At 36.0% G+C, this 72,089-nt stretch overlaps 2 protein-coding genes across 3 annotated transcripts in view; both read left to right on the top strand.

Annotated features, from left to right (window-relative positions):
- The first annotated feature begins 29,279 nt into the window (after positions 1-29,279).
- Positions 29,280-61,020, top strand: LOC137396369 (uncharacterized). Of its 2 annotated transcripts, none has more exons than XM_068082615.1 (8): positions 29,280-29,331; positions 34,288-34,385; positions 38,270-38,342; positions 38,862-38,955; positions 50,462-50,510; positions 54,933-55,177; positions 56,800-57,067; positions 60,141-61,020. In XM_068082615.1, the coding sequence occupies exons 2-8, from the start codon at positions 34,344-34,346 to the stop codon at positions 60,753-60,755; spliced, it is 1,386 nt and encodes a 461-aa protein (XP_067938716.1). In that variant the 5' UTR covers positions 29,280-29,331; positions 34,288-34,343; the 3' UTR covers positions 60,756-61,020. The 2 variants fall into 2 exon arrangements, with proteins under 2 accessions (XP_067938716.1, XP_067938717.1); XM_068082616.1 differs by lacking the exon at positions 29,280-29,331 and adding an exon at positions 30,868-30,872.
- Positions 61,021-68,709: 7,689 nt separating this feature from the next.
- The window catches only part of LOC137396529 (sarcoplasmic calcium-binding proteins I, III, and IV-like), a 9,621-nt gene continuing 6,241 nt past the window's right edge, over positions 68,710-72,089 (top strand). Inside the window, exons 1-3 of the mRNA XM_068082839.1 lie at positions 68,710-68,831; positions 69,646-69,730; positions 71,493-71,545. Coding sequence (XP_067938940.1) covers positions 69,670-69,730; positions 71,493-71,545 — 114 coding nt within the window. The 5' untranslated portion in view covers positions 68,710-68,831; positions 69,646-69,669. The remainder of the gene's footprint in view (positions 68,832-69,645; positions 69,731-71,492; positions 71,546-72,089) is intronic.

Below are 72,089 nucleotides of genomic sequence, written 5' to 3'. Positions count from 1 at the left end.
AATGCAGTTGTCATATAACCCTTGTTCTTACATAGGTAGCTGCATTATTGAATGCTATACTTTGTACAAGACTATTTATGTACTTGACTATGAAAGTGAGTAAGTCTATGATAGAGGTGGTGGTAAGGAAAGTGAGTAAGTCTATGGTAGAAATGGCTAGGGTTCTTCGTTAAATTTAGCTTGAAAATTAATTTTAACAAGTCTAGACTCTTTAGTATAACTGCCTTTTATGGTATTAAGGTTATAATTATATTCTGTTTATTAAGATGAATATGTTAACAGGATATACACTAAAGGATGCTAAGCGTTAATATGTTTATGGAGAACTCTGTAAAACATAAGAAAGGACATCTTTTGCGGAACTGTTTAAATTAAATAGTATATTTATGAAACGGTGATTTTACATTTATTATATCTGTAAACACTTAGTTGGCCTATTATAATGTTTTTCTTATGTTCACATTAAGAAGTGTTTACATTATTTTGTATTCACATCTTATAGTTTAGACTTAAGCAAACATTTAGAAATACAGGTTTATAAGCTATGGTAGTTTGGAAAGCAGTCTGATGTTTAAAATAGGCCTCAAAACTGCTATGTTATGTATATTCATTGCCATATTCCAGGTTTCATGGGCTTCTGTGAGGTGTCGGGTGTCATCCGTTGTCATCTGTCAAATGCCTGTCGCTATTGCTGGCATCTATGTAATTTTATGTGTCACACACTGGCAGGCGCCCAATTATTAAAACATATCTCAACGATTTTAGGCCAACCATGCTGTTGACCTGGAAGACATGAAAAAAACCAGCAACCAGGCATTAGAGATGATCGTACAAGAGTACAAGGTTTGTAAGTATATAGCTGCTGTACATTCATCAGAATCTTTGTACACATACACTTGTTTAACACTGATCAGTATTGACATTACTGTTTCTGGTGATTTTCAAGCTTGCCTAGAATTTGTGGAATGCATATTTGTAAGTTGGTAGAATAGATGTGGAGAGAGACGTTATTAGCCTTTGTTCTTCATCAGTTAGAGAGAATTATAAGTTTTGGTTAGTAAATTGCTGTGCCCAAACCAAAGTACAGTTCGCCCTGGGCTACGATGTCCCTGTTGTATGATTCTTTTGCCTTACAATGTTGAAAACGATGTTTTTCCGTCCCCGCCATATGACATTTTTTCTCAAAATTAAAATTTGGCAGTCAGTGGGCTAAAGATGTCAAAATAATGAAGATGCCGATATGATATTTGTCGAAATCTCTCTCACAGCATTTGAAAGTGATATGATGCTCGCTTTCTCTTTATAACTTTATAACTCTCGTTATAACTTTTAGTGAAAACAAGACCAGAAACAGATAAAATAATTTGATACAATTATGATAAATAATTAATATGATAACATAAATGATAAAATTTTAGCTCATGACAAAGTTGAAGTTTAGTAAAATATATACTAAAACTTAGCTTTAAGTATGTGTTTAGTAAGCTAAATTCATTAAAGTTATATTCAACGTTTTTGTTATACTCTGTCACGAAGGTAAGAACTCCTTACAGTAGCTACTGCACATGGTACATGCCCAACTTTATGAAACACGACGCTTTTTCGTCCTCGCCATACTATGGCTAATTTGTTTTTCGCCATATGATATCAACAAACAATTTTCTCGAAATTAAAAATTGGTGATGGTATCCCAGTTCAGCGTCATTCATTATGATAAAAACAGATTCTCAAACAAATAAGTGATAAAATTTTAGTTCAAAGTTTGATGTTTACTGAAATATTTCATACTAAAACTTCCTTCAAGTACATGTAGGTGTTTAGTAAGCTAAATTCATTAAAGTTATATTCAACGTTTTTGTTATACTCTGTCACGAAGGTAAGAACTCCTTACAGTAGCTACTGCACATGGTACATGCCCAACTTTATGAAACACGACGCTTTTTCGTCCTCGCCATACTGTGGCTAATTTGTTTTTCGCCATATGATATCAACAAACATTTTTCTCGAAATTAAAATTTGGTGATGGTATCTCAGTTCAGCGTCATTCATTATGATAAAAACAGATTCTCAAACAAATAAGTGATAGAATTTTAGTTCAAAGTTTGATGTTTACTGAAATATTTCATACTAAAACTTCCTTCAAGTAGGTGTTTAGTAAGCTAAATTCATTCAAGTTAGTTTCAGCGTTTATGTTACATGACTGTCTCGAAGGTAAGAATTCTGCACGTAGTACATTGTAATGTTACATTTTATTGCAGATCATAACCACTAAATACACTATAGTTACTGATGGTAACTATAGTTACTTAGGTTAACATACTATTTTGTTACTAATCTTTAATGTGTGCAGTACCTATATAAAATTTTGATGATTTTACCAGGGGGTGTTTGCATTAAGTAATTACTGTGGGTGTCTATGCCCCTCTATACAACATTTTTGCCTTACGATGCCAACACTGGATCGAATTAAAATCCTATTGTGAGGGTCTACTGTAGGTTTATGAACCGGCAAACTGCTGTATTGTTGACTGATTCTGGCTCTTTTAATCTATACATATCTACACATGCATACATATATCAATGTTTGTCTGTCTGTTATTCATGTGTCCAGTTGTAGCGAAAAAGTTTTAGGAACGAAAAATTTGTTTTACAGTATAATTGGACTCAGAATCTCCAGGTCTGCAGACAGGCCTGCTTACCACTAGGTTAAGCGACTGCATTGCTATACAATGGCTAATTGTGGTCATACTCATTACACCGGTTAAAATACACATGCTTGAAGCTTTTGCAAAAATGCTATTGGTTATACTAGCATGCTTGAAGATCATGATTGATTGTGTGAGAGACGCAATCATGATGCAATCATAACCATTATAAACACAATTACAAACACGGCTTTTGTTATAGTACGTTAATTTACTAGCTTATAAGTTAACTACAGCTAGCTTATGTTACTAGCCTAAGTTAATTAAATTTGTTGGGTAATTATTTTGTTACCCGAGCAACACCCGAGGCATTCAGGCAGTTAACAATGTTAGTAGCTCCTCTTTGAGATTATTCATACTTGAACTCATTTGAAGTACAGTTTTAATGTTTTGGTTTTAAATTGAAATAAGTTAAATAATTTAGTGGATATTCTGCTACACATCTATAAAACTGAAAGGTTGTGTTTGCCATTGTACCATGATTATCACTTGCTTCACGAGAACACTTAAGGTCAAGTTGATTCTCATAATCTACATAGACATAGACATTATTCCTGCAATTCTGCCTCTAAGTGTTTAATAGTTTGCTATTAACAGTTTTATAAGTTTGAAATTGAACTTGAAATGAATTAAATAATTTTTTATTTTTCAAACTTAAAATGAATTACTATAAATTAAAACACTCAGTATTTAATACAAACAGGAAATTGTTCACTACAGTAAACATGTTTAAAGATGACCGTTTCTATTCACAGAAGAATCCTTCATGTAGTCCGTTCTTCAAGAATAAACTTATTAAAAGCTTCATTCAAATCTTTCAAGTTTCTTCTTTTTCGTTGATATTGAAGATACTTTGTATAAAAGATATAAAAGGTCAGCCTTTAATGCGTGAAAATAATGAGTGAATAGTACATGCAATGTTTATGCTGTAGGAATCCATTAAGACGTGCATCATCGAGCAGCAGAAGTCTTCGAATCAGGCGTTTTTAGAACAAGTACAAGAGGACTGTACCAAAGTAGCAAAGGTTCTTGAGGAACAGGTATGGTGTTCAGATATGATGCTTAGGAAATCTTAGACACTGCGCATATCTCTTTGGAAGCTTGAGAGATGAGCTCTTTTACTTGAATCAAATGAACAGTTCTTGTTAGTCACAAGGTCGTTTGGTCATGGATAAGACAACTCTTAGAGAACTGTAACAATGCCATTTTATGTTGCAGAGGCGTTATACAGCAATGTATATATGTAATTTTGTTATAATGTTGTATGTAATAATAGATATTATAATATATAAATAATACTGGTTTATTTCATTTTTAAAAACAATTTTTAATTGATTTCTTAAAGACTGCAGACATATATCTGCTTGAAACCGGTGTGTAGGGATTAACTAGCAGCTCTATTACTATTTTAAATTTTACATTATACTATAATTCACTCTGCATATTCATTCTTTTTTATAAAACTAACGTTTCTAACGATAATAAGTATAATATAATATGTAATAATATATATAGTATAATATAGTATTATTGTTAATATTATAATATGTATCTCAAAGTTTGTCTTGTGTGTGTCCAGTTATAGTTATTAAAGTAATAGAATTGAAAGCGCACACTTTGCTGGATTTGAACTCACGAAGAATGCAACGAATGCAAGAAGGCTGGTGATCCAATTGTCTAACCACGAGTCTACGAAGGCTCTTACGATTCATAGCTCACACTATATACTGTATACACCCTTTTCTCTTTTTGCATGCGCTAAATGACGTATTAATATAAACTCTATGAAACTCGATGCTTTTTCGTGTTTTCATGAACTTCTATATCCAGTTTTTCCTTAAGGTTCAATTGCTAAATTGTGGTCAAGGCTAATACTTTTCACGCGAACGATTGTATTATCTCGAGTAGGAATAGCCTCTACATTCTCTCTCTCTTCAGTCAGACAAAGACAGTACGATTGTATTATCTCGAGTAGGAAAAGCCTCTACATTCTCTCTCCATTCAGTCAGACAAAGACAGTACGATATCTCATTTTTACATTTGTACCAGTATCGTCGTATTCCAAGTTTTGATGGATAGCTTCTGCTGGAACAGTAACCTTTTTTATACACATGCACTTCTATGCAAAAATTGTTATTATTAATTCAACATATTCAGGATTTTTATTTTGTTTTCTCAGTTCGTATTAATTGTATTATTACCAAATCATATTTTATTGTAATCGTAGAAAAAACGACTGTATTTAGCTACTACTTGCTAATTATTTCACATTTACATTTAAACCCTTTTATAGTTGTTTTATTTTGTCTTTCCTGTTTTGTGACCACAAGGTGTCACAAAACAGGAAAATAGTGAACTGTGATGAATGCCATCACAATGATGCTCGTGGAGGGATCTCGCCAGTCCTGAGTATGAGAGAGATTTACGTTATTTTTCGTTTCTTTTTTCTATTTGTTTTATTTCATTTATTTAGTTATTAAATTTTAATGAACATTGTTCACATCCTGAAGTACTGAATCCGTGAAGGTTGAGCCGTGACGCAATGCGGGAACATTTAGCAGACCCATAGACCTAGGCCCATAGACCCATAGACCTATTAACTATACAATATACATATATAAATATAGTTAATGTCTATGAGCAGCCCATTCAATAGGCTGCTACCAAGGTTTGCTAGAAAAGTGTTCACTGGACAGACTAATGATTTTTCCATTACACTGTAAGAGCATCATCTGATGACAGTTTTTTGCTAGAGAGAAAGCTTTGAGCTGTGGAAAAGTGAGTTTCAAAAAACTCTGCAAGAAAAGCACGAGGAAGAGATGTTAAAGCTCGAGCAGGATATGGCTGTGAGTATAGCGTGACAGCTCGTAGTTTCTGCAAGTCATAATGCTGCATCTCCTGGAAATGCTGGAGGTTAATCTTCTGTTGCTTTCATTCAGTGGTGGCTCCCAACTAAACCTAACACAAGCTGTGAGAGTTATCATATTGCTGTGTTAGATATTCAAATGATAGCATACTAAGCCAAAGCTGGTCCAATTGTTTTTGGCTATCTAGGTCAAGTGATAATATGTTGTTTTAGCCTCCTATGTAGAAACATCAACAAACTTTTAATGAATTTTTTTTATCAGCCATTTTATTAGTTTGTATTAGTTTTATATTTGTATTAAATTTGCATTAGTTGATATTACAATGATTCTTTTCTCATTTGGTGGCTCGTATGAAAGTGAGTGTCTCGCTATGTCTCATTATGATCATGTGTCATCTATTAGTCATGTATGCTTAGGAAGAGAGAGAGCAGCTCAGAAAAACTCTAACACTAGAGCTAGAGAAAACATCTTTACTCATGGATTCTTTGAAGACTGAAGCCTCAGTTGACATTCAGACAGAATTGAGCAAAAAGTTGTCTCATCTTGAAAATCTCTCCAAGGTTGGTAGAAACCATAAGATTCCACCATTTCTTGCTTTGAGTTTTTTGTAATTTTCAGATTTTTTTGTAATTTTCAGTTACTACCACATATGGTAATTTCTTGGCAATGCCATAGAGTTACTACCACATATGGCAATACCTTGGCAATGCCATAGAGTTACTATCACATATGGCAATACATTGGCAATGCCATAGAGTTACTACCACATATGGCAATACCTTGGCAATGCCATAGAGTTACTCCCACATATGGCAATACCTTGGCAATGCCATAGAGTTACTACCACGTATGGCATTACCTTGGCAATGTCATGGAGTTACTACCACGTATGGCAATACCTTGGCAATACCATAGAGTTACTACCACATATGGCAGGCAATACCTTGGCAATACCATAGAGTTACTACCACATATGGCAATACTTTGGCAATGCCATAGAGCACACGTGTCAAACTCACAGCCCGCTGGCCACATCCAGCCCACATTGTAATCATATCTGGATGCAAGATCATTGTACATTATCCTTATTCATGGCCCATCGATATGAAGCGATAATAACATAATACTGCACAGAATTACGGATCCCATAATGCAACGCTTAAGCTACCTTGCCAAGTACTTCTCACGTCAATTAAGTCTAGCTATTACAAGATAGTAAAAAGATAGCCGTTAGCCTGATGAACACCTGCTGTTCATCCTGAGAATCTCTACAACACAGGACATTACACTAACGTAAACGTAAACAAACTAAGCGTAAACAAACTTGTTGCCAAAAAAGATGCTATGTATCCGGCTTCGGTCAGAGAAAATAATCAGATCAGAGTCATAAGAGCAAAGAAAACTGAATGATTTAAATAGTTATTGATGAAAAGCACACATTTTATGTATATTCCCAGGTGTTCATATTTCTAACTTGTATAATTTTGACAGGATATATTTTTAAGGAGAGCAAAATCATTTGGGATATATAAGTTTATTTTTTATATACATTGACATAGGAGCAAAGGAATTTGAATTTTATTTTTAACAAGCCACTTTATATAGAGCAAAAAATTAAATAGAAGTAATTTGAGGTTTAAGTTTGTTTTAAAATAAAATTCCTGTCAGTTTTTATTCATATTTATGTTCCAAAAAACATTTAGTTTTAGTGCATTAAATAAATGTTTATCCTGTTCGGCCCGCGTCCCAAAGTACGTTTTGAGTTTTGGTCCCTCGTACAATTGAGTTTGACATCCCTGCCATAGAGTTTTAAAGCCGAAGTTTGAAATATTTATAACAGCTTCTTCTTTCTATAAAAAATGTGCAGTTATTCATGAGCTAGTTGTATTGTTGTTGCCAGGAAACCATTTCAGAAGCTGTCGAAGAATTGAAAACGAGTATGCAGTCTCAATACAAACTTATCTCTGACCAGGAAAGAACCCTCAGCATGGTATGTCACTACACAGCATGACTGTTCGCTCTTCATAGTTTAATCAGTTATGTTGTTTTCTTTGTTTTCTGGAATGAATGTGATACGAGTTTCCTGTCTATAAACGTGCCTGCCACCATTAAGGCCAAGCACAAATGAAGGCACTAATGCTAATACAGTAAAACCATGGCATAGTGAGTAAATTCAATTGGACACCTGTTGCATGTTGAGCTAATATTCCCATTAAATTACACTGTAATTTGTTTAATCCTTCCACAGCTCATAGTCTACTATAACTCCCACAATTACATGTAGCGATAAAATGAATGCATTTTAAAAATTATGTAAAAGCTAAGTTATATTTAAGAAAAGCAGGTGTTACTATAATCTATAATAATAAATTACACTGTCATTGCGTGGGTCTGTTAGTCTGTGTAAATGCTATACATTTCCGTATTTATTGGCCAGTTTCATCCAGACTTCATACGCACGGTGCCTTCCATTACGTCGCTAAAAGTACTTTGTTTTGAAACTCTGTCTGGTTTCTGAGAAGGAACCTCATAAACACCCACCAGAGGGCTGTCTGATTGAACATACAAGAAATCCCAGGCATCACTTGGTTTACTGCTAGTAATAAATAAAAAGCTCTTTATTGTTACATTTATATTGTTACTAGCTGTGCCACCTGGCGTTGCCCGGGTAATGGAAAAGTCTTTGGACAGAAAATTGATTTGTATTTAACATATAACAACATTTGCCATTCTAACTTTCAAACTACATACCATGAGAAAAGTGTTTTGTCTTATAAACAATGAGAAGTAGTGAGAGTTGCTCGCTATTAGCCAGTTTAATAATGTGAGCGAACAGCTTATCGTTATGCTATGACCTATGCTATGACCTATGCTATTTGCTCTTATATAATGATTTATATTGGCAAGCTAGCGATTCGATTTTTGTAGTCTAGTGGGTAAGGCGTCAGCCTGGCCATCGGCATGGTCTGAGAACGAATCTTCTTCGGTACGGTAATTTTTATTCCATCTTTTTAAGATCTATAGCCGGACAATCAATCCTACAAACGACAACCTTTGAGAAATATATGTATAGATTGTTTATTTATTATATAACTATCATGGGTTGTTCTGTTGCCAATGGCAATAGTTCATATTCATTCATGCTGAGGATCTAAAATTGTCTATTTTTATATTTTTAGATAAGGTATATTCAATTTGTATATTATTTAAGTTTTTCTTTAAAGTAGTAATTAATATGATGAATTGATGGGTTGGTAAGTTTTTAGATGTTTTGAAATGTTGCTATAGCAACACATCTTAGCATGTAAACAAAGCGGGATAATTCTAAGAAGTGGTTCACATGTGATAGAATTCTGTTGAGTACCATCATCAGTTTGTGATATTATATAGTACATAAAGACAGGTTGTATAGTACATAGAGGCAGGGATATATAGTACATAAAGACAGGTTGTATAGTACTTAGAGGCAGGGTTGTATAGTACATAGAGGCAGGGTTATATAGTACATAGAGGCAGGCTTGTATAGTACATGGAGGCAAGGTTATATAGTACATAGAGGCAGGCTTGTATGGTACATGGAGGCAGGCTTGTATAGTACATAGAGGCAGGGTTATATAGTACATAGAGGCAGGGTTATGTAGTACATAGAGACAGGGTTGTATAGTACATAGAGGCAGGGTTGTATAGTACATAGAGACAGGGTTATATAGTACATAGAGGCAGAGTTATATAATACATAGAGACAGGGTTATATAGTACATAGAGGCAGGGTTATATAGTACATAGAGGCAGGGTTGTATAGTACATAGAGGCATAGTTATATAGTACATAGAGGCAGGGTTATATAGTACATAGAGGCAGGGTTGTATAGTACATAGAGGCATAGTTATATAGTACATAGAGGCAGGGTTATATAGTACATAGAGGCAGGCTTGTATAGTACATAGAAGCAGGCTTGTATAGTACATAGAGGCAAGGTTGTATAGTACATAGAGGCAGGGTTATATAGTACATAGAGACATAGTTATATAGTACATAGAGGCAGGGTTGTATAGTACATAGAGGCAGGGTTGTATAGTACATAGAGGCAGGGTTATATAGTACATAGAGGCAGGGTTGTATAGTACATAGAGACAGGGTTATGTAGTACATAGAGACAGGGTTATATAGTACATAGAGGCAGGGTTATATAGTACATAGAGGCAGGGTTATATAGTACATAGAGACAGGGTTATGTAGTACATAGAGACAGGGTTATATAGTACGTAGAGGCAGGGTTATATAGTACATAGAGACAGGGTTATATAGTACATAGAGGCAGGGTTATATAGTACATAGAGACAGGGTTATATAGTACATAGAGACAGGGTTATATAGTACATAGAGACAGGGTTTCGTATTATTCCGTATTAATTATTTCATGAGTCCATTACCCTAAATTTAGAAATAGTCGCCTCCTCCATAATGAATAGACCTAAAGCTGAAAATGGAATGCTCACGAGCTGTCTGTATCGTGTCTTGAGATTAAACTTTTCTCAACCGATAAATGTATTATCTTTGTAGTACTCATCCTTTTTTAAGGGCCCCCGTCAGCACTTCAATAATGTGGAGTTTAGGTAGTTGCTCTTACAGGCTATTCATAGCTTCAGCTATTCATAGCCTCAGCTATTCGTAGCCTCAGCTATTCGTAGCCTCAGCAATTCATAGCCTCAGTTATTCATAGCCTCAGCTATTCGTAGCCTCAGCTATTCGTAGCTTCAGCTATTCGTAGCCTCAGTTATTCATAGCCTCAGTTATTCATAGTCTCAGCTATTCATAGCTTCAGCTATTCGTAGCCTCAGTTATTCGTAGCCTCAGCTATTCGTAGCCTCAGCAACTCGTAGCCTCAGCTATTCGTAGCCTCAGCTATTCGTAGTCTCAGCTATTCGTAGCCTCAGCTATTCGTAGCCTCAGCTATTCGTAGCCTCAGCTATTCGTAGCCTCAGTTATTCGCAGCTTCAGCTATTCGTAGCCTCAGTTATTCGTAGCCTCAGCTATTCGTAGCCTCAGCTATTCGTAGCCTCAGCTATTCGTTGCCTCAGCTATTCGTAGCTTCAGCTATTCATAGCCTCAGCTATTCGTAGCCTCAGCTATTCGTAGCCTCAGCAATTCATAGCCTCAGTTATTCATAGCCTCAGCTATTCGTAGCCTCAGCTATTCGTAGCTTCAGCTATTCGTAGCCTCAGTTATTCATAGCCTCAGTTATTCATAGTCTCAGCTATTCATAGCTTCAGCTATTCGTAGCCTCAGTTATTCGTAGCCTCAGCTATTCGTAGCCTCAGCAATTCGTAGCCTCAGCTATTCGCAGCCTCAGCTATTCGTAGCCTCAGTTATTCATAGCTTCAGCTATTCATAGCATCAGCTATTCGTAGCCTCAGTTATTCATAGCTTCAGCTATTCGTAGCCTCAGTTATTCGTAGCCTCAGCTATTCGTTGCCTCAGCTATTCGTAGCCTCAGCTATTCGTAGCCTCAGCTATTCGTAGCCTCAGCTATTCGTAGCCTCAGCTATTCGTAGCCTCAGCTATTCGTAGCCTCAGCTATTCGTAGCCTCAGTTATTCGTAGCTTCAGCTATTCGTAGCCTCAGTTATTCGTAGCCTCAGCTATTCGTTGTCTCAGCTATTCGTAGCCTCAGCTATTCGTAGCCTCAGCTATTCGTAGCCTCAGCTATTCGTATGTTTGTAGGATTACTGGGAAGTTCAGAATAGCAAAGCTACAGAATGTTTCAAGGAAAGCTTAGCCGAGGCACTTAAATCTGAAAGGGAGTCTATGGAGATGTATGTCTCACAACGTCTACAGGTACTGAGTCTACTTCATTGTATTCAGGTCACAATAGCTCATTTTGGCTGCTTTGTAAAATGTATTCCTAGTGGTGGGCCTTTGAACAGGGGCAGACTATATTAGCGCTGGTTTAAGTGCTGGCTACAATATTGTTGTGCTTGTTGATCAGAGGCCAAGTTATCATTGTGCCTGTTGAACGCAGGCCAAGTTATTGTTGTACTACCTGTTAAACAGAAGTCGAAGAAATAGCCTGTTATCCAGAGAGTGTTCAGCTTATCCTGGGCCCGGAGAGGGAAAACATCTCGTTCTTTGTATAGCTGTCGCATACAGTAAAATAGCTACTTTGTCATCGCTATATCCACCATTTATGCTGACTGCTATGTAATTAGTGAGTACAGCATCAACTGTTCTCGTTGCTGTTCTTCACCTTATTCTCTGTCGGTCTCTGGTTGATTTGCTAAGATATCCCTGTCTGTATATACTAACTACATGTACGTCCTAGGAGGAGGTAGCTTGATAATTGAGGCCAGGTTTCGTACAGTCAGTGTGGGTAATCAAATTTCATAAATTATGGTTGACTGTCATGACAAACCCAGAAATAAAAAAAAATAATGAACACATTTTATGCAGTTGATAACATATTCTTGTTGCCATGAATGGCTCATCTACATTTACGAGGTTAGAAGTGAACAGTCTTTACACTTTTACTCTAGAATTACCATAGACATAGGACTATTGTTATAGCAAATTATGTCAACCGTTACTATAGATATTACTAAAATGTGGCCTTAAACGCACACTGTTGAAATTTTCGCGGTCTCAACTCTCAATTCTTTCAATACGTACTAATAATAACAACGTTGTAATGAATGCTTTTTGTAACGATCAAGCTTTTCTAATTTTTAAAGGAGCAATCTTTGAAGTCTAGAAATTTAGTGTACTGTATGATGAAAAGACAGCCGAACATGAATAGAAGTGGAGAGGCTGGACATGAATAAAAGTGGAGAGGCTGGACATGAATAAAAGTGGAGAGGCTGGACATGATAATCACAATTAAATAATTAAAATATCAAAATTATCAAATATCTAAAAAAATAAGTTGTGCTAACTTAGTCAATGCAGTCCAAGTTGGACTAGTTCCGTATCTCCCTCCCTTCCCACCTATGTGTACCTGCCTGTCTGCCCACCTACCTACCTCTTCACCTAACTACCTACCTGCCTAACACTCACTCACCTGCCTACCCACTCACCTGCCTACCCACTCACCTGCCTACCCACTCACCTGCCTACCCACCCACTCACCTGCCTACCCACCCACTCGCCTACCCACCCACTCACTTGCCTACCCACCCACTCACCTGCCTACCCACTCACCTGCCTACCCACTCACTCATCTGCCTACCCACCCACTCACCTGCCTACTCACCTGCCTACCCACCCACTCGCCTGCCTACCCACCCACTCGCCTGCCTACCCACTCGCTTGCCTACCCACTCACTCGCCTGCCTACCCACCCACTCGCCTGCCCACCCACTCGCCTGCCCACCCACTCGCCTGCCTACCCACCCACTCGCCTGCCTACCCACCCACTCGCCTGCCTACCCATCCACTCGCCTGCCTACCCATCCACCCACCCACTCACCTGCCTATCCACCCACTCTTACCCTAATTACCTGCCAGCCTGCCTACCTACTTACCTACCTGCATCACCAAGGCTGCATATCAATTTGCAGGTTTTAAAGATGAAGACAATCACAATAATATCTTGCTTGTTTTTTTAATTTACATGTTATTCCCTATTGCTGATTTTGTACTGCGAGGAGTTATGTTATCATTTTATTTCTCAACCGTTAGGCAGACCAAGCAACTCAAAAGAAGCATCTGTCAGCTGTCAATGTTTATCTGGAGGCAGCGAGCCGGCATATAACAGAAATATTTGATACGGGACCTTCTTCCTGATTCTACCTGATGTAATCATCGTCCTGATTGACTTGTCATCACTGGTCTGACTTCGCTATTGCTGTTAATATGGTGCTCGACACATGATGGAGGCATAGTGACATTTAAAATGGCAAAATTACTTGAAAATTCTGTCAGCAGCTTATCTGCCATATTGGCAAGGGAATGTTGGCAGTATTAACTTATACCTGATGACTATCTTTCAGTTTTTAGTCGTACTGTTCTTGAAATATTTTAACATTTTTATATTATTCGTGGGTCTTCCTTTTTCTTTTATATTATCTCTAAACAAGAGATAACTTCTCATTTCTATGATCTGAAGTATACATTTCAATTTGATTTCAGTGTACAAATGTTTATCAAGTTGGAGTTATATATATACCTAATTGTACATTGAGAGATTAGAGTTATACAGGTGATTGTACACTGAGAGTATGAAAGATTAGAGTTATACAGGTAATTGTACACTGAGAATATGAGAGATTAGAGTCATACAGGTAATTGTACACTGAGAGTATGAAAGATTAGAGTTATACAGGTGATTGTAAACTAGGAGTATGAAAGATTAGAGTTATACAGGTGATTGTACACTAGGAGTATGAAAGATTAGAGTTATACAGGTGATTGTACACTAGGAGTATGAAAGATTAGAGTTATACAGGTGATTGTACACTAGGAGTATGAAAGATTAGAGTTATACAGGTAATTGTACACTGAGAGTATGAGAGATTAGAGTTATACAGGTGATTGTACACTGAGAGTATGAAAGATTAGAGTTATACAGGTAATTGTACACTGAGAATATGAGAGATTAGAGTCATACAGGTAATTGTACACTGAGAGTATGAAAGATTAGAGTTATACAGGTAATTGTACACTGAGAATATGAGAGATTAGAGTTATACAGGTGATTGTACACTGAGAGTATGAAAGATTAGAGTTATACAGGTGATTGTACACTAGGAGTATGAAAGATTAGAGTTATACAGGTAATTGTACACTAAGAATATGAGAGATTAGAGTCATACAGGTAATTGTACACTGAGAGTATGAAAGATTAGAGTTATACAGGTAATTGTACACTGAGAATATGAGAGATTAGAGTTATACAGGTGATTGTACACTGAGAGTATGAAAGATTAGAGTCATACAGGTAATTGTACACTGAGAATATTAGAGTTATAGAGGTAATTGTACACTGGGAATATGAAAGATTAGAGCTACACAGGTAATCTGAAGGTATCTAACCTGCAGTGGTTGGCCTTTTCAGCAAATCCTGTCTACATTAACATAAGAATTAAGCATTTCATGAATGATCGAATTAGATAAGTTTTCATTTTTTCCCAGTTGAATCATCTAAAAGTGTATACATTTGTACACTGAAGTATTTCATACAGAATTGCTACAGTCCAGTGAGGAGTGATTGCCCTAGGACACATGCTTCAATATAAATTTTTGCTCAAGGACAAATCTCTTTGGTAGACATTAGGTAAGGGCTACATTCCAACATTTAAACTGTACAGTGCAAAAAGCTCATTAAACATGGAAGCTTGATCTAGGCTTGGTAACTAAGTTTATGAAAGTTACCAAATTATGGGGTCAGCCTACATGCGCATAACTCTGATCGAGTGCAAACTTCAGCTAGTTTATATTGCTAAACTTACTATAATAAGACCTGCGATGTGGTGAACCGTGAAGCCAGCTTGTGTGACGTTATGCGTCACACAACGTCATACGTATTTTAACCGATGTAAAAAGTATGTATACAATTATTTCATTGTACTGCGAGTAGGCTGTGCAGCGTACTGGGTTAGTTCGGCTGTCTCTAAGATGCCGAGTTTTGTAATTTCAACTACTACGACTCGAACCATGCTAAGCATGTACCTGGTAGACTATTACTTGTAATAGACTTGTAATTTGTTTTATACAGTACCAAAGGCTTTTAAAGAAAAGCCGTATGTGAAGATTCTTTAAAAAATATGCAACGAAACCAATGCATTCCGCCCTTTTTTCAGTTCATGCATTTCGCCCTTTTTTCAGTTCATGCATTCCGCCCTTTTTTCAGTTCATGCATTCCGCCCTTTTTTCAGTTCATGCATTCCGCCCTTTTTTCAGTTCATGCATTTCGCCCTTTTTTCACTTCAGCTTTTGTTCTCCCAATAGGAGTGCCCAACATCGGCTTATATGCGAGGATAAACAGTAGGTTCATTTAATGAGCTGGAAGTCTCTAAAACATCCAAACAAGAAGCTAAAAGAAGCTCAACTGACTCAAATGATACTTAGGCATGTTCGATATTGCTACAAATCAATAAATATGCCAGTCCATCTATAACACAAAAACATAGATGCTTTCTGTGCTGTATACACTAGACAGGTAAATATAATATATTATCACACAAATACCACATTTTTAGCATTATAAAGCTTTTAATGTTCTCAAAACCTGACGGGTGTACCTTGTACGTCAAGCAATATGGGCAACAGGTCTAGCAACTATTAGAAGCAGCCATTGACTTCATTTTCTTCAGTAAAAAGGACAGATACGTGTATATCAAATGTATGGAATATATGACTGAGCAAAGTGTAAATTTCCATTAGAGTGTGTAAAGGTATAATCTATGAAATAGTTATTCACAAAGATGAAATTCATAAAACCAGAGTTGCAAGCAACGAGTATCAGTCACTCAATACACATGAGAAAAGCAAAACAACAAAATTTTGTCACAAAAACACTGCTTTACTGACATTAACTCGCTAAAGCTAAAACAGCTATTTAATCATTTCAATGGATGGTGTAAAAGGGAAAACACTTGTTTGTCTGCTAATAATCAAAGTTGACTCACAAATCGGACTGTTTTGTTTAATTCTAGTGGATCCATATCATGACCCTCCCTACCTACAGCAATCCCTTTAACCTCTACTTCATGCACTTCATGAGACAAGACTTAGGTCTAAAAAAGGCTCATAACTGGGTCATTGATAGAACGTGTTTTTTAGAATCCAGTTTAAAAAATAAAGTTAAAAAATTGATAAACTTTTCATAACCATAATTATTCTAAAATCAAACTACCACTGTATGAACCATATTACTGCTGAGTAGTGCTGCACGATAAAGCGATATAATTCGATGTGACGATATATTTCAGCGGATGATTTTATATTGGGTCAGTTTTCAAATCAATATGAATATCGAGCTGATATTTTATCGAAATATCGGCGTACATGTATTTTGTTTTGCAAAACTGGAGTTGTCCATTTTCCTTATTGAAAAGAGGGGACAACTCCCGTTTTTCAACCTATATTTACCAATATCCTCTCATATCGTTCATGTTAAAGCCTAACACTATATATCGAAAAAAGACAACTCCAATGTTCGATACTTTTTTATATTCGATATACATATTTAGAGACCAAATAATCAAATGTACATGCAAAGATATCGTGCAGCACTAATGCTGAGGGACCATATTCCTGCTGCAGAGACCATATTAACCATTGTATGGAACGCATTACTTCGGCACAATGAGATAATACTATAATGAGATTTGAATAAAAACTGAGTATCACAGCTAACACATCTTCAAACTTGAATGATGCCACAAATTCTACCTTCTATAGCTGACTCATTCTTAAGTTTGATTATGAAAAATCCATATTACAAACGGTCTAAAAAGCTGCCACCATGACACTCTCCTAATACTAAAACATGCTAAGATCAAAGGGAAAACCATATAAAACTTGTAGCAACAGCCAACCTGAAAATCTTAATGAAACAGCGCATACTAAATCTATAATGGCTAAGCAGACTAGAATTACAGCCAAACCTCTATATACAGGTATTTATTCTAAGCTCATATCTGATTATGTGGTATGAACATGGACAATACCGATACTTCCATTCATCACAGTCATGATGCTGTAAGATGCTGACTTCTCAGTCACAAATCTTGAATAGCTGGTGGTGATGGAATATCTTGGATACTTATATACACGAGTGTATCATCAGCATATCAATACGCTAAGTTTGAACACAGATACTCATTTATCTAGCATTGCTTTTGAACTGCTAGAATAAAAAAGTAGCCAGGAACATATTAGCAGGCTTTTTACTAGTTCTAACGAAACCTTCCTGACAATCGGCAGGTAGAAGGATGGGGAAAGGAAAGAGTGGGAGAGGAAGGTAAGGAGAAAAAGGAAGGAGACAAAAGTAGGGAGAAGGAAGAGAGGGCAAGGGATGGGCAAGGGATGGGGAAAGGGAAGCTTCAATGCAATTGATATTTTTAAAAACTTAAATTTTAATATACTGAATACTTTAAGATTGAATACTGATGTATTGATCTTAGAAAGGTCTTGCAGCTCATTAGGGTGTCAATATCATAATCAATCACACAATTATCTGTAGTCTATGTAGAATAAGGTGGCAGAATAAATTAAATTCTTGTGTTGAAGATGAATCCACAAAAATGTTGTAACATAATTTTTTGCATTTCATACGCTCGAACCCTAAGGAAGGCGATCCCTAGGGAAGGCGAACCCTAAGGAAGGCGATCCCTAGGGAAGGCGATCCCTAGGGAGCGGCTTTTCTATAGCAGAAAGCACTCCTCTTTTATTTTTTAGTCACACATCAAAAACACACCTGAGGAATATTTTGGGAACAAAAAAGCTTTCATTTGCAAAGCTTGCCAAAATTGGACTCCAAGTTGAAGCTGGCAGAACGAGTTACATACTAAATGAGGTTATACTGTGTCCTGCTGGGTGTGCAAACAAAAGGATTGCTTTATTAAAATAAAAAACAAAACAAAAGTCAATAAAAAGAAAGCTCTTTCATCACACCAGACTCATGATGATTATTGTGAAAAATGGTCGCATGTCCTCTCCCAAGAATTGGCCGATACAGACATTTTATAAATAAATTGGAACAGGCGGGTAGCACTACATGATTTGCGGGACATTTGATGCCGAAACATGGCTATTACTGCTGTGAAAGAAAGGTTGTTTAGTACTTTTAATTTAGCCACCAAACTTGCAGATACAAAAGGTTAAATAAGGAAAATCTCGGAGAAGCGATGAAATAGCTGTAAGTCAGCCATGCACAAATTGTAGCAGCAATATAAATGGTGTTAAGAAGGCGGCTGAACTGAACAGTGAAGCAACAGCCCCATTTGTTCTCATTTTGAAAACCGTAACTTATTGAACAAACCTTTGGCATTTTGGACAAACAAGAGAACAACGAAGAGAGCGCTTTAACTAATTAAAACTGAAGACTTCTTGCATCTCAAACCACTAAATGGTAATGGTAACAAAATGGCTACAAAGCAAATAACTACCAAAGGGAAAGCCCGTTGCTGTAACACTAGAGTTCATTGAAGAAGACAAGTAATGGGAATTTCTGAAGATAGCCCATGCTAAACTGGCTTGTGACAAATGTATTGCAAATCTGACAAATCTAACGAAGTCTGTGATCAGCAGAACAAGATAAAAGAGCAGATATTGGAGTTATAACTAACAAATGAGTCTCCAACATAAGACAATAAAAAACATGAAGATTGAACACAATTCTTTGAAGGACTGAAAGTACAATGTACCTCAGCACAAGCAAGAACACACAAGTGTTTTAAAGTAGGAAGCAATTTCCCTTCAACACATGAATACAATATATCTCAATGCAATGTTTGATATTTCTAAATGACCACGCCAAATGCTACATTGATCTTTTTTGAAGACTATTTCAAAGGAAGAAGCACATCCAGCTTTATATAAAGTGTATGATGAACTTGTCAACCAACATGAAACAAGTGTCCACACTCAATCTCAAGAAAGAAGTTTGCTTTTAAAAAGAAGGCTGCGAGTCATTTCTACAACAGCTTTATTCCTCAATTTCCATGATATGAAAATCAAAAAATGTCACTAAAGAGCAATTAAAGGGGAAATTCTTGCCACACTGAGCAACTCATAATTAAGTACACAGGATCCATACTGAATCCTAATGGCTTCTTGGTTGCCTATCTTTAAATAAACTATTGATCCAAAATTAACAAATACATATATGCCAAATTATGAGGTACACCACTTACCGACACCTAAGCGGTCTAAGCGTTTTAACACAAATGTATTTTTAACTGGGAGCTAATTGGAGTTGGAACCTGATGTGTTTTAACTTTCCTGGCTTGTTACACAAAAAAGATTGCCAATCCTTTCCTAGATAAACCCTTATATACACAACATGACTAAAAAGCTTGTTAAAAGCACAAAACATTTTGTTAATAACAAAACAGCACATTTATCCTTAAGCAATAAGCTTTGCTAGAAATCTATACTTGTCTTGTTCTTGTTAGCTAGAAAACTAGCTATGTAACAGAACTTGAAGCTAGAGCAATCACAAGTTTAGATTAGTGTACCGTTGCTATTTAAGGAACATTTTCTTGGGTTCGAATAATTGAAAATAGCTAGAAGAACGCAATTGTGTTGGCTGGTGGGTGTGTGAACCGGCACATCATCATTTTGTTTAATACCATCGTTTTTACATAACAATTTTTTGTGGCTTCAACAAAACAAAATAACACATACACAGTACATAAAACATACTGACATCGGCTTGTCGGGTGGTTCTGCCACTTTAGGTGCCTCATTTTACATTATTGTCTCTTTGGAAAGTCTGTTTGTACCTGTTGTTTGTATAGTTCTTTGCCGTTTGCGTTGAAGCTTTATGACAATCACAGAGATGGCAGAAATCAGGGGGGCAGGTTGTAAAAAGCCTTTACAAGGATATTCACCTGTGTAATATATGTGATTTCTGGTTTAGTGCTGAATGTTCGGGTCCTAAGCAATCAGCAAATACGTTTCTTCTTTTACCAGTGGCAAAGCTCAATTCCATGCAATGGTATTGTACAAGCTGTGTGAACAGAACAAAAAGGATTCACTCACAAGTGATTAAACTCGAAACTAGGATAAATAAATGTTGAGGGTCAAATCAGCGAATTGAATGGTTCATTCGAAAAACCTACCAGAAAGATTGATAAAACATTGACCAAACATGATAGTTCTGTGCAGTCTAATGTGCCTCCACTGGCGGTGGATGATTCGGAGGTAAGTTCTATTGTCAGAAAGATACAGGATCAGGATTGCAGGGCTAGAAATGCTATTTTTACTGGGGGTACGTCTCTTGAAATGATACAGGCTTATCTGGCCCAGGTCAAAGTGTCTTCTAGTGAGTTGAAAAATACAAAAAACACGTACTTAGTTTTCGTTACTCTTTCAAGTGAGCCTGAAAAATCGAAAGTGATAAGTAACTCAAAAGCTTTGTGTACAACCGTTGCGGATTTTGAAGAGCTATATATAAACCCTGATGTGACTGGCTTAAGGAGAGAACAGCAGTTCCAACGGAGAAAAGAATGTAGAGAGAGAGAAAAAGCTTGGAAAAAAGGATAGAGATAAGAAAGGGAGCTATCGTTTATGCTAATGGAAGTAACTATGTTCATGAGCAGAATACTGATCGTGGTTTCAAAAACACAACATGAGAAATACTGTATGCTAACATAAGATCAATAAGAAACCAATAAAATAAAATCAATGAGAAATAAAACTGTAGATGTTGAACGTGAGAATGCAGTCAATATAAACATGAAGAATATCTGTCTTACCGAGATCAGGCTCTAGAAAAAGCGAGTGATCAGAATGATTCTATAAATAAGATCTATGACATACATGTATTTACTAAATCAATATTTGATTTAAAAAATCAATGTGTGTATGTAAATATTTTGAGACAGTTACTGGTCCTAAATGGATCAATGAAATACTCGTGAATCAATTACTGAAACAAAATGCAATGTATAACAAAATGAAATCTTTTCCATCTAATTACAATCGACATGCTTATCAGTTGCTGCGCAAACAGAACAACCATCTAATTCATCATCAAAAAAAAAACATTTCAAGAAAATGGATTTTTAAACCAATTTCTAGTATAAATTCTAGACCTTTTTATAAATATTTAAGCGAGTGTCGAAGCAAATGAATCTGACCTGAACCAGAGCTGAATGATGGCGGGAACAGTTGTGGATAGATCTATATGTATATTTCTCAAAGTTTGTGTGTTTAATTGTGTATTCGTCCGTCATTGTGATTGTCCAGCTGTAGCTATTATTTTAGCATTGCGCCCACGCGTTGTTGATGGCCCTGTAAGAAATATTGTGGAACCTAAGTATATGCAACATGATGTTTCACGGTCTTTTTTTCGTTAAGGCTAATTTGTTCTGCCCCACGATATCAACAATAACTATTATCAACAACTGATTATATATGTTATTAAGAGATATACGTTACTCGTCATGGCAAGTTCAGTGTTATCCGTTAAGGTAAAACCGATAACATGAACAAATGATAAGACTTTAGTTAAAAGTTTGAAGTTCATTAAAATACCTGCTAAACTTCCTGAAAGTATGTGATAAGTAAGTCAAGTGTGTTAAACTCGTTTAAGTTAGATTCAGTATTTATGTTGCACGTCTGTCTCGAAGGTAAAAACTCTTCACGTAATACATTGTAATATTATTTTGCAGATTATAACCACAAAATGCACTAAAGTCATTGCAGGTACCTGTGGTTACTAAAGCAACCACATTGTTTTGTTACTATTTTTAATGATGATTTTGATGATTTAACCAGGAGGTGATTGCATTAGATAATTACTACGGGTATCTATACCACTCTATGTACGTTTGTAGCCTACGATATTTTCGCTGCCAGTGTTGGCATGCGATTTGGCATACAAATTTTTTTATGGCAACACTGAAGAGAACTAAAAATGTATAGTTGTATACCAAATAATGTTTCAATGTAATTGTAGCAAAACAGACTATATTTAGCCATTACTTGCTAATGATTTTGCATTTACATTTAAACACCTTTACATTTTTAATTTTCATCCTAATTTATTTCAACGAAACACTTCTTTCAAGTTATGAAGTTTGAAACTTACAGTTGTTTGACAAAGTTTGAAAACTTTTACAGTTGTTTTTATTTTTTATCTTAATTTATTTCAACTACACAAAGCACTTTTCTCATGATATGTAGTTTGAAAGTTAGAATGGCAAATGTTGTTATATGATAAATACACATCAATTTATATAGGGGAGACACAGCTAGTTGTTATATAAACTTAGTGCTATATACATGTATATTAGCTTCTGTATTGTCAACAGCACGAGATTATCATTACATTCATTTAGTCCAAATTTAGTTCGTTTCACTTGTATGTTTTCTCATATGTTGTTACTACTTCAAAGTATTTGTATATTGCTATTACTATTGGAAATGTTTTTTTTAATATAGTGCAAATGAACATCACAGGAAAAAGCATAATAGTAGCATAAAATATGAACATATTGCGCGACAACACTGTGCATTATATTACCCTACTTGGGTGGGTAATGTTATGTAATGTCCGGTTGCGCATGCGCACCACGGACGTCGGCATTGTGCTTTCTGCTAGCAATGAATAAATGACAAGGCTCTGGACTTATTACCTCTATCATCATCAAAAATCCAGCTTTATGTATTACAAAGTATGACATGGCGTCGTACGCAGGATTATGGGTATATTGTAAACGAAATATCACCAGTTAGAAGAGAAAAATCGCACTGACTCTACTATAAGGTAACTTGATGTACTAAGAAAATATGGCAATGGCGGGAATACATCCTCGCAAAGGAATGGACTTTGCTAGTGCTAGAAGTACATGGAGAGCTTGGAAACAACGCTTTGAAAGGTATAGAATAGCTAGAGGATTGACTGAACAGAGTGCAGATCAGCAAGTCAATATTCTGATATATGCTATGGGAGAAGAGGTCGAGACAATACATAATCAGTTAACCATAAGAGCACAAAGAGTGGTATCAGGCACAGCAGATGCTGCAGACACAATTTATGTTGGAACAATGGAGGCCTTTGATGATCATTTCAATCCTCAAGAGAATACTTTACATTACAGAATTTTGTTTAGTTCGCGAGTGCAGTCTAGTAAGGAGACGAAGGAACAGTTTATTCAACCGATATATGACTTGGCAGCTAAATGTAGCTGGACTGAAGATGCTATTAAACAAGACATGATAAAAACACGATTATTGGCTGGAATGTGTGACAAAGCTTTATCTCGGTAACTGCAGTTAAAACCTGATGTCACATTGGAGGACATTAAATCAGCCATGAGATCGAAAGAGGTTACATTGCAAAATCAAAAGGGCGAGACTGATGGAGCTGCAATGGCAGTAGCAGAGTTCTTGATTTATCAACTGTCAATGGCAGACAACCACAACTTTAAAAACCAGTTGTCCCAAAAGTCCCTGGGGCATGGTAGTCAGCGTGCAGAAGCAGAAGGCAAAAGCAGCAGTACAGTATCTAGAAACTACAAAGGGCAGTCTCAAAGCAGTGCAGCTAAGTCAAACTACATAACAAACTGTAGTTTCTGTGGGCTAGACCATAACAGAGGACAATGCCCTGCTTATAACAAACGCAGTAAAATATGTAATAAGTTCGACCATTTTGCTAGGGTGTATAAAGCTAGAACTCACATTAGCAATCAAGCATATGCTATTACTGTACATGATGGTAGAGAAGATTTTGATAATGGCCAAGACTGTTTTAGTGTAAATTGTATTTCTCCTGTCAATAGCTCTAGTAGGTAGATCGTGAGTAGCTAGTAGATTTAGTTGTTAAAGGTTGACTTGCAACAAAATTCACATCACAGTTAGTTGGTATCAAAAGATTCACCATGTCTTACTCTGCTGTGTTGTAGGTGCAAAATATTTGGAAAATTGATTACAAGCTCTTAAAAGCTCAAAAGCGAAATGTTAATCGCCGCCATCGTGAGACCACCGTAGATTGGAATCTCCTTCCAAAACGGATCCAATGGGCCGTAGTTGTACAAGATGGCTTATGTTTCCACTTTCACGCAACCTCATTCATCGAAATATTTTCAAAAATATACTTCACACATTCAATAAAACCATGTCTATTGTTCTTACGAGTCTATTTTATCGTCATTGTAATGCTGTCGCTTTCAGCACTGATATCTTATAACCTACCGTGAAAATTTGTTTAATATTTTAACCTTAGCTCGAAGGAGTACATATCATTGTCTGGTATGATGAGCCTGTAGGTCACCTGTGATAATCGAAAAATGCTGCAGAAATTATTTGCCAAGTATGGGTCACATGATCAGATTACGACTAGACAATTAGACCAAGCCGAAAAAAAACTGTAAAAGTAGCGAGCATCTATATTTGAAACGGGGTCTTCGATAAAACCCGAAGTGTTTGTCATAAACTAGTGCTACGAGAAGTTTTATATTGAGCTTTTTTATTGGCCTTTCAATTCACTAAGAACATCCCGTGACAAAACAATAACCAAATGTAATGACTACGTCAGAGAAATAAACTGATTCCAATCTACGGCGGCTTTTCGTTTTTGAGCTTTTAAGAGCTTATAATCACATTTCCACACATTTGGCACCTACAACACAGCAGAGTAAGACATGGTGAATCTTTTGATACCAAAGAACTGTAATGTGAATTTTGTTGCAAGTCAACCCTTAAGGGTTTACTCCACAGGGCGAAACTAGACACTGGAGCAGGAGTGAATGTAATGTCCATCGATAATCTGAAAAATCTGGGGGTTAACACTAGTTCGCTCTGGAGCTATTTGTCCGGGTATTTGGGGTACAAAATACCGGTCATTGGTAAAGTAGAATTGCCCATCTCGTTAGCGATGGAAGGTGAGCACAAATCAAATGCTACATTAGCCCAGACCTATGTAATAGATCGGTCAGCTGTTACTCTATTGAGTCTACCCACTAGCAGGGATTTGGGTTTATTGCCTGGCATTGTATCTGAGGTAAAACAGGACCCAAGCATAGCAAGTATACTTGGTAAATATAGGGAGGTTTTTCAGGGATTGGGCAAATGCAAACAAACAGTATCTTTCCGACTAAAACCAAATGCGCTTCCCAAAAGCATTGCCTACTAAACACATTCCTTGCAGTGTTAGAACAAAACTCAAGCAAGAGCTAGACAGCCTAAAGCAAAGTGGCATCATCTGTAAGGATAGAGAGCCTACAGAACGATTGTCACCTATAGTTATTGTGAACAAAACTAATAGAGCCATTAGGGTTTGCCTCAATTATCAACATCTCAATTCACAACTAATCAGGTCTCAATGCATGATACCAACCAATGGGGAAATACTTTTTCGCATATCGGGGTCACGTTTTTTTAGTACTTGGGATGCCAAGCAAGCGTTTCATCAGGTGTCATTGGATGTTAAATCATCGAAACTGTTGGGTTTCCTCACTACGTATGGAAAGTATAGGTACTTAACACTGTCTATGGGCATCAGTGTAGCTCCTGAACTGTTCCACCAGTTAATGGTGGAGGCAGTGACAAGTGTGCCTGGAGTAGAGGTATTCATTGATGATATCTTGGATCATGGCAGTACACTTGGTGAACATAATAGTAGACTAAAGCAGGTGTTGGCCAAATTGAAAAGCACAGGCATAACCTTCAACAAAGATAAATGTGCGATGGGTAAAGAGCAGGTAGAATTTTGGGGTCACCTATTGACAGCCCCAGGTATCAAGCCACAGCTGGGTGAGCTGAAAGCTATTGAGGATATGATGGTTCCTCAGAACAGAAAGGACCTAGAAAGCTACTTGGGTTTTGTCATTTATTTGTCCAAGTTTAATGAGAATCTCTGAGCTAACTGTGCCACTTTGACAAGTGTGTAGAAAGGATGTCCAGTTTCAGTGGGAAAAGCCACAGATTGATGCTTTGGAGAGTATCAACAAGTCTATTCTGCAATCACCTGTTTTGGCATACTTTGACCCTGACAAAACGGTCACTCTTTCATCCGATGCCAGTGTTCACAGTCTAGGGGCAGTATTACTCCAAGAGGGCAGACCCATCAAATTTGCTGCCAAGTCTTTGACGGCTTCACAGCAAAACTATTCTCAAATTGAAAACGAGCTTATGGCCGTTGTATTTGCCTGTCAGAGGTTCAAATGCTAGATATAGGGACGGGGTCCGATCAAGATTGAGACAGATCATAGAAGCCATTTGGGGTTGTTTCAGAAAGATGTGGGAGATTTGACTCGAAGGCTAGCAAAGATGAGGCATGAACTTTTGACTTGTCCAATTGACATGCGGTTAACCTTCAAGCCTGGTAAAAAAAAAGATTTTAGCCCACATTCTATCAAGGAGTTGTCCCCCGATGTGAAAAAAATACTGAGCTGGATATTGACCCAATGGTACAAATATGTTCTGTGGTGATATGCTCAGAGGAAGTTCTGGCTAAATATCAAAGAGTCACTGCTCAGGATGAGGAGTTGGCGATGGTTATGAGCTATGTTAATAAAGGATGGCCTACGGAGCGAAAAAGCTGTGCTGGTAGGGCACTGGCCCATTGAAGTCTTAAAAACTCGCTCACTGTAGTTGATGTAGTTTTTTATGGGTCACGATTGGTGATACCAAACATGCTGCGACATGAGGTTTTTAGAGACCTACATCTGGCTCACCAAGGAGTAAGCAAAACATTGCAAAAAGCTCAGACATCAGTGTTTTGGCCAAGGATCAGACAAAGAATAGAAGAAAAGTGTTTGTCTTGCGAACAATGCAGGGAGTTTGATAAAGCAGAGGCTAAGGAACCATTGATAGCTACTCCGGTGCCTAAATATCCGTTCCAAGTAGTAGGTGCTGATTCGTCTACTGTTGGTGGCGATGATTACCTTTTAGTTGTAGACTACCTGAGTAAATTTCCAGTAGTTAAATGCTTCCAACATTTTACTGTTGCTTTTCAGGTGATCAGTAGTCTAAGGGAAGTCTTTTCGGACTTTGGATGTCCTGAGGTGGTAATCTCAGATAATGGTCTCCAGTTTCGGTGAAATGAGTTTGCTACTTTTTTTAAAGACTGGACAATAGAGCACCACACTAGCTTTCCTTTGCACCCTGTCAGAAATGGTCAGGTTGAGCGTTGGATAGAGATAGTTTATGCCATGATTCAAAAGTGTGGTGCGGAAGGCAAGGACTGGCGGAAGGCTCTGCTGTCATCGAGAAACACTCCTGTGGATCAAAACTTGCCTTCTCTATCTCAACTTCTTCAAGGTAGAGTGTTACGGGACAACATCCCTATTGCATCTACTCAGTACCTGGTCAGTGGCTATGACATCGAGGGCATAAGGGTGCAAATAGGAGAGAGGCAATAAAGAAAAAATATTATTTTGATCGGATAAGTGGTGCGGAAAAGTCACCTTTAGAGGTTGGTCAAACTTGTCATTTTAAGCCAGCAAGAGGGAAATGGATACCAGGTACAGTTCAGGGTGTAGACAGTGCTAGGTCATACATAATCAGTACATCTAGTAGTAATACCTTCAGGCGAAATAGAATGCATGTCCAGTCTAGTCAGGTAGTTAATCCACAGGGAAGCCTTGAAGTGCCTTGGGTTCCATTGAGAATGCCTACAGTTGAATGTACTGATTCAGTACCATCCGGAAATGTAACACCACGGGAGGACCCTGTTGTTAGTGGGGCCTCACCGGGCAGGGTAGGCTTGGAGCGAACTACTAGCAGTGGCAGGCGGGTTAGGCTGCCAGTAAGGTTTGCAGACTATGAAATGTGAAGCTCTGTCTACTAGCCCTTGCAGGGTTACCCAGCTATAGGTATTTCTTTTAAAGCTTCTTTTTGTTTTGAAGCGTATAATTCATTTTCAGTGTTTGGTTAATACTGATTTTCATTCACTTTTACTCTTGCATGGTGCAATATAAGGGCTCAATTTTAAACTAGTCACTCATCATAGGTAGGCTTTAGCGTGTAGAAACACAGTAGTTAGGCTTTTCAGTTATGATATTCTAAGTTATAGACCTTTTGGCTTTCTGCTTTGTGTTTTGATTTATTATTGGTATTGGGAAAAAGATGCTGTTATGTAATGTCCGGTTGTGCATGCGCACCACAGACATCAGCATTGTGCTTTCTGCTAGCAATTAATAAATAAGGCTTTGGACTTATTACCTCTATCATCATCAAACATCCAGCTTTATGTATTACAAAGTATGGCAGGTAATATGGACACGTTGCACAATGTAAATAATGGGCAATAACTGATTTGTGCATCAATGCATCATGTTTATACTCCATGACCATAAGATAAATTATGACACTGTTCCAAGACGAAAAATCTTAAATTGTAGCTCCAGCGCAAATAAAATTAGGAGCACTTGAAACTTTGATGTCCACATTCTCCGTTCTGCCTACACTTGTAAATGCAACAATGTATACAAATGTATGTTAATATGCGCCCAGTTGTGCAGCAGTCGATTAATGTTACTGTACTTTTGTTTTTACGGCGATGTAGAAAGCACTCCACTCTTTCCTAGTTAATCGTTTCGAAGTTGTTCGATTTGTTTCACTAACGTTCACTTTCTCTCTCTTACTTTACTTCTCTTTAGACTTTTCTCCCTCCTTGCTGACACTGGGTTACAGCTACCTATATAGCATGTTTTGTGCACTAGTCCATTGGCTTTCCATGCAAGCTAGCTTTTGTATTACTTCACAATTCACAGGAATGCTGGGCTTGGCAAGTATATCTCAATATTGTACATGTAAAACCTTGTAAAACGTACATGTTTTACATGATCAAGATGGACAACAATGATGTATATAGCAACGGATGAAAGGCAAAAAGCTAACTTATTGAAGAAAAAATTCGTGAGGCTTGTCATACCGTTCATAAAAGAACCTGCCTAACTATTAACCTAAACATTTTAAATTAAAAGCTGTTGACAATCGTAACACAAATTGCGTCTGAATGATGAGGACCACTACTCTATTCGGCAAACATTAACAAAACAATAACAGCGAGGCCAACAAACAGTTTTGCATTTAAAGATGAAACGTCCGCATTGTTGCAGCCAAAAGTAAACCGACTGCGGGTGATTAGTGAGTATAACAAATAGTTTTAGGGAAGCTATACAGCAAATACTAGCACTTACCTATATTAAAAAATATTTTCAAATACTTATTGTTAAACACAGTGTCATCCCTTTCGTAAATTGTATGTTATTTTGAAGGGTTTGCGATAAAAGGTTATCGTAAATATTTCGCAAAGTGTGTTGTATGGGTAGTAAAATTATTACAATTACAAGGCTACTTAGCTATTCCTCGGGTTTATTTTAAATGCTTTGGAAGGTTACGCACAATCTTAATAATTATTTATGTTTGTAAGTTTTGTCAACTGGGGATTGGGGTATGTTCGTCATGCTGATAGAAGAAAATTCAGCTATTGGTTCATACAAAGCAAACCACATAATCAATGGACAATGGTTGGAACACATTGGTGGAACTCTACTAGGTAGATTTAGGCTATTATCATAAACTTCATAGTTCGAAGAAGCAAACCCTGTGTCGAAATATCCGACTTGCCTGTTTATTCAGTACGAAACATTTTAGATGCAGTCAGTAACAAAATTATCACAATGTAAACAAAATAGAAAACAGTCGCACGGAAAAGACTAAAACCAATGGTTATGTGATATTTACTGTTTTATGAGCTAGAACAGTATTAGGGAGACATTATGTGAGTTTAAGCATCTATGTTTGCTGTTCCATCAAAAACTTCCGTTTGGTCACCCTCATTTTCGTTTCTAGTATGTATAACGAAATAGGAAACTGTACTTCATTACATTGCATGCACACGTTGGAAGGTTTGTAAAAGCCTAAGCATATCATTGTTAAATACTTTTTTTGTTGATATCCATTCTTAAGAGGGGGCTGCAATTTTGAAGACCATAACCCTCAAACACTTTGTTCTTAAATATATTAGTATGTCTTTTGTATTGCCATGTATATGCAACAAAGTATTTGACTTTTGTTCATACTGAGTAGCTTTCTATACGATGAAGGTAATACTTAACTTGCTCTAGTAAAGTATTGCCTTAAGCAAATGATTCCACCCCTTTCGACTGTTCTCAATCAAATATTAATTCACTCAGCCTTAGACGCAAATGACATCCAGTAGGCCTACTCGAAGATTACAATGACTTAATAATTTAAACAAAAGTTCACAGTTGGATTGCAAACAAATTCTTGAAGTATTTACATGTATATTTTATTTGCCCTGTTTTTACTGTTTACGTCAACAACGGTTGCAAATTGTTTGAGTATGGCTTCTACTGACACTCTATTTCGCTAGTCTCAGTGCAATATATCATTAGTTCATTGTATACATATTGTAATTTGCATATTACTGTTTAGTGTAGACCTACAGCGTCAATTGGGAAATGTCTAAGTAAAAATAAATGAAATAATATAGATATTTTTCATCTTATGTTCAACATTTGGTATTGATTTCATGTTCTTTTAAAAAATCTTATGGGTTTGAACTGTGATTTAGCATTAGCAATATACAACCAAACACCTACAAAGCAAGTGTGTGTCAAGGTGAATTTTTTTATGTTAAAAATACCGACTGCGGGTGATTAGTTTATGTTTGTAAGTTTTGTCAACTGGGGATTGGGGTATGTTCGTCATGCTGATAGAAGAAAATTCAGCTATTGGTTCATACAAAGCAAACCACATAATCAATGGACAATGGTTGGAACACATTGGTGGAACTCTACTAGGTAGATTTAGGCTATTATCATAAACTTCATAGTTCGAAGAAGCAAACCCTGTGTCGAAATATCCGACTTGCCTGTTTATTCAGTACGAAACATTTTAGATGCAGTCAGTAACAAAATTATCACAATGTAAACAAAATAGAAAACAGTCGCACGGAAAAGACTAAAACCAATGGTTATGTGATATTTACTGTTTTATGAGCTAGAACAGTATTAGGGAGACATTATGTGAGTTTAAGCATCTATGTTTGCTGTTCCATAACGAACTTTTTTTATGTTAAAAAAATTATGTGGACTCCTAAATGTACAAAAAAACTAAATGCTATGTAAGAAATTAAATCAATGAAGTAATAATTAATAAAATTCGATTATTATTGCTATCTCACCTTCATGTTAAAAAATACAAATGGAGTTGCAGCTTTGAAAGTTCAGTGATCTTTTGTCAGTTCACAGTTCACTTTCTGCGGTTTCAGTAATTCATGGATTTTTCAGAAATATTTAGTAAAAAATAAAAATTGAATGGCTGAGACACATACCCGAGTATCACGTGTGCACATGTTGTCACGGCGAGGAATTCCCACAGCTTGATCTTTGTCTCAATTCGATGCCATACTTCCTTGCATTCTTTGTATGTACTTTTAGGGCTTGTGACACCATTGAAAATGACACTAAAATTTTCAGCGCATTCCAAAGTATTTTGTGAACAAGATAAATAGAAGATGTTTAACATGAGTGAAACAGCGAAATTGTTAGCCATGTTTAAGAAATTACACACGTATGCCGCTTTGAGACACCATTATAGACTCATGAATTGACTGTTCAGATTTTCACATTTCGCGGGGTCACCAATCCCGATTTATTTTAAAAAACGAGATAATGCTGTACAGAAAATTAACAGTGTAGAAATAGAAACAATAATAAAGACACAGAGCTAGCCTACTTTAAGACCTCGTGACCTTAAAATTAGCATATTTATTTATATTTTTGTTTGTATATGTAATACATTTTATTTTAGTTGATGTCTGGCCATTACACTCACACCACTTGTTTCAGGCTCTTTGTTTGTTCGCATTCGCACTTTCTTCTCTACTAGACAGTTTCATAGGTTTTTTGGAAGTTTGCATCACACATGTTAGCACTTTTTGTTCTGTAATATCTTGCTTAAAGTTAAGGAAAAGTATTGCCTTTTTTCAGAATTGCTACTTTTTAATTCTTTTTTAATATTGCTGCTTTTTAATCCCATATTAATTTTTTTGGGATTTGTGGCTCAAATCTTGAAAAGAAAGTTATGAAGTGATGTCTAATATTATTCACACACCCTAGAATCTGAAATGAATCAAAAACTGAAGTACCCGAAATAGAACTTTTTATATGTACTGACTTACAAAACTGCATGCTTTGAATCAGTAGTGTTTCAAAAAATTATATGTTGTGTAATAGAAATAAATTTAGATGCAGAGTTACATATTTTGTCAAATGCTTTATCATATATGTTGAAAACTTAGTATATTGAGGTGATTTAAGTTGAGGTTTGACTGTATATCGAATAATATTTATATTCTATGAAATGTAAATAATTGCTATTACTGTAAAACCTTTATGTGGACACCATGACGCTCTACTTTTCAACCTTTCCCTTAGCCTGTCTTGACAAACTTTTGTCTTTGCGGAGTTGCCCCCGGCGAGCGAAGGGAGCAAAACAGCAGCTTGTCACAATATGCCCTGCACCTGATGCATCAGCTGCACTGAAAGGGAGTTGTTTTCTTTCGTCTATGCGGCTTGGCTTCAATGTTATGCTGGTCGCTCCAATGGTAATCGTAACGGATTTCGCGCAAATTTTATGTAAAAAAAGATGAAAACGTTTAACCAAAGACCAGTCTCTGTTGTAAACTTTAGTAGAACTTAAGAATAAAATAAATTAAAAATAAAATCAATATAAAACTGACTGATACAAAAATATAGATAAAACTGACTGAGCGCACAAATAACAACATGTTTAGTTGCAGTTGTTGCCTAAGTTCTCAAGTTCTACTAAAGTTTACCGCAAAGACTGGTCCCTGGTTAAACGTTTTTATCTCATTTTTTCTACATAAATTTTTGGGCTAAATCCGTTACGATTACCACTGGAGCGACCAGCATAACATCGCAACCAAGCCGCATAGACGAAAGAGAACAACTCCCTTTCAGTGCAGCTGATGCATAAGGTGCAGGGCATATTGTGACAAGCTGTTGTTTTGCTCGTTCTGCTCGACGGGGGACAACTCTGCAAAAACAACAATTTGTCAAGACAGGCTACCATTCCCTTAGAGTGGTGCTTTATTAGAGGTTACGTTTTAATAAAGGGTGGCATTGTATTTTTCAAACGCATAGTCAGAATGTTGAGAAGATAAATTCTACATTCAATTTGGCCCCTTTCACGGGCGAATTGAATGTCACCTATATTCTGCATTCTCCTTCAGGTGGTGCGACATTAACCCTTGAAGTGCAAGAAATTTGCTAACTTACATGTAACTTGATACATGTCTCTACCAGTTAATATTTATTGCTTGCAATTAACTTACAATGATCTTATAGCCTGCGTTGCAATTTGCTGGAGCTTTAAAGTTTTTTATTTCTTTTCAAATTTGAAAGCTCATTTTCCAACTAAATTTAACAAGGTTGCATAAAAGCTCAATGCACTCATCGATACATTGGTTTGCTACAGTTTGCAGCTAAAACTAGTTTTCATCTGCAATAGAAAAGGAGTTACAAGCATCAATCCATTGTAAGCTGAGTTCAGATTGCCACAATCATGCTATTAAATAATATGCTATAAATCTACAAATTGTTGTTTTATAACAATAGTATTCTATCAAATTCTACAAATACATATTCAAGAACAAGTGACATAAGCAAATTATAATACAAGCAGAAACAGAAATTAACATTTTAAACAAATTTTAACATTTTTAAAACAAAAATCTCACAATTGATGTTAGTCAATTAGTGTTTATGTCTCACAACACCTGTTAATCTCACAACACCTGTTAATCTCACAACACCTGTTAATCTCACAACACCAGTTAATTTCATAAAACTAGTTAATTTTCTCGCATTCTCAATAAAGGTACCTTTGATTTTTGTGGTGAGTTTTCATCAGTGTATTTTTCCATAGTTCCATTTCATTGCGTGATGTTTTCACAGTCTGTTTATAAATTTGTACTGATGTTATGATTGCTGTTAGCGCTAAAGCAGTAGATATGCAAAGGTATACTATATTTGCGATTTTTCTTTATAGAAACAAGACATTCTCACGCTGCTTTCATCATTGCATTAGACTGTCAGTGCTCTTCTATGGCAGGAAAGAAAAAAAAATACAATGCTAGATTTCCTCCGGTAAGTACTGAGTTTGCGTATGGTTAATGGTTCAACTTGTACAGGCAAGGCCTTCTTTGGCTATAATCATGCTCTCTGCATATGGTCTGGAGACCTGGAATATTATTTCCTCAGTTTTATCTTTTTTTACCGACTCATTTTCTTATATAACAATTTTTGGTGTAATTGTTACATAGCTCATGGAGTTTTGATGGTAGCTAAGTAAAACAAATTTGCAATCATCTTGAATAGCTACTAGAAATGTCCTTTTGGAGGATAAGCGCAGCAATAGCTAGTTTGTTATAAAATTTGCTTTCCTTTGGAACAAGCTGAGCTTGAGAGCATTCGGTACTTGAAGGGAGTCTCTCACTAGAGTAGTGCACATCCAAATCCTAACAATACACACAGTCATGCGTCGAAGGAAGTCTCTCACTAGAGTAGTGCACATCCAAATCCTAACAATACACACAGTCATGCGTTGAAGAGAGTCTCTCACTAGAGTAGTGCACATCCAAATCCTAACAATACACACAGTCAAGCGTTGAAGGGAGTCTCTCACTAGAGTAGTGCACACACAAATCCTAACAATTGATGCAAAACCGAATTCTTACACAGTCATGCAAAGCCCAGTCCAATAAAAATACACTCATTTCTCTTTCTAATATACGTACAATCAAGCTTTTACTGCAAATTTGATTAATTCATTGTTAGATTTGCTTCGAATGCCAAAACTGTTGAATGTTTTTTAAATACGATGTATTTTATTTGTTCGAAAACTCATTGATAAATGTTCTGAGTGGTTTACATTATTGACCACCTTCATCATGGGTCGGGTAGCCGGCCGGGGAACAAGCATTACCAGATTAAGCGCAGAAGATAAATTTTAGCATACTGTTGGAACAAAGTTAAATATTTGGCAAAGATGTAGAAGTGTAAGGTTATTCAGAGATCTTAATTAACCTTCAAAAGAAATGTAGAATTTGAAAATTGAAACAGACTGAAAATTATATGGAAAGGTTACACGAAAAGCTATTGAGTGGATTATCGATATATGAGAGAAAGAGGAAATAACAGAAGATCCAAAGGTCATGGTAAAATATTGATGCACATCTCTCTTGTTTATAACTAAAAAGATCATGGGCCATATGCTACGGGACAAGTGCTGTGAAGTTGTATCACCAAATGAACTGCATGAAACACAGCGTGGTTTTTGTTAGGTTCATGGTAAAATAGCCATCAACAAGTACAAATGGCTGGAACACGCCATTTCTTAATACACTTTTTTTCAATAATTTTGCCGAGGTTTTGGCATGGTTTCTGCATAGAACTGAAGTCTGGCTATTCTGACAAGACTGCAAATCTGATAAAATCTTTATATGGTTGAAGTAGGCTAATTAGTCCTCTAGTGCAAATGAAGCTTCAAATAAGTTTGCAGTAGAAAGTGTTAAGTAGGAGGCTTTTGTCTTGATACCCTGTTTTGGTACATTGCCAGAGATTTCCATTAGCAGTCTCACTTCAAATTACATCACACACAACCAACTTATGTGATACCAACTTTATAGCATACTGTATGTATCTATAGCACCCTGACTATAACTGACTATATATAGAATTCTGATTAAAGCATACTGTATGTATCTATAGCACCCTGACTATAGCTTACTATATATAGAAATCAGATTTTACCATGCTGTATGCATCTATAACAAATCGACTATAGCTTTAAAGGTTGACTTGCAAAAGAATTTCCATTATAGTTATTTGGTATCAAAAGGCTCACAATGTCTTACTCTGCTGTGTTGTAGGTGCAGATCATGTGGAAATGTGGCTACAAGCTCTTAAAAGCTCAAAATGAACAGTTAAAAAAACGGCCGTTGGTTGGAATTCCTTTATTTTGATGACGGATTCAACTCGACACTGTTATTGTTTTGACACGTAAATATCACGTGAAATGAAAGGCCAATAAAAGCTCCATGTAAAATGTCTCGTAGCACTAGTTTATGACAAACACTTCGGTAACTACTGGAAAGCCCTTATCAAATACAGATGCTGGCTACTTTACAGTTTCAGTTCAGCTTGGTCTAATCATCTAGTCATAATCTGATCATGCGACCCATAATTCTCGACTTATGGGGTGAACAATTTCTGCAGCATTTATCGACCATCACAGGTGACCAACAGGCTCATGATGTTTTTCAGAGGATGATATGCCCTCCCTGAGCTAAGGTTAAAAATTAACTAATTTTTAGGCTAGGTTTTGAGATAGCAGTGCTCAATGTGACAGCATTACCATGATAATGAAATAGATGTGTAAGGACAATAGACATGGTTTTATTGAATGTGTGAAGTTTATTTGTGAAAATATTTCGACGAATGAGGTTGCATGAAAGTGTAAACAGAAACCATCTCTCACAACTACGTCACATTTGAGCCGTTTTGAGAGGGATTCCAACCTACGGGATTTTTTTATGCCTGCGATTACCTGTTCGTTTTTGAGCTTTTAAAAGCTTGTAATCACATTGCCACATATTTGAACCTACAACACAGCAGAGTAAAACATTGTAAACCTTTTGATACCAAATAAGTGTAATGTGAATTTTGTTGCAAGTCAACCTTTTAAGCACATCAATTACATCAGTACTTTTAGCATATATTTCAGTACATCAGAGTCTTGGCTTTTGAATGAGCCTATATTCAATACACAAAGAATAATAGAACTATGACAAACAGGGTGTCAAAAGTATGTCCTGCAATAAAAAAACACTTGGTTGTGCTTCCCACAATGTGATGTCATAATTATTATTTAGCCTTAGGTCGTCGATCCCTTTCGCTGCCATAAAGGCTTTGCTTTTCTGTGACAATCGGTGTGCTTAAACCCGGTGAGCGCTAATAATGAACTAGGGTTTTAGATAATCAACAATGCCCGGGGATCGTGCTAACCGCCTGACCAATACAGACACATGTTCTGGGTTAACAGATTTTGGGTGATTGTTAGAGTTTGCTTTCTTCATCCTGTCATTCATGTTAAGCATTTATAGTAATTATTATCACATCGTTTTAAAAAAGAGTCTAAATGCTTTCTAAATATGATTCGAGCTATAAGTGGGCGAGTTATCCATGTTTCACTATATGATTATGCTTCAATAAATATACTGTCGATGATAAAGGTAATGAAATCACATCGATTAAATTGTGACCTACAGTGGCGTGGCCCTAAAACTATACGTAAACTGCACTTTCGCGAGATCAGGCAATGCTTGAAATTAATTAGCCTTAGTCGTGCCCCTCAACATCACAATAAAAAGAGAGAGCTAGCGCATAATATCATCTGGAAGATGTAGTATGGTGCTTGGAATCTGAGCTATTTATCATAGAAATAATCTGTACATGTAGAGCTAATGACACTGATTCCTTTGTCATCTTCATTGGTTCTCTGGAGTTGTCCTACCTTCGCCTGCCACTAGCGTTATTATTGTAGTTGATAAATAAGCGGTTAAGAGCACACAACACCGAATATGAAAATTGTGACGTCATGATTTGTGAGCCTAAACCATTGAACATTTTTGCGGTAGAGCTCTGGGAAAATCCTATAAACACCAACTAATGTCTGTCTCACCATGTCAAACAAAGGCTCATTTGAAAGCCAAGATATTGAAGAGCCTGAATAAGCTGAAACAGTATTTATGTAATTGATGTGCTTTAAGCATGTATGCATATATTGCCTATAGGAATATTTTCTGTCTCCTACTTGTGTTTTAGCTCTGGTTATCTTTAAAAGACCTAACTCTGTATGTAGAGGTTTCACTCCATTGGTTCAATTAGCATTCGATCTTCTTGAATATTGAGCTTGCTTGCAAAAGCTTTTGCGCATAAACAGATATTTTGTACAGTGCTCTCATCTGCAGGCGAGAATCAAAAAGATTATGCAGACGGATGAAGATGTTGGAAAAATAGCCGCAACAGTTCCAGTTGTCATCTGTATCCTTTTTATCTCCTTCCTCTCATTATCGATCAGATTCGTCCTTTTGCATACGTTTAGGAGTTTCGATCATATCAATGTTTTCAATATTACTCGGTGGCGCCGGATTTAGTTTAAGATCCTTCAAGGGATTCTGTTCGGTAACAGACTATTTATTTCTTTGTTCACAGTTTTTATATGATCTCAATTATAGTTAGTGAGAGCAGCTTCCAAAAACAGCCCTGTTTTGTAACGAGATATATTACTGTGTAAATTTGTTTAATTTGAACAAGTGTCACAAGACATGGCTAGCATTATGAGTAAGTTCATGGATAGCATAAGTGCAGGTGTCATCAGGTGGGATCTTCATGAGCTTGGCTAAAATATCAACTTCAGCAGTGACGAGCCACTACAAAATGGCAGCATTTTAAGGGCCAGCCGTTACACCTAGTTAGTCGTGTTTCTTAATGCTTGTCCTTGTAGCTTCCTCTAAAGGCGATCTTCTCAGCTTGTTCATTCTTTAACCTTCTTCTTATCAGCACGTGCACTCGAATTATTTCTTGAGTCAATCATAGCCGAATCGGTGAATAGAGCAAACGAATCAAAAGCCAAGACACTCTCATCATCACACATGTGAGTTATCTTCTCCTTATACTTATTTTGAAAAACTCACCAGCTGCTTCATTGTCTACCACTGTAGTTTTGTATTGATTTTGTGTCAAGCTCTATTATCATGCAGGATCCATTTATACTTGCTTCTATACATGTAAATTAAAAGTAAACCACAGCTCACTCTGCAAATCAGTATACGCTCCTATAACGTATACCTCCTTCAACGTGTACCTCTTATAACGTATGCCTCCTATAACGTATACCTCCTATAACGTATACCTCTTATAACGTATGCTTCCTATAACGTATACCTCCTATAACGTATACATCCTTTAATGTATACCCTATAACACAGGTTCTACATAACATACAAAATTTATGTTAAATTTTTGCTTCATACTTCGTAAATAATTCTATACAATGTAAAGCGTCAAATGGTGGCTAGTTTTCCAATTCGATTTGAATAATGATAATCTTGTAGTTAGCCTTAAAATGTCACTTTCTTTCTTTTCCTGCACTTGTTCGACAAAACAACAAATGTATAGCATTATATCTGTATGTACAAATTCTATCACATTATAGTCCACCATGATAGATCGTCAGATGTTTCGCAAAAAAAAGCAGAAACAGGAAATAAGTAGTTTTACAATTGTTCATAAATATTTAAAAACGATCAATTGGTTCAGGTTTTACACCATTGGTCTACCAATCTGAATGTCACGAGTTGGAGTATTGTCGAAAAATATCTTTTATCCTAATCTTGACCTCCCTAGACACAGATACACGGCCGACAGGTACACACCGCTCATAGTAAAAATATATTTTTGTTTTACTTTATTGTAGATGTATAAAATATCTGTTATTAGTTTTCCTTTGCATAATAGATTTTGCTTTCTAGAAAAAATAAAAAAAATCATTGTAAGTGGGCGTCGAAAATGTGCTTAGCTTATTGTAAAATTACCATAATCAAGAACCATAAAACGAATGAAAGGTATAAAAAAGCAGAAAAGTTGTCAATGCAAACCAATAATACGGCAGTTACAGTACAGCCAACACATTAAAAAGTCGTTCAGTTTTTATTTTTTGTATGGCCGAAGGGGTGAGTGTGGAAAGATCTTAGAACGGATTAGGCAATTTACATGTATTTTACTGTTTGTATACCGTAAAGTCCCTATAACGTAAATGTTCCTGGTACGGATTACGTATGTTGTAGGAGTGTCTACTGTTTTAACAAAAACAATGGACTTTGTGTTCAGTGGTACTTTGAAATACAATTCGTTAGACAAAACCTGTAGTTCGGGTTGTACTCTATCTGATTTTATACATGCAGACTAGTCAAGCCGTATGTTGTACATAGCAGACATAGCACGGGCTAGAATAACTAACATGCTGATCTTAGACTAGTCAAGCCGTCTGTCGAGGTTCTACCATGGTCGGTTGCTTCTGGTTGTTCTCCAACGAATATAAGTGGTGTAATGGTAATGTACTTTCATTTGCATCTGACACCCTTGGTTCAATTCCCATGCGAGGCAGTCTTTTCCTAACGCTCTTTGTGTGGTTTCAGACACACAGACAGACACTGTTTTTTATATATTTAAGACTAGATAATTGCCCGACATTGTTCAGGTAATAAAAAGGTTTTTGCGCAGAAAACTGATTTTTATTCAACATATACAACATTTACTATTCTAACTTTTAAACTTTATATCATGAAAAAAAGTGTTTTTGTGCAGTTGAAAATAAATTAAGAGAAAAAATAAACAATGAGTACATGGAATTCTGTATATATAAAAAGGTTACTGTTCCAGCAGAAAATATCCAACAAAACCTTGAATACGACGATACTGGTACCTCTCGATACTGGTACCTCTCGATACTGGTACAAGTGTAAAAATGAAATATTGTACTGTCTTTGTCTGACCGAATAGAGAGAGAATGTACAAGCTATTCCTACTCGAGATAATACAATTGTCTGTGGGAAAAGTTGGCTTTTACCGTTTTAGCAATTGAACCTTACGAAAAATCGAAAATAGAAGTTCACGAAAAGACAAAAAAGCATCGTGTTTCATAGAGTCAATAGAGTTTTTAGAGTTTCAATTAATAACTCTATGAAACTCTATCGTGTTTCATAGAGTTTTTAGAGTTTCAATTAATAACTCTATGAAACTCTATCGTGTTTCATAGAGTTTTTAGAGTTTCAATTAATAACTCTATGAAACTCTATCGTGTTTCATAGAGTTTTTAGAGTTTCAATTAATAACTCTATGAAACTCTATCGTGTTTCATATAGAGAAAATATAGTTTCAATTGTTACGTCATTGAGCTATAAAATCGGAAAAAGGGTGTATAAAGTACAGTCATACTTCAACTTATGAGCTTAATGCGTTCCGAGACTGAGCTCGTATGTCAATTTACTCGCATGTTGGTGCAATTTATTTATATATAGAACAATTAAATATATATTGATTGGTTTCCATACTCTAAAAAAAGCAAATAAAACACTCAAAACAAGATATTGTAACAGAAAAAACATGTTGGTTATTGTCCTTACGTACTACATGCTTTCAAAAAGCAACAAATAAAAAATAATGCAAGGAAATGTGATTAATTAAAATGTAAAATTAAATACATACAATAGCAGTTAACACTCGCATTTGCCAGGGAGGGAGATATAAGTTATCCTTCGTTACAACATTTGACTTTGATAAATTTGGATTTTATCAAAGTGTTAAAAGACAAACTTAGAAGCAAACCTAAAAGCAAACTTTCATTTTCAACTAAACGTAATTAAAATTTCTTCGGCGTTCATAGTTTGAAGTTTCTCGCTGGTTAGCGAGAAATTTTTCCTTTTTTTTCGCTTTCACGACTAGCCGGCCGTTTTAAGATAAACCTATCTAAGAACGTTTGCCTTTGTCGCCCTCGCAACATGTTGCGATTAGGATGAACACAAGCGTTGTCACAAATGGTTATTGCACGACCACTAGCCAGCTTGTCCGAATGTCTATTAAACAGTTTGGATAGATAGCGCCGGCCTTTTCACATAGCATCGTTTCAGTTACACTGTCACCGGCCAATTGTTTGTCCAATGCAATCAGCGGTCGTGAAGATCGCTGCACCGTTTAAAAACTATGGTTAGTCCTTTTGCGAACTAAAAGCCCTGAATATAATCCTTGTTTGATAATTATGAATGTATTTCTGTCATATTGCCGAGCTAGCTCAATCGCGCATACACAGTTCGCATATTTTTCAATATTTTTCTGTTTAATATCAATTGTTATCATTTGCTTTTTCTTTGTATTATCTTTCATTTTACTGATAAACTTTTGGTCTACGCACAGTACGTTTAATTCACATAATTCTGCACAGAAAATCATGCACAAAAAAACACGGTACAACAGTATAACCTGAGAAGTTGAAAAATACAGAGTGATGCTGTTCTCATAAAACACTTCCGGCATACTTGGCAACTGACTCAAGTGCTCGTATCTCAAACATGGCTCGTATGTTAGTGCTAAGACTTGCTTGAAAGCTGGCTCGTATCTCAAGTTTCTCATACGTTGGAGCACTCGTAAGTTGAAGTATTACTGTATATAGTAAGCACATTGAATCGTAAGAGCCTTTGTGGACTGGTTTTCAGACAATTGGATTGCAAATCTGCGGTTGCTATAACCATGAGTTCAAAACCAGCTGGATGCCAGATTTTAATTGCAAGCTTTTAATAGCTATAGTCAGACAGATATCCAGACAGACGACAAACTTTCAGAAATATATATATAGAAGATGCAGATTTTGTCTGTTGGGTCAACTTGGGAGGTTTTACTTAAATTCTAGTTGATACCAGTCATACCAGTCATACCAGTCATACCGGTCATACCGGTCATACCAGTCATACCACTCATACCAGTCATACCAGTCATACCAGTCATACCAGTCATACCAGTCATACCAGTCATACCGGTCATACCAGTCATACCAGTCATACCAGTCATACCGGTCATACCAGTCATACCAGTCATACCACTCATACCAGTCATACCAGTCATACCAGTCATACCAGTCATACCAGTCATACCACTCATACCACTCATACCAGTCATACCAGTCATACCAGTCATACCAGTCATACCACTCATACCACTCATACCACTCATACCAGTCATACCAGTCATACCAGTCATACCAGTCATGCCAGTCATGCCAGTCATACCAGTCATACCAGTCATACCAGTCATACCACTCATACCAGTCATACCAGTCATACCAGTCATACCAGTCATACCACTCATACCAGTCATACCAGTCATACCACTCATACCACTCATACCAGTCATACCAGTCATACCAGTCATGCCAGTCATGCCAGTCATACCACCAGTCATACCAGTCATACCAGTCATACCACTCATACCACTCATACCAGTCATACCAGTCATACCAGTCATACCACTCATACCAGTCATACCAGTCATACCAGTCATACCACTCATACCACTCATACCACTCATACCAGTCATACCAGTCATACCAGTCATACCAGTCATGCCAGTCATGCCAGTCATACCACCACTCATACCACTCATACCAGTCATACCAGTCATACCAGTCATACCAGTCATACCAGTCATACCAGTCATGCCAGTCATGCCAGTCATACCACCAGTCATGCCAGTCATACCAGTCATACCAGTCATGCATGATGCTCATGCAGTCAGATCTCTACATGCCTCTACATAGTTGATTGATCATCAGAGATTTACTTCTTACTGTTGACAATTGTTAAAGCACATAAATTACATAAGTTTTATATTATATATTTCAATACATCAGAGTCTTGGCTTTCGAATGAGCCTATATTCAATACACAAAGAATAATAGAACTATGAAAAGCGGGGTGTCAAAAGTACGTCCTGCAATAAAACACTTGGTTCAGGTACTCAAAATTTGGCGTCCTAATTCTCATTTAGCCTTAGGTCGTCGATCCCTTTCGCTGCCATTGAGGCTGCCTTTTTCTGTGACAATCGGTGCTGTTACACCCGGAGAGCGCTAATAATAAACTAAAATTCTAGATAATCAACAATGCCCGCGATCGTGCTAACGCCTGACCAATACAAACCCTTGTTCTGGGTTAATTGATTATGCTTCAATAAATGTACTGTCGTTGATAAAGGTAATGAAATCACATCGATTAAATTATGACCTGCGGTTGCGTGGCCCTAGGACTAAATGTCAATCGCACTTTCGGGAGACCACGCAATGCTTGAAATTAATTAGTCTCAGTCGTCACCCTCAATATCACATTAGAAATAAAGAGCTAGTGCATAATATCATCGGGAAAATATAGTATGGTTCTTGGAGTCTGAGGTACTTATCATAGAAATAATATGTACATTGAGAACTAATGACACTGATTCTTTTGTCATCTTCATTCGTTCTCTGGTGTTGTCCTACCTTCGCCTGCCACTAGCGTCATTATCGTCACTTTCGTAGGTGATAAATAAGCGGTAAGAGCACACAACAACGAATATGAGAATTGTGACGTCACAATTTTCGAGACTATGCCAGTAAACTTTTTCGCGGTAGAGTTCTGGGGAAATCCTATAAACACCAACCAATGTCTGTCTCACCATGGCAAACAATAGCTCATTCGAAAGCCAAGACTCTGATGTATTGAAATATACAATAAAAAAATTATGTAATTTATGTGCTTTAAGATGCTGTTGGAGCGCATGTATTCTTTTGTAAATACGTTTTGATTACGCATAATTCGTTTCATAGTACATAAACACTCATTACTACTCACTAGAAATTCCCCTGTCATACAGCCCGCGACCAAAGTGATAATGGAAAAAGAAAGGGTACTGCCGGTTGAGAAAAGCAAAATTAGCAGTCAAATAGCACTGCAATGCAATAGGAGAACTGCAATGGTAGCTGTAATGTACTGGGTGTTATTATGTACAACAAACAGCAATAATGAAAGGAAAATGTTATATGTTTATATCTCTTCCCCGCAATAGGAGAAATACAATATTAGAAGTAAAATGGCAAGCTGCTTTGTAATATACACAGGCTGGGGGCTCTATATCATTGGTCATAGCAACCAATATCAAGAAGTTGTGATATTTATCTAGATTTCTGTATTTATATCTAAAAAATTATGCTGAATTTAAAAATCTAACAGATTTTACTGGTTGTCATAGAAATAGCTGTATATCTATAAGAAAATGTAGGCCTACTACTTAATTTTGCAGATATTAAAAATGGCTTGGCAGTACCGCGATATTGGGCACAGCCGCAGTATCATCAACAAAATCTTTAAAAAAAATAATAACAGTAACATATTGCATTGTCACTATATACTTTGATCTTGTAAATTCGAATGATTATTTTTATAACTAAATATTATAATAATCTCATTAAATCGAATACTTACTCTTACAATTAAATATTGTAATAATCTTATAAGAATCGTTAGGAAAATATCATCGTCATTTCCTTTACTCTCAATGCTTTGGACATCAGTTGGAATATCAAAGTACTCATTATAAGTGTCAAAAATGTCAGAGTCTGGTAGAACCGGGAAAAAGAAACGATTACTTTTCAGTACTTCTACGTTAATTATATATTGTATCGTTAGAAATCGTTAAAATAGAAAATGAATCGTTAGAAAAATATCATCGTCATTTCCTTTACTTTCAATGCTTGGGACATCAGTTGGAATACCAAAGTACTCATTATAAGTGTCCAAAATGTTAGAGTCCAGTAGAATCGGCAAAAAAGAATCGATTACTTTTCAATACTTCCACGTTAATTACATAAAACCTTCGGCAATTGGACAATGTCATAGACTGGTGAAATGTGCACATTTTATCTCGTGAAATGCGCACGACTACTCTCTGTCTACTCTCTGTCACACGGCCTTATCGGCATTTTGTTTGCCGGTCTTAATTTTAATTAAGATAGGCTTGTCAAGTTTTTATTTCGATTTTAGGCCAAATTAATCTGTTTATTTATGTATAATCCGATCAGATGGGTTAGTTTTAGGATATTGCAGAAACCTTTCAAAGACTTGGTAACATATTTAAATAGGTTTTTATGTGTTTTGTATTATTATTGTACTTAAACGACTCTGCAAAAAAATGGTTAAATTTGTTGATGAGATTTCGGTACAAGGGTTTGGTCACGGCTGTTAACGGATAATTTTTCGGGAGTTGTGGGCACATATGCATTTATCATAAATCTCCCAAACAATCGCTTCGCTCGTGTTTGGTCGTGGGATAAATACCGCAAGTAATTACACATCACGTTATGGCAAGGCCATCAATTAATGGAAAAATTTAATTTTATTTAAAAGCAACTTAAACAGATCGGTACAAGGTTGTTATTATTGTTACTTTATGGTGGAGACTTATAAATATAAGTGTCATCTCTGTGACACGTAGGTTCAGAGGTAAATGGCGATAGAGGTATTACTTTACCGTAGGTAAAGTTTACGCCAACCTAACCTACATATTTTCATACTTTTTATGGCTTTTTTCAACATTCACCAGCATTTTTGCTTTCACTTTCACTTACAAAGCTCTGATGGTCAGAGAAACTTCAAATGTTGTGGGAAATAAACCGGTAAATAAGCAAAGAAAATATATGCGGTGTGATCATATCTGTACAGTGTGATCATATCTGTATGGAGTGTGATCATATCTGTACAGAGTGTGATCATATCTGTATGGAGTGTGATCATATCTGTACAGAGTGTGATCATATATGTACAGAGTGTGATCATATCTGTATAGAGTGTGATCATATATGTACAGAGTGTGATCATATTTGTATAGAGTGTGATCATATCTGTACAGAGTGTGATCATATCTGTAGTGTGTGATCATATCTGTATAGAGTGGGATCATATCTGTACAGAGTGTGATCATATCTGTACATAGTTTGATCATATCTGTACAGAGTGTGATCATATCTGTACAGATTGTGATCATATCTGTACAGAGTTTGATCATGTCTGTACAGAGTGTGATCATATCTGTACAAAGTGTGATCATATCTGTACAGAGTTTGATCATATCTGTACAGAGTGTGATCATATCTGTACAGAGTGTGATCATATCTGTGGTGTGTTATCATATCTGTACAGAGTGTGATCATATCTGTACAGAGTGTGATCATATCTGTACAGAGTGTGATCATATCTGTACAGAGTGTGATCATATCTGTACAGAGTGTGATCATATCTGTGGTGTATTATCATATCTGTACAGAGTGTGATCATATCTGTACAGAGTGTGATCATATCTGTGGTGTGTTATCATATCTGTACAGATTGTCATCTTCAACCATTAAAATGAAATGTTCAGAATTTAGTCTGCAAAATCATCCACAAACATAATTTTTTAACAGTTTAGTTTACATGTTTGAATTCAGGAAAAGATGAGGATTAATTTAATATATAATTTATGGCTATTGACTAAGTTCACAATTACTAACAATGTTGTAAATGAGAACCTTAATTTTTCAACAAAAAGGCCCAGTTTATTTCTCACACCACTGCACTGCACATCTACATGTAAGTCCAGGCTTTTACTATACATTTTGATGGATTTAGTCAAAAAGATGTCTAATATTGCATGTTCATCATATTTGTTCATAAAGGACAAAACTATCTAGTGGACACGCTATCTAGTGAACACACTTTCCAGTGGACACACTATCCAGTGGATACACTATATATATACCAAAGATATTATTTTACGGCTCTTTTTATCCCCTGATCTATTTTGCCAAGTTTATCTTTACATGTATGAAAATACCATAGATATATAACCTAGGTTTATATGCCTATGGAAAATACCTAAAAGCAACAAATTGGTGAGCAGCACATGTCTAATCATGAAAACATTTACATTGTTTAAAACTATTCTTTGGGTTGAGGTTCAAAGGAGAAGACAATTTCTATAAGCAGCCTGTGAAAATTGCAGTCTTATGCCTGCTGCAACTTGCGTCATGAATAATATTTGAACTGTTTTAAAATTAAGTATGTCAGAGCTTACCTACAAGTTCCTCCAATGTGTACTGAAATCTCTTCACATGTTTCATTCGTTTATGATTCAGTCCTTCAGTGTTGAAGTTTCCTTACTGTTTCTGGTTACCTCACCCAACCTCTTCCAAATATACAACTGTTTAGAAATATTTGAAATATCTCATATGCCAAACATCGATATAAGAATATTCAAATACAAGTTATATAAAAATTATTAAATTTAGATGAAAACAATTTGCACAAGTTCACGAGAATTGAAAGATCTGTTTCAAAGTCATCACTGGAAAGGTCTGGAGTTGTTAGGAATTATTTTACAACACAATCAGGTGAAAGTTGGCAATTACTTATTGAAAAGAAGAAGATAACTTTTCATTTCTGATCGCCACTCACATAAATTAAACAGTCTCCCAAAGAATATCAAGCTTTTTTGCACTTTTTGGTACTTCTAATTGCCTGAGCAACTCTGATAACTGTTCTGAATGAATAGGGTGTGTATCAGCTGTCTTGTCTCCCGTCATCCTCTCCAGTCAACTGCTCTGGATGAATAGGGTCTGTATCAGCTGTCTTGTCTCCCGTCACCCTCTCCAGTCAACTGCTCTGAATGAATAGGGTCTATCAGCTGTCTTGTCTCCCGTCACCCTCTCCAGTCAACTGTTCTGAATGAATAGGGTCTGTATCAGCTGTCTTGTCTCCCGTCACCCTCTCCAGTCAACTGCTCTGAATGAATAGGGTGTGTATCAGCTGTCCTGTCTCCCGTCACCCTCCCCAGTCAACTGCTCTGAATAATAGGGTCTGTATCAGCTGTCTTGTCTCCCGTCATCCTCTCCAGTCAACAGCTCTGAATGAATAGGGTGTGTATCAGCTGTCTTGTCTCCCGTCATCCTCTCCAGTCAACTGCTCTGAATGAATAGGGTGTATATCAGCTGTCTTGTCTCCCATCTCCTTCTTCAGTCAACAGCTCTGAATGAATAGGGTGTGTATCAGCTGTCTTGTCTCCTGTCTCCCTCTCTGGTCTGGTTATTCTAAAGCCAGCTCTGCCCACTCTAGTTTGGTCAGCTTGCGACCAACTTTCTTGCTTCTTTCTGGTACCATGACGCCGTACTTTACACTAGGGACAAAACATCCCTGACTCGATGAAGGTGTGATAAGGAAAGGCAACTCCAATGTATGGTATTTCGGATTAAGATTTTTGAGTAGACCACTGTAAGCTCTTAAAAGTAAAATTGAGTTTTTGTTCTATTTAAATGAAAGCACACAACATTTGAGCAACGAAGGGTTGTCAGATTTATGTGTTGCTGGCTGTGAGTCCGGCAATGCCCAGGATTTCCTTCATTTTTGTATAGGGAACCTGCTTGCGGGTGTTCGAGAGGCTACTGCTCAGAAACCAGACAGAACTATGAAGCCAAATATTTAGTAATAGTGACCTAGCGGAAGGCATCAAGCAGATACATGTGCAGTTCGGATGAAATCAGCCAAAAATATGGAAGCACATCGTTTATGCAAATTAAGAAACGCACAAAAGCAGTGAAATTTGTTAACATAGATTTTATCATTTGTAATTCCAGGTAGTGATTTATTGTGATATTAGTTTGGCACAATAAATCACAGTTGTGGTAATAACAGTTGTTGAATTGATGTTTGCAAAAAGAAAGCTATGCGCAAATCAAGTAATTGGAACATAAAGACGCTGCTTCACAAATTTATGGAAGAGATATTATGGCAATGTGTCAAGGCTAGTCTCGAAATAAATTGGAAGATTTGTAAAATATTGTTAGGATACCATACGATCAGTTTAAAAATTTAAACATTTTTGTTGTTGATATACATTGTATATACTATATATATAGTATATACAATATGCTATATATCGTATATACTATATATAGTATATATAGTATATATATACTATATTTTGATATATATTATATATACTATATTTTGATATTCATTATATATACTATATTTTGATATATATACTACATGTACATATGCTATATTTTTATATATATACTATATATACTATGTTTTGATATACTACATATACTATATTTTATATATATACTATATTTTGATATATATATACTATATTTTGATATATATACTATATTTTGATATATATACTATATTTTGATATATATACTATATTTTGATATATACTATACATACTATATTTTAATATATATACTATAATTTGATATATATATTATATATACTATATTTTGATATATATATATATATATACTATATATATTAAAATTGAAGCCGTCATGTTTCTGTAAAATAAAATACTAGCAGTTTTTGAACCTGAATCTGAATTAATTTCTCAACGTTCCAAGTTGCCCTCGGCAAGATTTTGTATTCTCATCTTTTACAACCCTGTGCAGTTTATGCGCATTTATCATGATCTGCACTTTATTTGGGTGTTCACAAAACAGGAAGTACAAGATTTATTTTTCATAGTCAAATGTGCTTGTTTTGTAGTAAGAGTGTCATACAGTCAAAACCTGAATTTGACTTCTTAAAGGAGCAGGTAAGTTACTCACAAGATATGTTGAAGTACATATTTACTTCGGATTGTCATATACTGAAGCATATATTTACTATGGATTGTCATATACTGAAGCATATATTTACTATGGATTGTCATATGTTGAAGTATATATTTACTATGGATTGTCATATGTTGAAGTATATATTTACTATGGATTGTCATTTATTGAAGTATATATTTACTATAGATTGTCATATGTTGAAGTATATATTTACTATGGATTGTCATATGTTGAAGTATATATTTACTATGGATTGTCATGTGTTGAAGTATATATTTACTATGGATTGTCATTTATTGAAGTATATATTTACTATGGATTGTCATTTATTGAAGTATATATTTACTATGGATTGTCATATGTTGAAGTATATATTTACTATGGATTGTCATATTGAAGAATTTGTCTAAAGATTTTTGCTCGTTTTTCCATTAAATTTTCCTTTAATTTTAAGGAAAATATTGTCTTATACTGTTTTTCAACAAACAACAAACAGTTCTACTCAATCTAGTTTTTTAGGCTCTCCTCTGGTTTTAGAACTAGTATTCCGTCTCGGTAGAATCAAGCTGTAAATAATTGTTTGTAGTTGTTTTTATTTGCAAAACTGCCATGCTTAAACAAATTTCTTATCTTAAAGAATAGAGAAAGCATAATATTATTATGCTTTATTATTCATCTTGAGGTTTTGACTGATGTTCTAAAAAAAGAATCAAGGAGATTGACCAACCAGAAGCTGAGATATAGCCAGCCAAACACAGGTCTACAACAAAACAAGTGTTTTTGGTAATCATCAATATATGACGTATGAAATCGACTTGTGTGCCATTGGTCAATTAAGCCAACTAATGTGCTCTCCTATAACAATCACGGCGTTTTAATTAGTTTAATCCCCGGAAGTATAGAACAATCAAATTGGGCCTAACAATCATCGCTCCTAGAATTCCGAACCAGTCCCTCTGACGTGTAGATTAGTTTTAGCATAAAATAATTACACGCATCTATTATTTCGAAACATTTCGCTATCTTGCTAGTTCAGCTCAGTTTTGTTGTTCTCCTACTTAGCTTCCCTATTCAGACTCATCTTTAGCGTTGTTCAGATTTTTTTAACTATCGCTAATAAATGGAATCAATTAAATCAATCATCAATCCCGGTTATCATTTGGAATTTTCTACAAATTATATTAGTTACATCATTTATTCCATACGCAGTTATATTATTATTTTGTATAATATGCATTATGATTATTATATAAATCATAAAAAATAATCATAGATAAGATAATAGATCAATAGAAAAATCAAAAGTTATCGTTTTCTTTTCTTATAGCAAGAGCAGCACGGTCAAGTTAGTCTTTTTAAGATTATGGCTGTAGTGAACTTACAGTCTGTTAATAATGACGATAATCATGAAAATCAACTGAATGCTGCAGTAGATACACAGTAGAAAAATGATGAAGGAACAAAAAGTCCCATTCCTATTTCTTATTCTAAACAAACTGCAACTCGCAGACATCGCATATAGACTACACACGCGCCATTCGTTGAACAGATGATCTTCGGAGCATATCCGTGGAGATCGAGTTAAAATTTGAAGCACAATAGTCACAATCTGCTCTTCTGCTTTGAAAAATCATGACGAGGGATTGTGGGCCAATGCCTTCACCACACAATGTTTGGTTGATTTTTCTGAGAAACCAGAGCTAGTCTGTAAATTATTTACTATCGCGAAAAGCGTTTCACATCTCGTAGCCAAAACAATCATTATACATAACGGTGGTAAGGGTGCGCAACTCCGGCACATGACCATTAAGTCGATTTCATACGTCACAGTTTTCGGGATTTTCGAAGGGTTTTCCTCTGATTCTCTATTAGGTAGACCTGTGTTTGGCTGGCTATATCTCAGCTTCTAGTGGGTCAATCTCCTTGATTCTTTTTATAGAACATCAGTCAACACCTCAAGATAACTAATAAAGCATAATAATATTACGCTTTCTCTATTCTTTAAGTAGCAATTTGTTACAGGTGTCGCATACAAACATTTGGTCGATTTTCACATCAAACTTTTAAAAATTCGCGTGCTGAGCTAGTCATAAGTCGAGGTTTAACTGCTTCGGGTTGGACTTTATTGTATTTCATGAAAGCTATTCAAGATAAGAGGTTCCTCATATTATGTGAGTTTTCAGGTGATTAACAGTTGCAAATGGCTGGCTTATTGTGAGTGTAGGTCATTGTTAGTGTAAATCATCATTGGTGTAAGTCATCATTGGTGTAAGTCATCATTGGTGTAAGTCATCATTGGTGTAAGTCATCATTGGTGGAGGTCATTTTTAGTGTAAGTCATTGTTAGTGTAAGTCATTGTTGGTATAGATATGTTCATGCAGGTCATTGGATAATTGTAGAAACTGGACACTTTTGACTAACCCGTCTTCAAACAGACCTATTTCTTTTTCACTGCTTTGTATAAAGTTATTTTTCGGTTTCTCAAGCTTTGTAACTCGTTTTAAAAAAACCTAGTAATTGTCTTTTCTCCATAGTAATTTTAGGTCTGAAGCACTTGTCATTTCCATGCCTTTCATAGATTGCTGTGTGCATGAATAGCGATAAAGGTCTTATTTTATACACGTGTATGTGTGATTCACTTTATATATGTGTGATTCACTTTATATATGTGTGATTCACTTTATGTATGTGTGATTCACTTTATGTATGTGTGATTCACTTTATATATGTGTGATTCACTTTATGTATGTGTGATTCACTTTATGTATGTGTGATTCACTTTATGTATGTGTGATTCACTTTATGTATGTGTGATTCACTTTATGTATGTGTGATTCACTTTATGTATGTGTGATTCACTTTATATATGTGTGATTCACTTTATGTATGTGTGATTCACTTTATGTATGTGTGATTCACTTTATATATGTGTGATTCACTTTATGTATGTGTGATTCACTTTATGTATGTGTGATACACTTTATGTATGTGTGATTCACTTTATGTATGTGTGATTCACTTTATGTATGTGTGATTCACTTTATGTATGTGTGATTCACTTTATGTATGTGTGATTCACTTTATATATGTGTGATTCACTTTATGTATGTGTGATTCACTTTATGTATGTGTGATTCACTTTATATATGTGTGATTCACTTTATGTATGTGTGATTCACTTTATGTATGTGTGATACACTTTATGTATGTGTGATTCACTTTATGTATGTGTGATTCACTTTATGTATGTGTGATTCACTTTATGTATGTGTGATTCACTTTATGTATGTGTGATTCACTTTATGTATGTGTGATTCACTTTATGTATGTGTGATTCACTTTATATATGTGTGATTCACTTTATGTATGTGTGATTCACTTTATGTATGTGTGATTCACTTTATGTATGTGTGATTCACTTTATGTAATGATGTACTTTAAAGGTTGACTCGCAACAAAATTCACATTACAGTTATTTGGTATCAAAAAATTTACCATGTCTTACTCTGCCGTGTTGTAGGTTCAAAATATGTGGAAATATGATTATAAGCTCCTAAAAATTCAAAAATGAACAGTTAACCGCAGCCATCATGAAAAAGGCTGTAGGTTGGAATCCCTCTCAAAACGGCTCAAATGTGACGGAGTTGAACAAGATGCGCTTCTGTTTACACTTTCATGCAACCTCATTAGTCGAAATATGTTCACAAATATACTGATATATATATTGAAAATTGAAATATATATATTGAAAATACAAATATTTTCAATAAAACCATGTACATTGTCCTTACGCCGTCTATTTCAGTGTAAGTGTGCAGATACAACTATGCCTTAATCATTTCGTGCTCCTTTCATATACTTTCTTTCTTTTTACCCTCCGTCCCTTTTTCTTTGTCCTGCGTTCGATTTTTTTATTGCGGTCTTCTCAGTCATCCAGGCGTCCTCAACATTGGCCGAGCCTTCTCCTGTGTCTGGATGGCTCGGCCCTGTGACCGTGGTGGCCAGGAAGTCGATCACGCATGTGGCCCTGTGACCGTGGTGGCCAGGAGGTCGATCACTACGGTCATGGTGCTCTGCCGTAATGCTAGCAAGGCAGGCTTGCCAAAAGTTGCCAACGAACTTACATTGATTTCTCTTTGCTAGAGCAACTCATTGTTCTGCATACATAACCATAGATTATCATCACGTGCAACTGATAATCCCTGTCTATAATATGCACCAACTGCACACCTACATTCATCTATGTAATTCCTATGTAATTTTTCGTATCACATTGAAGTGTGGTTAAGTTATTATTGATTTACTGTGTTCTAGTGTGGCTGAAGGAGTAATTGCTGAAGGAGTAATAGCAATGGTAAATACAGTCAGTCCAGATGGTCCCCAACATTTCTTTTTGTAGGTGCAGCTCGTTCCTGATTTGAACACTAATGGCGCAGAGACATCGGGCATAGCTCCCAGTGAAAAGAGGAATTCCCTTACGAAACCTCCTCTCATCGCCACACCATCTTTACCAACAACTTGTCCATCAGCACCGGAGGAGACAACCCAGGCCTCGTCAGTTCTCTCAAGGAAACGCTCCCGTCCCACCACCTCTACCAGTGCAGCCGACAATAGTGACCCTGTGGATCCATTAAAACCTAAAAGGTAGCCTTCGTTGCGTACATCCCTTTGAACGTAACTGTGAGAATTCATTCCAAATGTTGTCCCTTTTTTGAGGTTATTCATTCGCATCAAGTTGATAAAGAAATGCATTGCTAGTTAGAAACTGGTACCTCAAAGTTTTGAGAAAAAAAGCTTTCTTTTTGCTGCGAGACTAAATTATTGACATACATGAGGTTTTCATTTAAACATTTAATATTGAAAGCTCGTGACATCGGCACTTAGCTGCCATTCTACGGCATCATATTTTTTCATGGCCTTTCCCGAGTTTTATTCACGTTGTAATACCTGTTGCCTCTACGGATCCTCCTGAATCCCGCTATACATTTGCTGCACATTTCTTTCCATACTCTCGTAGCCCTAATGAAAAACAATAAAATTTGTGAGATATTGCAGGTTCATACATGTATGTTGTGATAGTATTCAATTAGCTGGTGGCCAATACATGACCGTAGATTGTTTTATAGTTCTAAGGCTAAACACGCTTCGCCTGCTAATCTATGAGCAGCCGCAAACAGAAGATTCCTGCAGCTGAGGTCTTAGGCTAACGATCAAGCGTTAGGCTAATGACCTCGCCGCTGTAGGAATACTTTCATATGTTAGGGGCCCATCTATAGTTTGCCGGCAGTTTTAGCGGAGAGCTGCGCTATGCTGATGTTATAAGCTTGTTTACACACTAGTTATAATACTGATGGCTTCAGTTAGCCCCCAAATTCCTAACACCGCATACTTGCAGTATGCTAATCATGGGCGGCTCGCTATATGTAGAAACTAGCTGGGAGATGAGCTCAATCATCCACTTTACCCTCGCTGACGCCATACCTATAATCATTAGGGACATTTTCAATGCGAGAAGCATTCGTTGTTGGATTCAATTTGTGTTTATCATCCACTAATATATCTAATCGACCTGTTACGGGCTAGCCTTCCAATATGCCTATTTGAGTGCTGATTGGTAGCATATGTTTCAATCAGCATGTGTTTCAATCGCACTCTCATACGATAAATTAAAATCTTTTTGTCTCCTTGTGGAGTTGTCTTTACGATATATCTCTACATCAATAGATTGATGCGCGGTGTTATATAGAATATATATGGTGATCACACGCAGCTCATATTCAAAATGTCTCTCGAGTCTCAAGTACAGCACGGATTGTAAATGAATAAACGCAGCTGGATACAGTTTGGGTAGCCGTAAACCTTAGGGCTTAGCTTGCGTTCTACAATTTTCAAATCACCAATTTTATCCATTTCCAGACTTTTATAAAATAATCAAAACTATCTCTTTTTTTATGAAGTGTTTATTGCCTCCTACATCATCATCATGCCTTAATTTCTTGATCAAGTCTACTCATTCACCGGAATTGGATATCAGTAGATTTGTTCTAGAAAACTCTTCCAGTCAGCTTTGTGTTAGGCATTACCATTAATGTGACCATAGCCAACGGGTTGGAGGTGTGCAGTTTATCATCGCAGGCTTTCTTGTAAGCGCGTGGTCAGATTACATGATGTGCAATCACTGCAATGCGATAAACAAATAGTTTACAGATAGTTTCTCTCGCAGATAAGTTGGACAAGTTTTTAGCGGCTCCTGTTTTTTTTTATAGAAAGCGAGGCCGGCCTCCAAAAATTCGACCATTGGAGGGTATTGAAGGTGTCAAGCCACAGCCTGGGCTGGTTTCAAAGCCAATTATACCAACACCGATAAAGCCTGTTCCCGCAGCAGTGCTGCCGGTCGACAGCGCTGTGCACCCACTGTCAGCTCCTGCGGTGCACCAGCCCAAGTCTGAGCCCACATCTGTTTCATCAGCTCCATACAGTTCTACAAGCAATGGAAACTCGGCAGGACCGACAGCATCATTGCTCATCGAACCGGTATAAGCCACTGATAGTTCTATGTTAGTCTTCTGTGGACCTCAGTCTATGTAATTTATTAATATGACCAGGTGTCTAGTTACATCTCTATAAGTTAGTCTTCTGTAGGCCTCAGTCTATGTAATTTATAAATACGATCAGGTTACATGTCTAAAAATTTTATATAAAATCAATGCTGGACATGGCATAATAGTTGAGAATAATAATAAAATACATAATTTAGAGTAAAAAAGGAACAATAAAAGCTGAAAAGATAAAACGCCAGTTAACTACAGAAGTGTGTCATCTACAGTAGAGAGGAGACAATAATGAACTGTGACCTGGCGTACAATCACACAGCATTTGAGTTCTACTAACAGCTAATGAAGGGTGTAGACAGTATTAAAAGCGCTTACACTAAATATTATATAAACTGGCTATTAGACTGGTTGAAGTGCTGGTGTACCATAGCAGCTCTGAAACTGAAAGTAGGAATGGCTGGCAGCAATGGCTGGCCGCAATGGCTAATGAAGTATAAAACTGCCTGTTGATGAATTATAATAATAGTAATACTACTAATAATAATAGTAATAATAGATAGCAACAACAGCACAATAACATCTCGACAGTTAATTTCTCACAAAGATGAAGTCAGTTTGTGTTTCATTTAGCCAGAGGCTGTACATCTGCAATGGCAGTAGATCAATATGCGTTCCAGCGCGGTGTTTTGTGATATTGACATTATAAACGAAGTGGGATATATTTCTTCTAATTTGGAACACTGATAAACACTTGAGTTACGAATACGCAATGGGTTTTACTTCAACAGGTTATGGCCATTTGCTGAAACACGCAAGAAGTAGCGGTTTTAATATTTGTCTCAGCGATGTAGTTGAAAGCAGCTGTTGCTCCTAGTCGGATTGTTAATAGAAATGTTTGTATTTCAGTGGGCATGCAATAAATATAGACAAAAGTGCATTTTCTATTCCAAAATGGCCGTCATTTAAATTAGCTGGTTTTTTCATAGCAAAAAAGAATTCGAAAATTATTTCAACTGGGTAAGCTTAAAAATTTAATAAATCAAAAGGAAATTAGAAATTTTAAATGTAAAAGGGGTTAAAATCCGTACGACAAATATTATTATAAAAGGATCCATGACTCTATTGAAATAACTCTGCACTGTCAGATTTTTAATTGAATCTAGTCTCCTCGACCTTGACTTCTGAAATGAAGAAAGTTTATGCTTTGAGCACTCACCTTTTCAACCAGTAAGAATGAAGGCGAAGAATAAAGCTTACTGGGCATATCACTTACATTGTCGCTGAAGTGATCACTTACAGTGCAAAATGATTAGCACAGAATTTGGCTTAAATACAATATGAGCATATCGGCTAGTGTACACTGAGCTGTATACATTGTGCAATTATAACAGGTGTATAGGATAGGCCTATATCAGATTCTGATAAGTAAAGAGAGGTGGATGATAAGCTCCTAGCATTCACGTTCCAACAGCATCAAAAGTACGAATTGGCAACCCCAAGTTCGTCGTTAATTGAAAGATCTCATCTCAGCTTGTCTTTAAAAGCATAAATCTATACATCATTTTAAATCTTAAAGTATACCCTTTTCATTAAATAAATAAATAAAAATATTTTGTTCTCTAATTACAAAGAGTTACAAGCTACTCAATGCTCTAAACCCAAAACTCGGATCAAACTCACCAACCGTTTCATATCTCGAAAAGGCTCTGAAGTTTTCTAATCTCTTCCAAGTCATACATAGAATGCAGGAAACGCGTTGAGGATTTTGCATAGTTTTGCTGTACTAAACGTTTCAGCCTTTGCAGAGGCCCAAGATAATAAAAGATCTCTCCAAATTGTTACGTTTAAACCTATTGAATTAAATGGAGTTTTACTTGCTCAATAATTCCTGATGTTTTTCATTTTTCTTGCTGATCACTAATGTCAATAAAAGTTTATATATACATACAGTAAAACTAGGTGTAGTAAGAACCAATCAGAGGTGTGGTAAGAAACAATCAGAGGTGTGTTAAGAAACAATCAGAGGTGGGGTAAGAACCAATCAGAAGTGGGGTAAGAACCAATCAGAAGTGGGGTAAGAACTAGTCAGAGGTGGGGTAAGAACCAATCAGAGGTGTGTTAAGAACCAATCAGAGGTGTGGTAAGAACCAACAGAAGTGTGTTAAGAACCAATCAGAGGTGTGGTAAGAACCAATCAGAGGTGTGTTAAGAACTAATCAGAGGTGTTTTAAGAACCAATCAGAGGTGTGGTAAGAACCAATCAGAGGTGGGGTAAGAACCAATCAGAGGTGTGTTAAGAACCAATCCGAGGTGTGGTAAGAACCAACAGAAGTGTGTTAAGAACCAATCAGAGGTGTGGTAAGAACCAATCAGAGGTGTGTTAAGAACCAATCAGAGGTGTGGTAAGAACCAATCAGAGGTCTGTTAAGAACCAATCAGAGGTGTGTTAAGAACCAATCAGAGGTGTGTTAAGGACCAATCAGAGGTGCGTTAAGGACCAATCAGAGTTACTATATTGAATTGAAGTCATTTTGACGACCTTCATGTACACAAAAGTTGTTACTGGTGGATTTACCTGACATAAGGAAAAGGCATAAATGGGAAAGTTGGAGATGGCTCAAACTAATCTCCCATTTATGCCTTGTCCAGTCATGAACCGGGCTTGATGGATGGTCCCATAGTTTCAACAATTGACAGCAATAAAATAATTGAATTTGTTTCTAAACGGTTAGGAATGACCTTGCTTGGCCACAATGCTTTCATTATCTCATGCATTGTGATGTTACCATCTTTACATAGCAGTGTTCTGTTCATCTTTGATAGGCCTCCGATGCAGTCCCCATCAGGCTTAACTTATGACAAGATTGTTAAAGCTGGGAACTTGACAAACTTTGCCTTGTAACCGCAAACAGGGAAGATAATAGGGGATTCATACAATTAGCACCCCTGCTAAAATGCTGATTACTATAAAATTATGAAAATCCGGAATATCTATGCATAATTTTATAGCTATGATTTGCGAGCATCGAATTTTTGTATGTTGAATATTCTAGAAAAGGCATCCAACAGCTAACGGTGATGTAATGGCCGGAAAAGTTGCAATCAGCACTGTTACACCTCAGACAGCATCTTCTTTTTTCCAAGCCTCATTGGGAGCGGTTAACACTGTGGCAACCACATCGTCTCCTGAGCGCATCATAAATTCACAGCCTAGTTCTAGTGCATCTGCCACGCCTCTCATCTACATGGGCTATAAATGTGTTGGAAGCAGCCCTTTAGCTACTCCTGGAATGGTTTCGGCTGTCGGCATTGGATCGCATAGGTTACCAAGCATACCAGCAAATTTAGTTCAGACTCTACCAACAAACAAATCTGTAGCCCCTAATTCAGTCTCCAGTGAAATGGAACAAGCTCAATTGAGCGAAGTAGACAGCGAAGGCTCCGTCGTCGAAAGCATTTTTGAAACAAATACGACGATGGGGTTGCCTGCCAGTACTAGAGCTCTGCTTATACGACCTGCTCATACAGGAAATGAGGTCATTCGCTATAATGACCCATTACACGGGCTCAACTTGTCAAATTCTCATGGCCATGGTAATGCCATGTATAACAATCTGTCCCCAACTTCACAACCTATTAATCTCTCGACTAAGTTAGATTCTACTTGACAATGATATTATGCCTCTTAGATCCACCATCTTTTTCTGTATCTTTGTCACCCATGATGATTGCAAATGTTGTATTAAACTATATAGTGGCCATCCCGTTGGAATGTCTTGCAGCCTTCAAAAATCTTGAATGAATGATTTTTTTCTGAGTCGATGTTGCAAATTTCCTACACATTGTATATTATCTTTGAAGTATGCTTTTTTCTTGCGCATGCATACCTGAAATATTTTAATCGCCGAGTCATTGGACACTTTATGTATATAAATAAATGTACATAGAGGAATCTCATATGTTTAGCTCTGAATTAAAAACTCAGTGTTTTTCTGAAATGATGGCGAGTCAAAAGCTTAACTTGCCGATGTCTGGAAATATGTTAGTGTGTTAAAGAATGGTTGATCAACATACTATACTTGGGTTAGAAAACAGGGCTAGTCAGGATATTATTGCACACCGCACAAATTCGCCCGTTGATCAGGAATTTTTATGGGTTCAAATAGATCTGAGTAAAAAGAAATTACTTTGGCATGAAACGTTAACATGATTTCTTGTTGGATATGTTTTCTCTCGCAGGAGCAAACAAACTTGTGGGCTATGTTTAAGACTATAATGTTTATTGCCTCTGATAATTTTTTATGGTGCGAGTGTAGAGTTCGCCAACATCTGTATAGTATTGATATTCATTGTACTAGTGGATATTTCATGACGTTTGACATTCCATTACCTAATGGGAACATAAAGAATACATACGTTTTCTCATTATGTTCTATCTGGCCGTGACCAGTGCGTTAAATATGAAAAGGTTTATCTACTTGAGCCACCAAGAAATATGGAAATGATCTCATACGCCATTAGATATAGGGAAAAAGTCTCACACACTAGTAGTAATAGGTAAAGAGTCTCACACACTAATAGTAATAGAGTCTCACACACTAGTAGTAATAGAGTCTCACACACTAGTAGTAATAGAGTCTCACACACTAGTAGTAATAGTCTCACACACTAGTAGTAATAGAGTCTCAGACACTAGTAGTAATAGGTAAAGAGTCTCACACACTAGTAGTAATAGGTAAAGAGTCTCACACACTGGTAGTAATAGGTAGAGTCTCACACACTAGTAGTAATAGGTAGAGTCTCACACACTAGTAGTAATAGGTAAAGAGTCTCACACACTAGCAGTAATAGGTAAAGAGTCGCACACACTAATAGTAATAGGTAGAGTCTCACACACTAGTAGTAATAGGTAGAGAGTCTCAGACACTAGTAGTAATAGGTAGAGAGTCTCACACACTAGTAGTAATAGGTAAAGAGTCTCACACACTAGTAGTAATAGGGAGTCTCACACACTAGTAGTAATAGGTAAAGAGTCTCACACACTAGTAGTAATAGGTAGAGTCTCACACACCAGTAGTAATAGGTAGTCTCACACACTAGTAGTAATAGGTAGAGAGTCTCACACACTAGTAGTAATAGGTAGAGAGACTCACACACTAGTAGTAATACGTAGAGAGTCTCACACACTAGTAGTAATAGGTAGAGAGTCTCACACACTAGTAGTAATAGGTAGAGAGTCTCACACACTAGTAGTAATAGGTAGAGAGTCTCACACACTAGTAGTAATAGGTAAAGAGTCTCACACACTAGTAGTAATAGGTAGAGAGTCTCACACACTAGTAGTAATAGGTAGAGAGTCTATTGGCAAAGACTCAAGTATGTAGGTAAACTAATAGATTCCGCAGAGGCTTATAGATGATATACTTGAGAGCTTAGAGATATATTGTATTTATCAAGGTTACATACATATATTGAGCTGAAGTAGCAGTCTGTTTGTCTAACAATTACAATATTTAATGTACTCCCCTATACGAAGCCTAAATGGCTACCAAATATTCTCTGACGTAATCAATCAGCCCCTCATGGCTCATCCATAACTGGTAGTTGTTTGATTCAGGCCAAAACTACCTTTAAACACTGTGTGTATTTTAATAATTGTATCAACTAGCAATTTATTTATTCTAATAATTGTATCAACTAACAATTTATTTATTCTAATAATTGTATCAACTAACAATTTATTTATTCTAATAATTGTATCAACTAGCAATTTATTTATTCTAATAATTGCATCAACTAGCATTTTATTCTAATAATTGTATCAACTAGCAATTTATTTATTCTAATAATTGTATCAACTAGCATTTTATTTATTCTAAAATTTAGATTTAATAGAGTGTAACAAGTTGGTCGCTAGCATTTCCCAGATTGAGTATGAAGGCAAATTACAGCTTCAGAGTTTCCTTCTGTTTCAGGGAAGTTCAGTTGGCAGCACAGGGAGGTTTATAGCATCTGCTGCATATCAGCCTTAGATATCAGCCTTAGATATTAGCTTTAGATATTTGCAATATTCCAGTCCATGAGTGCTACTAATATAGATAGCTATGAGTTTCTAATGAGCGAATGTATGCTGATTGGATAATTCTGTCCAGTTTCTATTGTAATATTACTCTCCGCTCATTAGTAAAATATATTGCTTGCTTAAGGATACGACTATTGCAGAAATGGAGGGATCCTGACTGGCAGTTGTGCAAGTTGGTCATTATAAGCTCACTCCACAATCTTCTATATTCGGTACAGCAGTAGAATAACACCTGCATAGCTAGTCAGTGCTCATGTCGAGGTTAATGCTCCATATGCAGACGGCTAGTCGGTTAAAATAACAAAATTGTTCCATTTATCTAAGCTATCAAAATATACTAACCTCCAATCTTAGCATGAGGCGCATTGGGGTCATTAGGCGGGCGATACCGGCTTGCATTGCACCTGTTCCCCACAAGTGGTCGCAAAAAGGCTACGAAAAAGTAATAATGGAAATTTGTTTGCAAAGATCAGGGTATGACGCAATGTATTGTGAATGACTGCACTTACATGTAGGACTCTCCTGTGTCTATGACTCTATGTAAGAGTTAATGCTTTATATAACATGTAAGAGTTAATGCTTTATATAACATGTAAGAGTTAATGCTTTATATAACACGTAAGAGTTAATGCTTTATATAACACGTAGGAGTTAATACTTTATATAACATGTAAGAGTTAATGTTTTATATAACATGTAAGAGTTAATGCTTTATATAACACGTAGGAGTTAATATTTTATATAACACGTAAGAGTTAATGTTTTGTATAACATGTAAGAGTTAATGCTTTATATAACATGTAAGAGTTAATGCTTTATATAACATGTAAAAGTTAATGCTTTATATAACATGTAAAAGTTAATACTTTATATAACATGTAAAAGTTAATGCTTTATATAACATGTAAAAGTTAATGCTTTATATAACATGTAAAAGTTAATGCTTTATATAACATGTAAAAGTTAATACTTTATATAACATGTAAAAGTTAATGTTTTGTATAACATGTAAGAGTTAATGCTTTATATAACATGTAAGAGTTAATACTTTATATAACATGTAAGAGTTAATACTTTATATAACATGTAAGAGTTAATGCTTTATATAACATGTAAGAGTTAATGCTTTATATAACACGTAAGAGTTAATGCTTTATATAACACGTAGGAGTTAATACTTTATATAACATGTAAGAGTTAATGTTTTATATAACATGTAAAAGTTAATGCTTTATATAACATGTAAAAGTTAATGCTTTATATAACATGTAAAAGTTAATGCTTTATATAACGTGTAAAAGTTAATACTTTATATAACATGTAAAAGTTAATACTTTATATAACATGTAAAAGTTAATGTTTTGTATAACATGTAAGAGTTAATGCTTTATATAACATGTAAGAGTTAATACTTTATATAACACGTAAGAGTTAATACATTATATAACGTGTAAGAGTTAATACTTTATATAACATGTAAGAGTTAATACTTTATATAACATGTAAGAGTTAATACATTATATAACATGTAAGAGTTAATACTTTATATAACATGTAAGAGTTAATACATTATATAACATGTAAGAGTTAATACTTTATATAACATGTAAGAGTTAACACATTATATAACATGTAAGAGTTAATGCTTTATATAACACGTAAGAGTTAATGCTTTGCATAACATGTAAGAGTTAATACATTATATAACATGTAAGAGTTAATGCTTTATATAACATGTATAACCTTCTGTTTGCTTCTAGTAAATAATTGCTTGCTTTAAACTAGTTGCAAGGAAATTACTAAATGTTTAAATATACATAGCGAGAGACACTCTAATTATATATTTAAAACAAATTTGCCTTACAATATGTCTTTGGTTTTAATATAAAGTTATATCATCGTGAATAGAGTTATGCAGACAATATGCTGACGCGAAGAAGCGTAACTTCTAAACACTTAAGCTATGCAATTGATAGCCTTATTACTTATATTAAACAACCAATCAAAGCAAAACTAGCTTATGCAGATTAGCTACTTCAGCCCTCTCAAGCACCTGCTGCAGTAAGTCGCTAGACCATATATGGAAAGACAGCTGAATGGCTATTAAATGACATTGGATAAATGACATAGCAATTGTGGTGGCTACAATTTGATACCTAATATGCATTTTCTAACCATTCATATGATATTGTGACACTCATTATGATTATCTGTTGTGTCATCAATAAGGAGGCCTTGCTTAGTGCAGATACAAATTTTGTAGGCAAGTTGTCAAGCTATCCTAGGATTTAAAACTATTCAAGTAAATGTACAATATGGTAACATTTTAAATTATAACATAGCTAATGCATTTATTCATTCCAATCTATATGGCTTTTTATAGGTTCTTTGGCTATGTGAAAGATCACATGATTAAAAACCTAACTTTGTCCCAGCTGATTGTAGTACAACGCTTGTCTTATTCAGATGTTCTGATTTAATTTGTACAAAACATCTTATATGCAATATATGAATTTTGTTACTAATCTATGTTATGCGAGTTTTAGTTAAAACAACATGACCGAGGTAGCAGAGCATTGTTTTCCATGTTAATATGCATCATCTGCTAAGGTACTACATGTAGCTCTAATGATGTGGCAATGAATTAAGCAGACATTATATACAATATACCATCTGAACTGCGTTTATTTTCTTGTGAGCAGTTTCTTGCAGATGAACATATCAGGGGGTAGATATGTGGTAGATATCAGGGGTTAGATATCAGGTGGTAGATATCAAGTGGTAGATATCAGGGGGTAGATATCAGGTGGTAGATATCAAGTGGTAGATATCAGGTGGTAGATATCAGGTGGTAGATATCAGGTGGTAGATATCAGGTGGTAGATATCAGGTGGTAGATATCAGGGGGTAGATATCAGGGGGTAGATATCAGGTGGTAGATATCAGGTGGTATGTATCAGGTGGTAGATATCAGGTGGTAGATATCAGGTGGTAGATATCAGGTGGTAGATATCAGGTGGCAGATATCAGGTGGTAGATATCAGGTGGTACATTGATGATAGTGTGATTATAAATTTATCATATTATATTGTACTATATGATATCATATTATACTAGTACACTTGGCAGTCTCTTGCGTCATGAGATATCATACTGAGTAATCAGTATGTTTATATTTATTCAGTGCTGCAGCACTGTAGTAGAGTAGTGTAGTGGTTGGTACTCAGTAAGTGAAACAGGGTGTTCCGAGTTCAATTCCCACGTGAGCCAATTTTTTTGTTCCTCAGTCTTAGCGTGGCATCAGACAGACGGAGAAACGGACACTGCTCTTATTATAGTAAAGATTATATTTTACTTTATTTCATAAACTAAAACATATTATACTAATTTATGTTATATCGTATTTTATTATATTATATATATGAAAACATATATACATAAATATTACATTATGTAATATTGTATTGTATTATGTTAAACTATATATAGAAATTCTTTCCTTTTTTGCTTAAAATGCTCCAGGGATATCAAAGCAGTCGAATCATGGATATCAGGAAGCGTGCTCTACCGTCTACTCGTTATACCGTCTACTCGTTAAACCATCTACTCGTTATATCGTCTACTCGTTATACCGTCTACTCGTTATATCGTCTACTTGTTATACCGTCTACTCGTTATACCGCCCACTCGTTATACGGTCTACTCGTTATACCATCTACTCGTTATACTGTCTACTCGTTATACCGTCTACTTGCTATATCGTCTACTTATTATACCGTCTACTTGTTATACCGTCTACTTGTTATACCGTCTACTTGTTATACCGTCTATTTGTTATACTTGTTATACCATGCCATCGGAATAACCTTTTTCCGTTATACATAGAATCTTAAGTTTAAAGGGCCCTTTTCTAGCTTCAGTCTAGTTTGTGGTAAACCAGATGGATGTTCGGTGTTGTTCGGGTAATAAAACAATCTTTTTTCAGAAAACTTATTTTCATTCAACATATACAACATTTCCATTCTAATTTTTAAACTTCATATCATGGGAAAAGTGTTTTTTGTGCAGTTAAAATGAATTTTTAAAAAACCAGTACATGGAAGTGTGTGTATAAAATAGTTACTGTTGCAGCAGAAGCTCGTTGTATTTCAAGCTTGGACGTACAATACTGGTACCTCTCAATAGTGGTACAAACGTAAAAATGAGATCTCCAACGGTCTTTGTCTGATACTTTATCTGACCAAATGGAGAGAGCATTTAGAAGCAAATCTTACTCCAGATTATACAATTGTCAATGTGAAAAACCTTTAGCTTTTAAAGATTTCCCAAAACCGGAAATATGAGTGTTTAACGGAACAATTGAAAATTACAAACTCAAAAATGCATAATGGGAAAAAATAACTTTTAGAAAAATTTCAAAAAATAACGAACGCAAAATGTAATCATAATAAATCATAATCATAATCATTAATCATAAAAAGTGCACAGTTGGCATTTGCAACCGCAATGAGGATAAGGAGTATATGGTAAGAGCAATGGGAACGATAATAACTGCTTAGCCTTGTGGTTACACGCGATTGTAAGTAGTAGCCTTGTGGTTACACGCGATTGTAAGTAGTAGACTTGTGATTTGAAGATCATGAGTTCAACCAGCACGAAGGTGATTTTTTGTTGCTAACACTTTATCCCTACACTTGGACAGACAAATGACAGACAAACAAACATTGAGATTCATATAGATACTAGCTGTGCTACCCGGCGTTGCCCATGCATTAAAACTCAGCTTATAAATAATGAAAGTTGCCTGCCACTTGCTGTTAACCTGTAACATTGCCAATGCATAATTTGAGTAAGCATATTAATCCGAGCTACCCTCTCGGTGACGTTAGGCAATTACCTTGTGTAGTACGCAAAGTCATTGCGTATTTGCTCCGATATAGCCACATATATGGCTAGTGAAGTGATCAATTTTGTGTGGCTGAGACCCTCTGGCTGGTGAACAAGAGGGTCTGAGTTCAAATCTGCGATACGGAATCGCTATTCTAAGATAGCTATAGCTGGACAATCAAAATGACGAATAAACAAACTTTGAGATATATATATATATATATATATATATATATAGATAAGATAAGATATGCTAGCAGCTTGCAGTCCAGTCTATACTCTCCATTCTTGTTTTAAGCTTTCACCACTCTGACCACTTCCTGTTCACATCTGCCAAAGAATGTGTGGGAACAAAATTCGACTGTCAGGTATATTAGACAGCAATAACAAACAAAGGCTATGGATTTTTACAAAAAGCAGCAACCTTTAGACTTGGTTTTGTGTATGTAATTGTGTTTCCAAAGCTTTTTCCAAAAGCATTCTGAGCTGATTCTCGTTCAAGTATCATAATGCCGGATAACAGTGTGTAACAACTGAAAGAAAAGCTTTTTTAAGTGTAAACTTTTTTCTAGTAGATGTCCATCTGGGCTGTAGAGAAAGTGTGCTGCAACGTGAGTGTGTGACAGGCATATGCATATACGTAGGCAGGATGAGCATTATCTTAGAAGCCGAGAGCATATTAGGCTGGAGTAAAGTAGGGAGAGCAGCAAATTTTGCTTCACAAGGTTGTTGACTCTCCTCTAGAACACAGGGAACTTTTTGGCTCCTTCTACCCGTGAGTGTTTTACAGTTACTTTCCTTGGACAAAATTATTTACTTATCTATCAGCCAGGAGTGTAATGAAGTCATAGCTATAGAATTTCATAATAAGCTGCTGGGTAGATTTTATGTTATTAATAATTTAATATCCCAATTATCTTTAAAAAATTTTTTACAAATATTTACTTTATTTTTTCAGATTATACCTTAGAAATATTGTGGTCTGCTACAAAAAATTTATTGTAATATATATTTCAATACTTTGTATTGCGTTTGAGATGACCTCCATAAACCCTACAGCAACGATGTTACTAGAATATGTCCTTTCCTGTAAAAATGTCATGACTAATAACATATGACATGCTGAGACAAGTGCTCCTTTGATGTTTGACGAAATTGTTTAATGCTCAGCGGACCTGTCATTGCTAGTCACTCATCAAAATAGAAAAGGGTCAACTAGCCAGTGAAACCGTTTTTGAGAATGTTATTTTACGTCAGACAGCTTTTTTGGCTAACAGCAATACATTTGTAAAAGAGTTTTTACCCTGTCTTGGAAAATGTTCTAAATATTTGAGTCATTATATGAAGCAATTTCAACTACTAACAGTGTTTTTGAGATAGGAAGTGGTGTTACACTAATACTGACACAGTTCATAACAATTAATTATTTAGTTTTAGTAAAAGAAGGAGAGAGCAAATCCAAGAGATGCTATATTGATAGTAGTCAATCTTAGGAATTCATGCATATTAAAGCTATAATGATAGATACTAAACTTTTTAGGAACTGAAATATTTTGTTATGATGACAGAAGAATGTTATATCTTTTTAGTGAATCAAAAATCATTTAAATAAAATGGCATCTCTCTCCGATTTCCAAAGGAAGAAGCTGGGATACATCTATCACGTGTTCTATGGTAAGTTCTCAAGTATTAAATCAAATACTTTTAACTCCTTAGTTGGTAGTCCTACTTGTGTAATGTATTCAGAGACCTCTTCAGCGATTACAACTCTACTGTATCCTGGTACACTGTTATTGTCTCAACTCTACTGTATCCTCACACACCGCTGTTCTCTAACAACAGCATCTAGGCACTTAACAAGCTTCGTAGCCTGTTGTGAACTCACTGGTTTAGGAAGGAGGGTGTAACTGACAGATCACCACTAAAATGCTCAAAGGATTGTGGTAGAAATTAAAAGCTGCGCATGAGCTTTCCATTAATAGCATAGCCTTAGGATCTAAAGATCAATAGGGCAGCTACCTTCCTTTTGATGGTGCTTGCAGACTTTAGCCACTAGCGCATCGTTAATTTGCTATGTTTGTCTCTTCAGCAGTCTTCATACAAAATATCAAAGCGACTAATGAGTCCAGTCAGGCTGTTGCCAGGTATTACTTAGTTCTTCTAGGAGTTGTAAGTTCTTGTATGTCCCTTAAAGATAGAGTGCAGTATCTGCTTAACTTACTGCAAGCGGAAGTTGCACAAGGTTTTTTAAAAGCATTGTTGTACAAACAATGTCTCTGCGTTTTTGGTCGGACATACCTGAGTTCTGTGGCAAAGTGGCTTTCGCCACTAGAGACATGCTCATCTGCGGAGAGCAGCATTCCTTTCACTGCCAACAAACCTTTTGGGAATTGTACCCAACTAAATTGAGTCATGAGGTCATGGCTGCTTCTACTACTCCACTAGAGCAGAATTACAACAAAATTTCTGTAAAAGTCAAACCTTTGGCGGTATCAAGTAATGTTTGTTGTTGTGAAACTGAAGCGGTCTATAGTTTTAAAACCAAACAAGACGCTAATATCGGTAATTGCATCCATAATTGTATCTGCAGCCATTCAGAGAGACTTCTCCTAGTGCTGCCCTATTCATTATCGTAACTGACCAGAGCGCTCTTGCATCCCCTTGTTTTTGAATACAACAAAAAGGACTCATGCCATAATAAAACACAGACATATTTGGAATATATGAAAATGATGACAATGGAAGGTCACTGTAAGAAAAGCCTAACATGTTCACACAGCAGCAACATATAAAAACAATTCATTTTATGATCTTTGACATTGTTACTGTCTCTTCATTTCTATTATCTGATCAGAGTTCTAAGCCTAATTACAGTTCCTAATAGTTAATAAATGAATAAATAATTAATAGTTCCTAGTTCCTAGCCTGTTCCTAGCCTGTTCCTAGCCTAAATGGATCTGGATTTTCATTTCTTCTATACTTAAAAATAAATATTGTAACTCGATCAACCCAGAAAGTAATCAATTTGTTTCGGCAATAAATACACTTTCTTCGCTTTCATGATTGATTCTCACTCCCCCTAGACCAAACACCGTGTCCTAGCTCTAGTGCAACAACGCCTTGTATTTCAGGTATTGCCTCCCACAATACTCTTATAATCTTATCAATGCTCCAGCAAGTATTAACAACAACACAGCATCTCGTCTCGTTTTCTAACAACATTTAGATGACATTAAGGTCATAGTATTTGTAGTAACATGAATAATTAAATGCAGTTCCCTCAGCCACAACTGGTGTAGATAGGGTTGTCTCCCTGGCTATTAAAAATTTCTTGCATGCGCTGTTTTCCTTTCAAACACTACAGACATATGGCTCTCTCATATTTTTAAAATTCAAGACCCTATTACAGATTGCATTTTTCTCAACATCATTGTAGATGTGAACAATGATGGAAAAGTTGATTGGGACGACTTCTCTTGTGCATTGGAGGTAAGAAGGGGTTAATTTACTAAGTTTTATTGTTTATTTACGTTACAGTGTGTCCCAACTTTGCATAGTATGTGTTACCATGAATAGTACTAGACATATAGATGGTGCTACCATGAATAGTACTAGACATATAGATAGTGTTACCATGAACAGTACTAGACATATAGTATGTGTTACCATGAATAGTACTAGACATATAGATAGTGCTACCATGAATAGTACTAGACATGTAGATAGTGTTACCATGAATAGTACTAGACATATAGTATGTGTTACCATGAATAGTACTAGACATATAGATAGTGTTACCATGAATAGTACTAGACATATAGTATGTGTTACCATGAATAGTACTAGACATATAGATAGTGCTACCATGAATAGTACTAGACATATAGATAGTGTTACCATGAATAGTACTAGACATATAGTATGTGTTACCATGAATAGTACTAGACATATAGTATGTGTTACCATGAATAGTACTAGACATATAGATAGTGTTACCATGAATAGTACTAGACATATAGTATGTGTTACCATG

This window comes from Watersipora subatra, chromosome 5 (genome assembly GCF_963576615.1).
Source record: "Watersipora subatra chromosome 5, tzWatSuba1.1, whole genome shotgun sequence".
Lineage (NCBI taxonomy): Eukaryota > Metazoa > Bryozoa > Gymnolaemata > Cheilostomatida > Watersiporidae > Watersipora > Watersipora subatra.
The sequence above is the reverse complement of the archived record's forward strand: the minus strand, read 5'-3'. Positions and strand labels throughout refer to the sequence as shown.

Coding starts and splice junctions, on each gene's coding strand:
- LOC137396369 (XM_068082615.1), top strand. CDS start 34,344: ATGGCAGGAAAGAAAAAAAAATACAATGCTAGATTTCCTCCG. Junction 38,343..38,861: donor AACAGTTCCAGTTGTCATCT/GTATCCTTTTTA, acceptor TCTTCTTATCAG/CACGTGCACTCGAATTATTT. Junction 55,178..56,799: donor GATCCATTAAAACCTAAAAG/GTAGCCTTCGTT, acceptor TTTTTTTTATAG/AAAGCGAGGCCGGCCTCCAA.